The sequence below is a fragment of the Coffea arabica genome, chromosome 6e (assembly GCF_036785885.1).
Source record: "Coffea arabica cultivar ET-39 chromosome 6e, Coffea Arabica ET-39 HiFi, whole genome shotgun sequence".
In the NCBI taxonomy this organism is placed as follows: Eukaryota; Viridiplantae; Streptophyta; class Magnoliopsida; order Gentianales; family Rubiaceae; genus Coffea; species Coffea arabica.
Genome location: NC_092321.1, coordinates 21,886,040 through 21,958,128, shown reverse-complemented (window position 1 = coordinate 21,958,128; position 72,089 = coordinate 21,886,040). Strand labels below are relative to the sequence as shown.

The 72,089-nt window shown below is 36.8% G+C and overlaps 5 protein-coding genes and 1 pseudogene across 5 annotated transcripts; 5 read left to right on the top strand and 1 right to left on the bottom strand.

Annotated features, from left to right (window-relative positions):
• The first annotated feature begins 5,080 nt into the window (after positions 1–5,080).
• Positions 5,081–6,205, top strand: LOC113696580 (uncharacterized). The gene has a single exon (XM_027215975.2). The coding sequence runs from the start codon at positions 5,081–5,083 to the stop codon at positions 6,203–6,205; it is 1,125 nt and encodes a 374-aa protein (XP_027071776.2).
• A 40,975-nt stretch (positions 6,206–47,180) lies between these two features.
• On the top strand, positions 47,181–50,188 carry LOC113696584 (uncharacterized). The gene is made up of 4 exons (XM_027215980.2): positions 47,181–47,350; positions 47,882–48,962; positions 49,486–49,723; positions 49,813–50,188. The coding sequence occupies exons 2-3, from the start codon at positions 47,885–47,887 to the stop codon at positions 49,509–49,511; spliced, it is 1,104 nt and encodes a 367-aa protein (XP_027071781.2). The 5' UTR covers positions 47,181–47,350; positions 47,882–47,884; the 3' UTR covers positions 49,512–49,723; positions 49,813–50,188.
• LOC113697616 (uncharacterized) lies at positions 49,526–50,400 on the top strand. The gene is made up of 2 exons (XM_027217301.2): positions 49,526–49,723; positions 49,813–50,400. Exons 1-2 carry the CDS (start codon positions 49,526–49,528, stop codon positions 50,398–50,400), a joined length of 786 nt encoding a protein of 261 aa, XP_027073102.2.
• A 2,743-nt stretch (positions 50,401–53,143) lies between these two features.
• Positions 53,144–53,253, bottom strand: LOC113697669 (U6 spliceosomal RNA; annotated as a pseudogene).
• Positions 53,254–55,723: 2,470 nt separating this feature from the next.
• On the top strand, positions 55,724–58,153 carry LOC140009791 (uncharacterized). The gene is made up of 3 exons (XM_072056111.1): positions 55,724–56,655; positions 57,031–57,148; positions 57,566–58,153. The coding sequence occupies exons 1-3, from the start codon at positions 55,724–55,726 to the stop codon at positions 58,151–58,153; spliced, it is 1,638 nt and encodes a 545-aa protein (XP_071912212.1).
• Positions 58,154–59,592: 1,439 nt separating this feature from the next.
• Positions 59,593–62,615, top strand: LOC113696583 (receptor-like protein kinase FERONIA). The gene has a single exon (XM_027215978.2). The coding sequence runs from the start codon at positions 59,608–59,610 to the stop codon at positions 62,263–62,265; it is 2,658 nt and encodes an 885-aa protein (XP_027071779.1). The 5' UTR covers positions 59,593–59,607; the 3' UTR covers positions 62,266–62,615.
• Positions 62,616–72,089: the final 9,474 nt, after the last annotated feature.

The following is a 72,089-nucleotide window of genomic DNA, read 5'->3' as shown; positions in this document are numbered from 1 at the left end:
TATGTTTGTTGATATGTTGTAAATATTTTTCTACTCTCAAAACATTCATTTCATTACAAGTTAATTTTAGTTTCTATCCATTATAATCATATTATCATTTCTATAAAATATTTATTCATATTACAGCATGAATTCTTAAATGGAATTATTAATTATACTAATGAATTGGCTGGGAAAGAAGAGTTAAAAATCAAACGAAAACCTAGCTGAACACTATTCTTTATTGGTATAGTATCATATCATTATGTTGTTCTTTTGAAAAGGGAAAAGAACCTAAATGCAGAGAATCCTATATTGGAATATAAAAAGTGATAAAAGGGAGAAGAACCTAAATGCAGAGAATCCTATATTGGAATATAAACCAAGCTCTAGAATCAAAAACCTTATTCATGGTACAGAATTAGAACCGTTGGTACACACAAGCACCCTAATCAAGCCTAGAGTGACTCAAATCCCTGCTTTAAATATTGTTGGCCTCAGTTGGATCAAAAATCTGGAACAATTCAATACATACATAGGCAATTCTGCTGCTAGGACTGAAGTGGCAGCACCAATTACAATAGCATCCTCATCATCATCACTACCGGGATCCATCTATGAAAATTTAATATAACTATTAATTGATTGCATGCATATAATCGTTAATTAAGTGAACTATGGCAACTAAAGGTAGCAAATTAAAGGTACATGATACCAGAAGTCGTTGGCACTATGTAGTTAGTACCTCATGACAAAGGTACAAAACTAATCAAAGTTGACCGAACTGATAAAACTACAATACAAAAGCAAACTGTTTCTGCCCAATCTGCTTGTGTCCCTTTTCTGCTAAAATATTTGATGCAAAGCCACTGAATATACATGATAGAGAGAAAATGGGAGGGAGGGAGAGAGCGCACAGAGGGCATGTAGCAATCAAAAAGGTTTTGCCTATTCCAACGTACAAGGGATTAGAATACCATGCCAACAACCATCTTCAATCTGCAAATCATGATAAGATATTTCCAAAGTCTTACCATAAAGTCTATAATACATATGGTAGTAGATGATTTTCCACTATATTGAAATGGCACTTAAGAGGGGTGTTAAGCATGATTCCTAAACTACTAAAAGCTGAATACTGAAGAGTTGACTGACAATCATGACCCAAGAAAGAATGTCCACAAATCCAAAGCTTAGACCTCTCAGTCAGTCAAATGTTAAATGATGCACACATCTATAACCAACTTGTACAAGTCAAAAGCATAAGAAGGACTCTATATTACTTAATTGCAAGTAGCATATCAAACAAAAAGGTCAATGCCCAAATGCAAAATAACATAACAAGCAATTTAGCCTGTCAAGCTTTTGCTTTTGCCAGTTGCTATATCTCGGAAAGTAATTTTGTTAACTAGACACCAAAAAGATGCAACTGTAAAAAGCTTTATTTCTGGATATGTAAAGACTAATCCAAGAAATTTAGAAGGCAACTTTCATGGTCCAAGTATACAAAACTTAAGTTCTTCAAGTGCTGCACCGTCTTCTCCAAAACCCGAAACTTAGAAAGCTGTGCAATTTTCTCTCAAAATCAACCTTTATTTATGCTGTATAAACTAGAATCCATAAATAATTTTTGCCACAAAATGTGCAGCCAGGTCATCAACCAACTTGATATTTGGTATCTGGTAACGAAAACTAATTATCATCTTCTTTAAGGACCAACTTAAGCAACAAGCCAAGCAGAATACCACAAAACATGCAGTCATTTAAGACACAAAATTGAAGAAAGAATAATTCGACTTTGACGTAAGCAGATGATCAACTTAAGTAACAAGCCAAGGAGAATACCTCAGTATAACCATTACCAATACCCATACCTTTTGAATCAGAAAATAATCATAACTGAAACCTTTATCCTAGGAATTTACATCAATACACAACTTGCAGCAACACCAACACCGCTATTGTCAACATTATGCAGTTAGGTCTGCAACATTGATTCTAACAACTATGTCTTCTTTTGACAACTATGGTTCCAGACAGAAAAAAACAGAGCACTCTCCAAGGGTCAGTTTCCACCAAGAGAAAATTGCTTAGTGTCTTTAAATAGACCCAATCAACATCTTGTTCATCTGATCATACTACAAGCAATAACCACTGATTACAACAAAAACAAGAATGTAAGCTTAATGAAACAGTCCAAGCTCCCATGTCCATTGTGCAGCTTCATAAAAATCATTAAAGGACATTGCTCTAAACAAACTAGTATACAACACTAGAACACCAGCAAATGCCAACAATTGAAATCCACAAGAAGCTTAGGAGGACAAAATGATAATCCATCAACAACAGTAACAAACATATTGATAGGGTGCATTTTAGTGGGATATTTTGGGCATTATTGCACAATTGTTTGACTAAATATCTCATTAATTGGGTGGATTCTACTGATATGTTGTTTTGGTGCCAATTGCAGGAGTTGATGCTGAAAAGTGCTTAAAATCGAAATTTGGAGGATTCGTCGTACGTGGGCCACTTCAAGCAGTGGGGTCCACTTAAGAAACTGAAGAAACTAATTGTAATAGACTTTATTTTATTTTATTTTTAGGGAGTTTTGTTTTAATTTTTGGAAGACCAATTTCTGATAAGGGAAAATCTCCTCCTTGAATTTCGGTGGGACCAAATACTAGTGAGAGGAGTATTAGACTCCGGGAGGTCAGCTTTTGATGGGAGAGTTGATTTTCCGCTTGGCTTAGGTTTTCTTTGGGTTGTTGCTTTTGGAATTGGGGGTGGGGGTGGCCTGGAGCTTTGTAGAGAGGCAGGAGACAAAAGCCTCCGTTATTGACTTTGTGTTGTTTTTTATTTCCATCTTTGGTTGACTTTGGCAATCCCAATTCTATTGTGGGTTGATTGAAATTGAAAGAACAAAAGAAGCAAAGCCTTTCTCGTACGTTTGTGAGCAATTAGGAGAAGAAAACAATTGAGCCGCCATTATTGACCCTTGGGGCTTTGCTTTTCAATTGGCTTTGACCGAAAGTGAAAGAGGGCATCAGACTCTCTTTTACGTTGGATTTTTGGAGATAATTGGACGTAATAAAATCCTTTGTCTTTTTTCCTCCTGTTGTTGACCGAAGTTGGAGGAGACAGTGCGCGAATCTTTCCCAAATCAACACACGCGATTTGTCCTCCATTGATGGAGGACTAATTCCATAATTCTAGTCAAGGGGGCAACTGACGAATTGGTTCAACGATTACTGTGAGATCTAAACCATTTTTAATTATTTTCTTCATTTATTGATATTTATATGTTCCTTGATTTTAATTGTTATAGCCTTGTGTATGATTGGTTAGTGCGCAATAATTAATTATTCATATAGGCTATTCCGTTAAATAGGGGTAATTGAATCCGTAATTATTCGTTATCTCTATCTTAGTAGCAACTGGCGTAATCGGGTTTATGTCAGGGGAACATATGATCTAATTTAAACAAACTCTCGTAGCGTGTTTGTTAGTTAGGATTGGGCCTTTCTAAGTGTTAATGCAAGCTAGAAATTAAATCCTACGGTCGTACCTAGGGTTGTTTTTTGGTTAGAAAAATAGTTAACGGTCGTACCTTAGCAATCGATAAATTAAGGAAGGGTTGGTTGTTTATCGCGTGCATGACAGTTATAACTAATCTATTAATAAATGTCAGAATTATCTGTGAATCGATGATCAGTGCATGAACCATTTCTGAAGTGTACCCTTGGCTAGAACTCTCCTAATTATTTCCTTTAATCAATTATTTTTTAGCAGTTAAATTATTTAGTTAGCATTTTATTCTAAAACCCCCTATTTGTTTTGACTTGAAGAGAAATAAATTTCTCGCTAGTCCCTAAGGAGACGACCCTACCTGCCACTGTCTACTAGTTAGTGAAATCAGTTAAATAATTAATTCAGGTATATCGGATTAAGCAAACTTTTTGGGAACAGTGTGAATCAAGTAATCTATTGCACACCTAGAGTCCCTACTCCAGTACTAGAATTGATTATTGACTGTTTCAGGTGGTAGTTAGGTTTTATTTATTATTATTGCACAGATTCGGCACCTGTCAATTTTTGGTGCCGTTGTCGGGGACTGGCATTTGAAATATTTATTTCTTTTTTGGTTCAATTTTTTTTTCTTGGTATTTTTGCTAGTTTATGCCCCGTTCTTCTCGCACAGGTGAATTGATATACGACCCTGAGGTTGAGAAGGCAGCGCGTAGGCGAAGGCAAGAGATCAAGAGACAGAAAGAAGGGCACTTATCTACTACAAACGAGTCAGTAGAAGATGAATTTAGGATGACCAACACCTAAACATTAAGGGAGCTGGCTGCTCCGGAGTTGACTCACAAGCCCTTGTGCATCACATTCCCCACTTTGGCAGAGAATACCACCTTCGAGCTGAAGTCGGGGTTGATTCACCTCTTACCCTCTTTCTATGGTCTCTCTGGTGAAAAATCCCACAAACACGTCAAGGAATTCGAGATGATTTGCTCTAGCATGAAACCTCCTAGGGTCACTGAAGAGCAAATTAGACTGAGAGCTTTCCCTTTCTCTCTCAATGATGCAGCTAAAGATTGGCTATACTACCTACCAGCAGGTAGTATTACCACATGAAGTACAGTTGAAAAAGAAATTTTTGAAAAAATTGTTCCCTGCATCCCGGGCTGCGAGTTTGAAGAAGGAGATATGCAGCATTAAACAGTATCCCGGGGAGTCCTTGTATGAATACTGAGAGAGGTTTAACATGTTGTGCACTAGATGCCCGCAGCATCAAATTATTGAATAACTGTTGATCCAGTACTTCTATAAAGGGCTCCAATCAACTGATAGGAGTATCATTGACGCTGCGAGTGGAGGAGCACTGGCAAACAAGACACCGAAGGAAGCGTGGGAGCTTATCGAAGCCATGGCAGAGAACTCCCAGCAATTTGGCTTCCGCGAGAACAACCCCACCCGTAGGGTCAACGAGGTAGAGACGTCATCTCTTCAGCAGCAGCTGTCAGAGTTGACGTCGCTTGTTAGGCAATTAGCCATGGGGAACGTGTAGCGAGCGAAGGTCTGTGGAATCTGTACAAGTATGGACCACTATACGGACACATGTCCCCTTTTGCAAGAGGATGGGGCGGAACAAGTGAACATGACCGGAGGCGTGCCCGCGTCCCGTAGGCAGTATGACCCGTACTCTAACACGTACAACCCCAGTTGGAGAGACCATTCCAATTTCAGTTATGGGAACAGGCCGCAGAATTCACTCCCAAATCGTTCACCAGGGTTCCAGCAACCATGGCAACCTAAGCCTCAACCTTCATCTTCCAACTCAGGAAGTTCTTTGGAGAATTTTGTCAAGAGTCTGGCCACGACTACTACTCAGATCCAGCAAGAGACTAAACAACTCCAGCAGGAGACCAGATCATTGACCACAAATATGGCTCAACTCCAGCAAGAAACTAGAGCCTTAACCATGAGCACTACTCAGTTCCCGCAGGACACCAGAGCAGGCATGAAAGATATGAAGGCTCAAATGAGCCAAATGGCAACTGCCATCAATCGCCTGGAGTCCCACGTTTATGGGAAATTACCATTGCAACCCGAGGTAAATCCCAAGAATGTAAGTGCCATGACACTGAGGAGTGGCAAGGAACTGGAAGGGCCTAAAGTGAAAAATTCAAAAAGAAAAAGTGAGGAGGAGATAGAAAAGGAGATCGAAGAGGAAGGGCGCATCTGCGAAGACCCTAAGGTAACATTCAATCCTTCACCTCCCATCAAATCTAACTTATCTCATTTTCCTTGCAGGTTACAGAAGACAAAGAAGGTAAAGAAGGAAAAAGAGCTTTTGGATGTGTTCCGGAAAGTGGATATCAACATCCCCTTGTTGGATGCAATCAAGCAGATACCAAAGTATGCCAAATTTTTGAAAGACTTGTGCACTCACAAGAGGAAGCTAAGAGGAGATGAACGAGTGGCGGTGGGAGAAAATGTGTCGGCAATACTCCAAAGAAAACTCTCTCCCAAGTGTAGAGATCCAGGTATGTTCACAATTCCATGTAAAATAGGAGATACCCCAATTAGGAAAGCGATGTTGGATTTGGGGGCGTCAATTAATGTAATGCCTAAGACTATCTATGCGTCCCTTAATCTTGGCCCATTAAAAGGCACAGGCATTATAATCCAACTTGCAGACCTTACCAATGCTTATCCCTAAGGGTTAGTTGAAGATGTTTTGGTACAGGTCAATGAGTTAGTCTTTCCTGCAGATTTCAATGTCCTACACATAGGGGATGAAAGGGCACTAAATCCGTCACCTATTTTGTTAGGTAGGTCATTTTTAAGCACTATTAGGACAAAAATAGATGTAAATGAGGGTACCCTTGTCGATGGAGTTTGATGGTAAAATTGTAAATTTTAATATCTTTGATGCGATGAAATACCCGGATGAGGCTAACTCTGTTTTTGCTTTAAGTGTTATTGAGCCTCTTGTGCAGGAAACTTTTGAATTGGATGGGGACGATGCACTGGCAGTGGCATTAGCCAAACATCTTGAGTTGGGAGCAACTCCAGATGTAGAATTAAGTGATGACTTATACCGTGCAGTTGAAGCACTGCATTCGCTCCCACCAATTTCTCCAAGGTATGAGCTTACTTCTCTCTTTGTACCAGAAACTCAGGTGAAATTGTTGCCTTCTGTTGTGCAGGCACCTGAGTCGGAGCTCAAGCCTCTCCCAAAGCATATGAAGTATGCTTTTCTCTGGGACAAAGAGACACTGCCGGTCACCATATCTGCACACTTGTCACCAAGGCAAGAAGACAACCTGATTCGTCTTCTTCGAGATCATAAGGAGGCGATTGGGTGGAGCATCGCAGACATTAAGGGAATTAGCCCGTCCTTATGCATGCACCGGATACGGCTTGAGGATGATGCAAAGCCGGTAAGACAGGCGCAGCGAAAATTGAACCCACTAATGATGGAGGTAGTAAAAAAGGAGATACTAAAACTCCTGGAAGTGAGAATCATCTTCGCCATCTCAGACAGTCCATGGGTGAGTCCGGTCCAAGTAGTCCCGAAAAAGACGGGAGTAACGGTAGAAGAGAACCAGGAAGGCGAGATGGTCCTGGTAAGGAAACCCACAGGATGGCGCCAGTGTATCGACTACCGGCGACTAAACGCAGTGACGAAAAAGGACCACTTCCCTCTCCCTTTCATTGATCAGATGATAGAGAGGTTAGCTGGTCATGTCTATTACTATTTTCTTGATGATTTTTCAGGTTATTTCCAGATTGCGATAGCACCGGAGGATCAGGAGAAAACTACATTCACCTGTCTCTTTGGTACGTTTGCCTACCGGAGGATGTCTTTTGGCCTCTGCAATGCTCCAGCGACTTTTCAAAGGTGCATGGTGAGTATCTTTTTCGAATATGTAGAAAAGATTATTGAGGTGTTCATGGATGATTTTAGTGTGTATAGGATAGTTTTGATGAATGTCTTGATAATTTAGTTTTAATTTTGAAAAGATCTATAGAAGCGAATTTGGTCATTAATTGGGAGAAATGCCATTTTATGGTGGAACATGGTATTGTTTTAGGACATGTAGTGTCGGCTAGGGGCATAGAAATAGATAAAGCAAAGGTCGATATTATTTCTGCTTTATCTTACCCCGTAAGTGTACGGGAAGTGCGTTCCTTTTTGGGTCATGCAGGGTTCTACAGGAGATTTATCAAAGATTTTTTTAAAATTGGAGCGCCCCTGTTCAAGCTGTTGCAAAAGGATGTAGCATTTGACTTTACCGAGGAGTGCAGGATGGCATTTGACAAATTGAAGGGATCGTTAATCTCACCGCCAGTCATCTAACCGCCGGACTGGAGCCTCCCATTTGAAATAATGTGTGACGCAAGTGCGGTGTTGGGGCAAAGAATTGACAGGGCGGCACATGCAATCTACTATGCATCGAAGGCGTTGAATGTAGCTCAGCTCAATTATTCTACAATGGAGAAAGAATTACTAGCTGTGTTTTTTGCATTAGAAAAATTTAGACCTTATTTGTTAGGTGCAAAAATAACAGTTTTCGCTGATCATGCCGCCTTAAAGTATTTGATGACAAAGAAGGACGCGAAACCAAGGCTCATTAGATGGATCCTGCTCTTTCAAGAGTTCAACTTGGAGATCAAAGATAAAAGTGGGGCGGAGAACTTGGTGGTTGATCACTTGATCCGCTTGCTTGCACACAAGGAAGAGCAACCATTGAGAGAGACATTTCCAGAAGAGCAACTATTTGCCGTTGATTCGTCCGTACCCTGGTATGCTGATATAGTAAATTTCTTAGTGACTAATCAATTGCCTGCAAGTTGACCCAAGACTAGGAGAGACAAGATGAAAAGTGATGCCAAATACTACATTTGGGACGACCCCTACCTATGGAGGCAATGTTCGGACCAGGTACTAAGAAAGTGTGTGAGTGCAGGTGAATTCCACTCCATTTTAAATTTTTGTCATTCGTTTACATGTGGAGGGCATTTTAGGCCCAAGCGAACAGCTCGCAAAGTGTTGGAGAGTAGCTTTTACTAGCCCACCCTTTTTAAAGATGCTTACTAGTTTTGCAAATCTTGTGATAAGTGTCAAAGGGTGGGAAATATTTTTCGGAGGGGCAAAATGCTTCAAACCCCCATGTTATTTGTTGAAATTTTTTATGTTTGGGGGATAAATTTTATGGGTCCCTTTCCCTTGTCTTTTGGGTTCGTATACAGCTTACTTGCTGTAGATTATGTCTCTAAGTGGGTGGAAGCAAAAACCACCCGTACTAATGATTCTAGAGTGGTTGTAGAGTTTCTCAAATCTAACATATTTGTCCGCTTTGGGATGCCGAGAGCTGTGGTAAGTGATAGGGGCACGTATTTCTGTAATAAGACTATTGCTGCCCTGTTCCGAAAATATGGCGTGCTCCACAAATTATCCGCAACGTATCACCCGCAAACGAATGGTCAAATCGAAGTGTCAAACAGGAAGATTAAATTGATTTTGGAGAAGATGTACGCCCGGACAGGAAGGATTGGAGTTTGAAGTTAGAAGATGCACTGTGGGCGTACCGCACCGCGTATAAGACGGCAATTGGGATGTCCCCGTTAAAACTTGTTTTCGGTAAGGCTTGTCATCTTCCCGTGGAGTTCGAACACAAGGCGTTTTGGGCAGTGAAACAGTGCAACATGAATCTTGAAGAAACGAGGCTCCAAAGGAAATTGCAACTACAAGAGTTGGAAGAGATTAGGAATGAAGCATACGAGAATGCCACGATCTACAAAGAAAAGAGTAAAATCTTTCATGATCAGCAGGTTTCAAGGAAATCTTTTGTAGTGGGGCAAAAAGTCCTCTTGTATCATTCGAGTCTTAAACTTTTTTCCGGTAAGTTACGTTCTCGTTGGATTGGCCCCTTTGTCGTTTCTAATGTGTTTTATTATGGTGCAGTGGAGATCCAAAATTTAAAGACGGAGAAGAAATTCGTGGTAAATGGCCATCGTCTCAAACCTTATTTTGAAGGATTCTCAGTTGAAGAAGTGGAAATTGTATACCTCAAGGATCCAATTTATCTCGTTTGAGGGTTCCGGCTGTGTCTAGCCAAAGACATTAAAGAAAGGCGCTACATGGGAGGCAACCCAAGACTATTTGTTTGAGTTTGCGTACATTTTTTAAGTTTTAGTTAAGTGTTAGTGTCATTTAGTAGTTTGTTATTTGGTGGCAAAAAGTTGGCAGTTAGACGTACCCACGCTAAATGGTCACGTCTAAGGAAAAGAGTTGGAAGGCGACGGTCAGAAGACTCTGTAGCAGTTAAGCGTGCCCACGCCAGGTGGTCACACTTAAGGGAAGAAAATTCTTGTCCGCGATCAGAAGACTCTGTAACAGTTAGGCGTGCTCACGCCAGGTGGTCACGCCTAAGGAACACAATTTCCGAAGATGGTCAGAGACTAGAGGGTAGTTAGGCGTGCCCACGCCTAAGACAAGGGTTCCTTTAAAAAAAAAGGGTGAAAAGACGAAATTGCCCTTACTCAAAAAAAAAATTTTCAAAGACCCGAACCCCAACTCTTTCTCTTCTCTTTCTTTCTTTCTTTCCTTTTTCTTCTTCTTCTTCCTTCTTTTCTTTCTTTCTCTTCTTCCTTTTCTTTTTCCTTGTCCGTCGCCCACACGACCGCCGCAACACGCCCGCCGTCGCACCCCACCGCACACCACCATTGCTTGCACTCCGGAGCCACCCATCGCGCCTGTGCGTCCACAGCAGCACCAGAGCGTGCGAGCTTCAGTCCAAGTGAGCTCGCAGCAACCTCGCGCGGCCTCCTCTGCGCGCATCACTTCCTGCCCGCCCAGCAGCCCAGGTGCTCCAGTCCACCAGCAGCTTCCTTCGTGCGCATCCCCAGCGCCAACTCCAGCCCAGGCGCGCACGAAGCAGCAGGCCCCAGACGCGCAACCTCCCTGCTCGCCAGCCTCCGCCCGCGACCAGAACAGCGACCCAGCAGCACAGCGCGCAAGCTCCAGCCCCTGCTCAGCCGCGCGCGCGGTCACTAACAGCAACGCACTCATAGGCGCACAGGCCCAGCACGCGTCACCCACAGAGCAACAACGCGTGCACAGGCGAGCCCAGGCGCTACCTCGCAGTCGCGTTTCCTCCGCGCGCGCCGTCTCTGCTCTCTGTCACCGCCTCTGCCCCTTCACCACCACACCCACTGCTTGCTTTCAAAACTCCGGTGAATTCTTTTTAATTTTCTGTCCCTAAATAGCTGAGGCCAGATTACTAGTCTTTAATTAGCTTAGGACAGATTTTAATTTCGTAATTGAGGCCAAATTTTTGATTTGCTAGCTGAGAACAGAAATTTTGTACTTGTTTGGATGCGGTGATATATCTGTGGTTGATTGACGACTATTTGTTAAATTTTGTGCTCAACCAGTGATATTTGGGAAAAGTTTTTACTCTAGTTGCCTGTTTAATTAGTTTTTGGGGAAGTTTTACTGTGTTTATCTAATTAATTAGTTTTTGGGTAAAATCTGTAGTATTTGGGGATCATTTTGTTGTTTACATGTTTAATTAGTTTTTGGGGTGAGTTTATAGTCCATTTTTGCAATTGTCTATGGTTGGGAGCTGTAATTGGGACCCTTTACTGAGTCAGCTGCCTGTTGACCTCTTTTGTACACCTTTGCCTTGCCTCTGCCCTATCCAACAGACCAAATGACCAAACCAGAGAATAAAGGTAAGAGCAAACCCTCTACCTCCACCCCACAGCCTACGGTTCCCTTGGGTGGACCTGCCCCATCAACTGGTTCGGGAGGGCCCCGGACCCGCCTTGGACAGAATAGGGAGGTTCATATCTTCTCTCCGCCCCACTTTGGTGGTCACTTGACCTTTACCCGGGCTGCCGACAAGGAACGGTACGCCTCGACTTGCACAAGGAAGATAATTCCTCGTAAATATATCCACGGCCCTACACTTGATCAACTGAATCTTAGGGATGAGGTCACAAAGTATCTAACCGACATAGGTTGGACCCGTTATGCTGCTATCATTTTACCTGCTTTTACTGAATTAACTTGGGAATTTTATGCCACTTTTGAATTTAATATCCCTGACGAATTCTCTGTTACCACTCCTGGGGTAGTGCAGTTTAGGTTAATGGGTAGAGAGTTCACCCAATCTGTCACTGAATTCAATTTGGCCTTTGGGTTCATTGACATTCTCTACTCCCAGAGTGAGGAATATATGCACAGTCCGTGCGAATACTCGGAGCCATTTTACTCTCATAACATTGGTTATTAGAGAGAGTTGTCGGTTGACCGACACAACTATGACCCCAGCCAGTCTAAAGCATCTTATCTTAAGAGCCCCGCCTACCGTTATTTACATAGATTTATGGCTTACAATTTCTCTGGTAGAAAGGACAGTTTGGGTACTTTGACCAAACCCAAATTCTTTTTCATTTGGTGCATGGTTGTTCGGAGAAAGGTCAATTTGGGTTGCTGGTTTGCCCTCCACCTCTGAACTGTCTTAAGTAAAAAAAATAATCCATTAATCTTGGGCTCATTTATCACTCAATTGGCTGCAAATCTTGGGATTTTGGACTTGAATAATCATAATTTGCATCAGGCATGTACTATGGAGCCCCTAGATTTAGTTTGTTTGGAAAAAATGGGTCTTGTGCAACAGGTGAATGGTGTTTTTCAGTTTGCCCCCCGGGACCAATTTATGTTACTCCGAAGCGCAAAGCTTCCAAATCCACCACCTCGGAGGCAGGTGGTCCTTCCACAGATGCCCTCAGACCGTCCTCTTCGGCCCCTCCACCGTCATCCTCCGCCGATAGCCAGTTTGCAGCCCTTCGGTTCCAGATACAGCACATGGACACTCGTATGGAGCCGATGGAGCTTCAAATGGCTGGAATGGCCCAGAATTTGGCGCAGTACCTCCACCACGTGGGTTTCCGCCCGCCATTCCCTCCACGGCCTTAGTTCACTACCGCCCTCCTCCATTTTAAGGGAAGTACCGTTGCCCCTTTACCTCGATTTTGCTCTTTATTTACTTATATTGGGGGCAATGTAAGGTTTAGATGTGGGAGAGGATTAACTATGCAATTAGTGGAGTTTTTAGTTGTTTGGTGTGCATTTTTCTTGCCTTAGTAGTTAAACGGTGATGAATGCGATTGAGATATGAGTATAAGTAGTAAGTTCAGGCCCTGGGGTGTTCTACTATTTCTCAATAATGAATTGATTGATGAATATGCTGAACTTGACATTAATTTGATCACTTGTGCAATTTTTGAGCTTAATTTTTCGTTTGTTGAGTGATTAGTGCACATGGTTTGTCACTTTAGAACTTGCTCGGTTATGCGTGTCAAGACCACGTTTAAATGAGTTGAATGCATTAAAGTGATAGGGCACCTAGGATTGGACCATTTTTGGACTCTTTTAAAAACCAACCCTTAATTTATTTATCATTAGGAAGCCAAGTTGAGCGTTAGACCTTATTCTTCGCTTGATGCCCTGGTTTTTAGCAGTAAAACCTCTTTTTAGACTCTCTCTTTGAACCTCATGTAAAGAAGTGCTTTGATTTCACTACCTGAAAATTTGGAGTATTATTTGAGAGGTATTGCATGTATATATGTGAAAGAGAGGAAGAGAAGGGGAAGCAAATGAAAAAAAAAAAGCAGAAAACGGAAAAAGAAGAAAATGCAGGCAATCAACTAGTGAAGTTGATTCTTATTAAAAAAAAAGAGGAAAAAAAAGAAAAAGGGAGAAATAGATTAAGGTCCCACCGAGAGAAGAGAAGGAAAAGAAGCCGAAAGTGTGACTAGGGCCAACTTTGACTTCACTGGTTGGACTGTTGAGATGCCTTGAAATTCCAAATGTGCAAGAATCTGTGTAATGAATTTCTGAGCATTTTCTTTATATTTTTACACCTTTTGAATCCTTTTTATCCTATCTTCTCACCCCAGCCCCATTACAACCTTGCAAAGTCCCTTGATTGCTGCATTTAAATTCATAAGGAAGTGGTAGCGATATGATATATGAGTAAGTTTATGGTAGTGTCATTCTATTGTGTTAATTTGAGAGCTATCTTATATACATATCCTATACACTTCGGAGTGAAGGAGTGCACTTTAAATTGCGAGAATTGTTGATTTGGTATACTCTGATTTCAATGAGGTTATTGGGGAATTTGGAATGCCGTTTTGGTATGAACTGCTATAAATCGCTTGGTATCTTGATTGCACTTCTGAGTTAATTATGCTTGAGGACAAGCATAGTTTAGGTGTGGGGAAAATTGATAGGGTGCATTTTAGTGGGATATTTTGGGCATTATTGCACAATTGTTTGACTAAATATCTCATTAATTGGGTGGATTCTATTGATATGTTATTTTGGTGCCAATTACAGGAGTTAATGCTGAAAAGTGCTTAAAATCGAAATTTGGAAGATTCGTCGTTCGTGGGCCATTTCAAGCAGTGGGGTCCGCTTGAGAAGCTGAAGAAACTAATTGTAATAGACTTTATTTTATTTTATTTTTAGGGAGTTTTGTTTTAATTTTTGGAAGACCAATTTCTGATAAGGGGAAATCTCCTCCTTGAATTTCGGTGGGACCAAATACTAGGCCTGTCAATCGGGCCTAATGAGCTGGGTTTTGATGAGTTCAAGCTCAGCTCATTTAATTTGAATCATTTTCGGGCTTCAAACTATGAGTTTCGGGTTCGTAAATGTGAAACTCATACTCAACTCACATAATATTCGGGTTGTGAGTCTTAATCGGGTTTAGCCCAAACTCACTTATTACTCCTTAATTTTCTTAATATAATTACTATAACTATTAAGTTGTAAAACTAATTTAACATTTACAAGATTATAATATTAAAACTAAACATGAACAAATAATAGTTCTTAAAACGTATATAAACCAAAAATTTTTCAACAATATTTATATTTAATCCATTCAAAATGCATGAAAAATAGTAATAAAACATGCGATCATAAGCCAATATATCTTTAAAAGTTAAAACTCTTTTTATAATTTTGTGATTTAAATCCAAATATGCTTGATGATTTTTGTGTTTGTAGACAAAAAAAAAATCAACCAATATTATGCCAATACAAAAATTTACTCAACCAATAAGAAAAATTAGAGATTTAGTTATGCATTACCAATATTGGCTCTCAAGAAAGCTCATGAAAGAGTTTTTAGATGTATTTTTGTGTTTTGTAATTTATGTATATATTTAGTATTTAGTAATAATATATTTGGATATATAATTATACATAATATCAAAATATAAATATTATATATATAGGTAATTAAAGGGCCGGGCCTATATCGGGTTGAAGCCTAATAAGGTCCAAATTCAGCTCACATTTAATTCGGGCCTATTTTTAGGCTCAGACTCAGACCGGCTCACTAAATGATCGGGCTCAACGGGCTTTCTGTCGGGCCGAGCGAGCGGTGCTCGGGCTGGCCCAACCCTATTGACAGTCCTACCAAATACTAGTGAGAGGAGTATTAGACTCCGGGAGGTCAGCTTTTGATGGGAGAGTTGATTTTCTGCTTGGCTTAGGTTTTCTTTGGGTTGTTGCTTTTGGAATTGGGGGGGTGGCCCGGAGCTTTGTAGAGAGGCAGCAGACAAAAGCCTCAGTTATTGACTTTGTGTTGTTTCTTTTTCCATCTTTGGTTGACTTTGGCAATCCCAATTCTATTGTGGGTTGATCGAAATTGAAAGAACAAAAGAAGCAAAGCCTTTCTCGTACGTTTGTGAGCAATTAGGAGAAGAAAACAATTGAGCCGCCATTATTGACCCTTGGGGCTTTGCTTTTCAATTGGCTTTGACCGAAAGTGGAAGAGGGCATTAGACTCTCTTTTACGTTGGATTTTTGGAGTTAATTGGACGCAATAAAACCCTTTGTTTTTTTCCTCCTGTTGTTGACCGAAGTTGGAGGAGACAGTGCGCGAATCTTTCCCAAATTAACACACGCGATTTGTCCTCCATTGATGGAGGGCTAATTCTCTAATTCTAGTCAAGGGGGCAACTGACGAATTGGTTCAACGATTACTGTGAGATCTAAACCATTTTTAATTATTTTCTTCATTTATTGATATTTATATGTTCCTTGATTTTAATTGTTATAGCCTTGTGTATGATTGGTTAGTGCGCAATAATTAATTATTCATATAGGCTATTCTGCTAAATAGGGTAATTGAATCCGTAATTGTTCGTTATCTCTATCTTAATAGCAACTGGCGTAATCGGCTTTATGTCAGGGGAACATATGATCTAATTTAAACAAACCCTCGTAGCGTGTTTGTTAGTTAGGATTGGGCCTTTCTAAGTATTAATGCAAGCTAGAAATTAAATCCTACGGTCGTACTTAGGGTTGTTTTTAGGTTAGGAAAATAGTTAACGGTCGTGCCTTAGCTATCAATAAATTAAAGAAGGGTTGGTTGTTTATCGCGTGCATGACAACTATAACTAATCTATTAATAAATGTCAGAATTATCTGTGAATCGATGATCAGTGCATGAACCATTTCTGAAGTGCACCCTTGGCTAGAACTCTCCTAATTATTTCCTTTAATCAATTACTTTTCTGCAGTTAAATTATTTAGTTAGCATTTTATTCTAAAATCCCCTATTTGTTTTGACTTGAAGAGAAATAAATTTTTCGCTTGTCCCTGAGGAGACGACCCTACTTGCCACTATCTACTAGTTAGTGAAATCAGTTAAATAATTAATTCAGGTATATCGGATTAAGCAAACTCTTCGGGAACATGGTGAATCAAGTAACCCATTGCACACCTAGAATCCCTACTCCAGTACTAGAATTGATTATTGACTGTTTCAGGTGGTAGTTAGGTTTTATTTATTATTGTTGCACAGGCTCGGCACCTGTCACATATTCAATTACAACTTCCTTGATAGTCCATATCCTAAAGAACAAACTTTGCTCCAAATGAACAAATTGAATGCCTAAGTCAAGCAACTCTCCACCCCAAATCTTTAAAGATAGTCAGAATTGCAAGTTCAAGTTCCCAATAGATAAAAGCTAGTGAAATTAATAATCAGATTCCTAGAATCATAAAACCCCCAAAATTCACTTCTTCAAATGTCTGCTAAAGAGTATCCTGGTTGTTTGGTCTTTGATTAGGATCTTTCTTCACCTTGGAAACGTCATTTTTATTGTACTTTGAGTTCATAAAATTGATTTTATCAGCCATGAACATGTTGAGGTGGAAAAATCCATGCTACCTAATAAGTACATCATTCATTTTATTTCATTACATGCTCTTAGAAATCAAGTTCTTTGCGATACGCATCTTACTCCTCGCAACTTAATATTTCCCAGGACACCCAATTGCTCTTATGGGATCTGGAGATGGATGAAATTGTAGTGCCAGTCCGCCGTCCTTCTGGTGGTTCCCCTACTTTTAGTACTGGAAGTCATGTTGGATTTTTAATCCAACATTGGACTTATATGTGAATAATTATGGGTTGCAAACTGTCAAATAAGGTTAAGTCCAATTAAAGTGATTAAATATGGTTTGGACTTAATGTATCTAATAGGATGTGAGCTTTTAATGTGTAGAAACTTAAGGGATTCTATTTCTATGATGGGCTGAAATAGGGCTCCAAAAGATAATAAGAATATTACCTATAAATAGGGTTATGGTCCCCAGGTCACACGTATCTTTTATCATATTTTCTAGTACCACAATATACTACCCTTTCCTGATATTCCATCATCAGGAAAGATACCAGAGAGATACTAAAGGGCTCTCTCAAGGATCGGTAAATACGTGTTGATCTGGAAGGTCACCCCAAAATCTCTAGGGATTCAAGCACCAATTTGTCAACATGAATCAAGGTACGCTTCCGCAATTTTGTGTTAATTTATTTCTTAATAATCGCCATATTGATCTCGGGTTTAATAGGTGATGGCTTTCACTAAAAGTTAATATAAATTGCCACCCTAACAAGTGGTATCAGAGTTAGATATGGTTGATTATTAGGAAATAATTTGGATTTAGTAATTCATAGTTTTAATTATATTATGTTTTCTGTTCAATTGCGAATGATCTTACAAATATCACTTCCAACATCAATAATATTCCTATGTTGAATGACATAAATTTCAAGTCCTAGAAAGAAAATCTCTTGATAGTATTTGGAGTAATGGATCTTGACCTTGCGTTAAGGGATGATTCTCCCCTACCTCTTACAGATCAGAGCACCTTCGATGAAAAAAGAAATAATGAGAGGTGGGAGAGATCAAATCGCTTGTGTCTGATGATCATTAAAAATGCCGTTCCAGAAGCATTCAGGGGAACAATGTCAGAAACGACTGTAACCGCTAAAGAGTTTCTTCAGCACATTGAAAAAAAGTTTGTCAAAAATGAAAAGGTTGAAGTTAGTACGCTTTTGACATGCCTAGTCTCAATGAAATATAGTGGTAAAAGCAATATCAGAGAGTACATCATGGAGATGTCTCATCTTGTTTCGAAATTAAATGCACTTAAGTTGAAACTCTCTGAAGAGTTACTAGTGCATTTGATTTTAATATCTCTTTCTACACAGTTTAGCCAGTTTAAGGTGAGATACAACTGTCAAAAGGAGATTTGGTCTCTAAATGAACTCATCTCACACTGTGTAGAGGAAGAGAAAAGGTTGAAGTAAGAGCAGACAGAAAGTGCCCAACTGGTGTCAACCACTAATAATAAAAGTAAGGGATTTAAGAGAAAGAAAGAAAAAGGAGCTGCAAGTACAGCGCCACAAAAGAAACAACAAAAGAAATCAAATGATCAGGGAAAAAATAGTTGTTTCTTCTGTGGAGCTGAACGACATCAAAAGAAGCATTGCACCAACTATCACGCTTGGCGTGCTAAGAAAGGTATGCTTCTTAATTTGGTTTGTTCTGAAATTAATTTAACTTCGGTACCTATACACAAATAGTGGTTAGATTCTGGTGCAATAACTCACATAAGTGTGTCTATGCAGGATTGCCTGAATTGTCGAAAGTCTAATGATAATGAAAGATATATCTACGTGGGCGATGGCAAAACAGTTCAAATTGAGGCAATTGGAGTTTTTAGATTATTGTTAAAAACTGGATTTTATTTGGATCTCTATGAGACATTTGTTGTACCGTTTTTTAGACGGAATTTAATTTCTATTTCTGCTTGGAACAAACTTGTTATTTTTGTTCATTTGGAAATTGAAAATTTGAATTGTTTCATGATTCAAAATTGGTTTGTTCTGGTTCTTTAATGCATTACGATAATCTATATTTAATTGATACGATTGTCTCATTTAATGAATCTCTGCATTTGAGTACTAGAGGAGTAAAAAGAAAATTAACCAATGAGAATTCAGCTGCATTATGGTACAAGAGATTGGAACATATCTCCAAACGGAGAATGGAAAGACTTGTGTCAAATGAAATTCTCGACCCCTTGAATTTTACAGATTTTAATGATTGTATTAACTGTATAAAGGGGAAACAAACTAATAAAAGGAGATTTGAAACCAATAGGTCCTCAGATGTCTTAAAACTTATACATACAGATATTTGTGGACCATTTCCTACATCTGTTTGGAATGGTTAATAATATTTTATAACTGTCATAGACTATTTTTCAAGATATGGTTACATATATTTCATTTCAGAAAAGTCACAGTCACTGGACGTGTTCAAAAATTTTAAAACTGAAGTTGAGAATCAATTCAATAAAAGAATTAAAAGCATCAGATTTAATCGTGGTGGTGAGTACTATGGTAGATATGACGGTTCAGGTGAACAATGTTCAGAACCATTTGCTAAATATTTAGAGGAATGCGGTATCGTCCCACAGTATACTATGCCGGGTTCACCCACTATGAATGGTGTAGTTGAAAGACGAATAAAACACTTAAAGATATGATAAGAGTATGATATGTCATTCTACCTTACCAGAGTCATTTTGGGGTGAAACACTTAAAACTGCAGCATATATTCTTAATAGAGTTCCAACTAAAGCAACTATCAAAACCCCTTATGAGATTTGGACAGGAAAAAAAGTTCAGTTTAAAGCATATGCATGTTTGGGGGTGTCTAGTTGAGGCAAGACCTTACAGGTCAAATGAAAAGAAACTGGACTCAAAAACAGTTAGTTGTTATTTTATTGGATACTCTGAAAGAACCAGAGGTTACAAGTTTTATGATCTAATAACTAAATCAATTTTTGAGACAGGAAATACCCGATTCTTTGAGGATGTCGAGTTTGGGGGAGAAAATACAGTAAGGGACATTGTCTTTAAAGAGGAATATATTAATATTCCCACAGGTGTCATTGATCTTGTTCAGGATTCTATTTCTGAACAAGATCATGACATGACAAATCAAGACAATGTCGAAGAACAAACTGTTATAGAAATTCAAACTCTCCCTCTCCAAGAACCAGTGCCATTAAGAAGATCCACTAGAGAAAGGAGAAGTGCAGTGCCAGATGATTACATTATTTTTCTCCAAGAATATGAGGATGACTCTGGATTGATAGAAGATGATCCAATCAACTTCCATCAAGCCATGAAAAGTTCAAATTCTCAAAAGTGGATCGATGCCATGAATGAGGAGATTAAATCCATGAAGGACAATGACGTTTGGGATCTTGTCCCATTGTCAGGAGGAGCGAAACCCATTAGTTGTAAATGGATATTTAAAATCAAGAGGGATTCGAAAGTGGAAAGATACAAAGTTCGTTTTGTCGCTAAGGGATTTACACAAAAAGAAGGTATCGACTATAAAGAAACCTACTCTCCAGTCTCTTCAAAGGACTCTTTTAGAATTATCGTGGCACTAGTGGTGCATTTCGATCTTGAGTTATATCATATGGATGTAAAGACAGCGTTTCTCAATGGTAACATTGATGAGACGATTTATATGGTGCAACCAGAAAACTTTGTATCAGGAGATCCAAAGAATATGATTTGCAAACTTAAAAAATCTATCTATGGGTTCAAACAAGCGTCTCGACAATGGTATTTCAAATTTCATCAAATGATCATCTCATTTGATTTTAAGATAAATTTAGTAGATGATTGCATATACCATAAGTTCTGTGGGAGCAAGTATATTTTTCTGGTATTGTATGTTGATGACATTTTTCTTGCCAACAACGATATTGGTCTATTGCATGAAATCAAGAAATTTCTGACTAAGAATTTTGAGATGAAAGATCTTGGTGATGCATCTTTTGTGCTAGGCATACAAATACACCGAGATCGATTTCAAGGTATTTTAGAACTATCACAAAAGGGTTATATCGAAAAGGTTCTCAAAAGGTATGGCATGCAAAATTGTAAATCAGGTAACACTCCCGTGACTAAAGGAGACAAATTTAGTCTTGAGCAGTGTCCTAAGAATACTTTTGAGGAAAAAGAGATGCAAAAGATTTCTTATGCGTCAGCAGTAGGGAGTCTAATGTATGTTCAAGTATGTACGTGTCCGGATATTGCGTACATTACTGGAATGTTTGGTAGATATTTGAGTAATCCTAAATTAGATCATTGGAAAGCAACCAAACGGGTCTTACGGTATTTAAAGAAAACAAAAGATTACATGCTCACGTATCGGAAGTCAGATGAGTTAGAGATCGTTGGGTATACTAATTCCGATTATGTTGGATGCCAAGATACTATGAAGTCAACGTCAGACTATGTGTACTTGTTGGCTGGAGGTGCTATATCCTGGAAAAGTGCTAAACAATCCCTCATAGCATTTTCCACTATGGCTGTAGAGTTTATAACTTGTTATGAGGCATCCAATCAAGAAATTTGACTACGAAATTTTGTCACAAGATTACGTGTAGTGGATAGCATTGAAATATCACTCAAATTATTTTGTGACAACAAGTCAGCAGTTCTATATTCCAATAATAACAGGAGATCGACGAAATCTAAACATATAGATATCAAGTTCTTGTCTGTTAAAGAAAGAGTACAGAGTGGACAGTTATTGATAGAGTATATCGGGACAAACTCTATGGTTGCGGATCCGCTTACTAAGGGATTGCCACCCAAAATGTTTCATGAGCATACTGCTCGTATGGGTGTCATATTGATAAATGATGTACAGTTTTAGTGGGAGTTTGATATTTTAAATGTTCTTATGATACGTTTCGGTTATTAATGATTTAAGGATATTTTATGCATAAATAAAGTTTGAATTTATTTACACTCTGATTTTGGTATGGTTTGATCTCATAAAATTTTAAGGTGGACCAGTTGAAAATAGGCATATTTTGATCACATTACATGAAATTTTCATGCTACACATCCACATCATGATTCATGTCATTCAATAGCATCGATATATGTGACCATTGATGGGTCGAGTTACGAAATTGTAACAAAGACCGCTTTGATCCTATATTGGTGTAATTGATAGACCGAATTGGTTACAGATACATTGTGATAATGACAGTAAAATTGAGTTCATACGATTAATTGCAAAACATAATTATAAGGTTACACATATAGTCCAAGTGGGAGATTTTTGGATCCTTAATCCAACATTGGACTTATATGTGAATAATTATGGGTTGCAAACTGTCAAATAAGGTTAAATCCAATTAAAGTGATCAAATATAGTTTGGACTTAATGTATCTAATAGGATGTGAGCCTTTAATGTGTAGAAATTTAAGATCTCCTATTTCTATGATGGGTTGAAATAGGGTTCCAAAAGGTAACAAGATTGTTACCTATAAATAGGGTTATGGTCCCCAGGTCACACGTATCTTATATCGTATTTTCTAGTACCACAATATACAGCCCTTTCCTGATATCTCATCGTCAGGAAAGATACCAGAGAGATACTAAAGGGCTCTCTCAAAGATCGGTAAATACGTGTTGACTTGAAAAGCCACCCCAAAATCTCTAAGGATTCAAGTACCAATTTGTCAACATGAATCAAGGTACGCTTCCGCAATTTTGTGTTAATTTATTTCTTAATAATCGCCATATTAATCTCGGGTTTAATAGGTGATAGCTTTCACCAAAAATTAATATAAATTGCCACCAAAGATCGAAGGCCACCCCAAAATCTCTAGGGATTCAAGCACTAGTTTGTCAACATGAATCAAGGTACGCTTCTGCAATTTTGTGTTAATTTATTTCTTAATCATCGCCATATTGATCTCGGGTTTAATAGGTGATGGTTTTCACCAAAAGTTAATATAAATTTCCACCCTAACAAGTCAGTCTTCTCACTGGGACAGCGCTTACCCTGTTGGTATTTCACAACCTACTCTATGCATGAGAGATGTTCCAAAGATATCTCCACTAGTTGCTCATAGTGTCCATACCGAACCCCTTTCTGGTTTGATATTCACACAAGAATTTGTCCTCACCGTCAGCAGAGAGGGGCACATAAAGATCTGGATGCCGGAGTTGGAGATGCCACCGGCGAAGAAGAGATTTGTTTGCTGATGAGATGCTGCTAGAGATGGTCTGTTATCACTGCCGAAGAAGAGATGGTCTATTATCGATGGTTCCTTGCTGGAGGCTGTGAAAAGAAGACTGCTTTTACGAAAGGAAAATAGCTTCATAATGATGGTTTGGACAGTAGATTATTTGGCCAAATATATTTGCTGACATCACCATTACAATTTTCAATACAGATTTTTATCTTTCCAATTACTTTTTTATCTCATATACATCACATCACAAAAAGTGCTATACTAAAAATATCTCAAATTATTTACAATCCAAACAAACCCGAAGTTATTTTGTGAAGTTATTTTCCTCCCGTTGGTGTAACTTATTTTCTGTCAGAAATTATTTTTTCAAATTAATTGTCAGAAAACCTTTTCCACCCAAACAAACAGACCCTAAATGAGATTGGAATTTCTTTTATAGTTTTGTTGTTGCCTTTGATCTTCAAACTTAACAACTACTTGATCATCATGGTGATAGCATTCACCCGAATTAAGAGAGAGGCTGATGCTATAACAACATATACACAACATACCAAACAACAAGGACTTGTGATAAACGTTTAATCCTAATATGCAGAAGTAATTATCATCTTTCTCGCAAAACAACAACGAGACGAGGAATGAAAACTTAGAAAAGTTATTAAAATAGTAGGATGGCTGAACCCCCACCATACTATGTGGTTTTCTTCGAAGGGAAAAAAGATAAAACTAAGAACATATTACATTAAGCACAAGATTTTCATCTACGCAATTTTATTTACTTAAAAGTAATGCATAAAGGATTTTGCTTACTTCATGACCATACACTCTTTCTCTTTTTTTAGGTGCATGCCAAATTGTACAAGTAAAGAAAATTTTCTTTCCTTTGCCTTTAAGAGATGCAATGTAGCATTTCCAAGTATCAACTTGAACCTCTTTCACTTCTTCCATGCAAGCTTTAGTAGTTAGGAAACTTTATTATTTGATGGACAAAAGATAGAATAGCCTCGAGTAAATGATAGTAAGACTACCGATAATGCATTGCACGGAGAAGAAACTTTTATCACTTCAAAGTGCACCCTCATGTTTACTACTTTTGGTGGTGGTCTAAGAAAACAAGAAGAGTGACAATTCCTACAAGAGCACTAGTTTCCCCATAGAAGTTCACTAGTGGAGTAGAGCTTGTCTAGTCTTTTAATCAGCTTTTGCTGGAATTGTTGCCTACTAGTTTCACATTAAGATTAGTGAAGCCGAGGCATTCAAGGTGGCTTCCAATCTCTTGGAGCTTGAAACAAACAATATACTAAAGAATCTGCCTTTTTCTTGTTCCCCGTCGTTTTTTTTGGTAAGCCAATTAGGAGAGAACGCACCATGCCTGGAAAGTTAAAAAACGTGCACAAACAGTGGAGATTGTAAAAAAAATGCTAATGTGCTTCAAGTTTCCAATATATGTAGTTGTTACAATTATGGTAATTTTTAATTCACTTTAGATAAAACCCAATACAGCCAATAGGTGCTTGAATCGATGTTTCCCTAATATATGGCCATGATCTGAATATTATTATTTTGACCCTAAAAAACAACTTAAGAGAGGTATGAACTAGATTGACTAAAATATTTTACTATCAATGTCTACCTTGAATCAAGTCAAATTCTATCCTAAATCTAAGATCAAATAATCAACCACTAAGATGAATATACAACAGTTAAATTAGTATTAATGTACCATGGCTTACAAGAACATATTTTATTAGACATAACTTAAATGCTATAATAGAGCATATTTGAATTTGACTCCAAAATATGAATTCACAATCTTGAGCATCTACAGAAAAAACCTACAAAAGACAGTTTTTAGCATTAATGCTCTCTGAAAGCCTTAAATATAAGCATCAATTCAAAAAAAAATCTATTAATAATGAGATGAAAATGGTTACAAAGCTACGATGAATTAACTACTCTGTTTTCCTCATATAGTATCAAATGGCACATAAATGAATTAAAAGAGCAACACAAGCAACATACCAAACTATATAGATTTATGACACAAGTTTGATAGTAGTAATAAGTGGACATAATAGTGAAAACGAAACGATCAAATTGGTTTGCAGGATTCTTTGATGCTGATGGTACTCTTAGTATAGCTATGAAGCATGGACTACCTCAACTAAGTATTCGAGTAACTAATAAACTTCTACAAGATGTAGAGTCTTATAAGGTAATATTTGGAGGAAGTCTCTACTTTGATAGTAGTCAAAATGGTTACTATCAATGGTCTGTACAAAGTCGAAAAGATGTTATCATGATGCTAGATTACTTTAAATCAAATACTTTCCGAAGTCATAAATCACGACGATTCTTCCTTATTGAGGAATATTATAAGTTTTAAAATTTATTAGATTGGAAGGAGCCTTGTTGAACTGCCACTTTTTCATGTTATTTTATTGAAAGGAAAAGAAAAACTAATAACGTACTGTACTAAGCACGAAATTGGCAGGACGTGAAGTCAAAGAAGTGAAAAGTTTTATTTTATTTACTCTTCTTATTTATCAAAGCTTATACATAAGAAACTATTTTTAATTTATTATGAATCTAACTGCCTGCTTGTTTAATTGTATAACTGAAATCTACAACCATGTCTACACATATTTTTGAAATTCTACTCTTGATCAAGTTGGCTGATATGGTTATTTCTGAAATTCCTTCACGATTTTGGAGTAAATCTAAGTCATGATAAATTGAAATAGGCAACCCGTGCTACATCATGAACATAAAGGATCCGGACATGGCTAAAGTCTCCATGGATGTTTATGATTCTCTTAGTTTTGATCTTGATGAAGTTTTCTGTTGCGCTAATAAATCAACCTCTTTCATAAACTAGACTATGATATTTATGAACTCATGATATTATGGACGTACAATTCATGGGTCACGTTATGGCCTAATATGTCTAGGTTGGCTTTCTAAAAATTGAATCTTTTTACTTCTTCCTCTATGAATCGTTTGTTTCCGAAGAAGTACGATTTTACAGCAGTCCCTTAAAAGTTGTCCTAAAAGAACTTGTCATGAATATGGTTTTGGGTGCAATGAAATTACTGATGATTACATCTTAGCTGTTTTAAGTGAAATTCTTCTGTAAGGATCATTTTGTAGTGGCCTTAAATCAAATTCTTCGAGGAAAGTTTTACATTCACCATTTGAGACTGTGTCAGTTCTGATGATCAGTTTAGTGACTTTTTTTATGGCAAAGATCTGCATTAGGTTACGAGAGATTGGGATTGCATTATATTTTTTTATTCCAAGCTGGGCATTAGATATTTTTGCATTAGATTATGGGTTGCAGCCTTTGATTTCGAAACTAAGCAATTTTATTCGATGCAATTACATTTTTTTCTCTTTTCTTAGAGAGGATGAATAGTGATTCCTCACTTACTTTCTTGATGATTCAAATCCATGATATACTAGTTACAAGACAAACATTTTGATAACTCTCTTGAAGTAATAATGAAATGAGGAATGACGACTCTTAAAAGTTACCAAACTGGCAAGGGTCTAGCTAAATTCTAACCTTATTAGATGGTTTTTTTTAAAGGGGACAAAAAAGGAACTAATGGCATACTACATTAAGCATGAAATTTGCACATATGTAATTTTATTTACACAAACATAATGCATAAAGAATGTTGCTTACTTGAAAGAAGAAACACAAAATAAGGTAACCTAGCTAGAATACTGAATACTTTATGGCTTCTCATAAAAATCAAAAGTTCCATCTCTTACACTCATGAATTTTTGGTCTACTGCATCAGACACAAAACCAAAATAGAAGTTGTATCCTACTATAACATACTGGAGAATTTGGAGCAAACTTCTATCCCATTTGCCTTCTAAATTTAGACTTAGGGAAGTCTTTTTCCAAATGAATTTTTAGGTAGCTATTGACAAAAGGAATAGTTATTTATTTATTTAAGCGATGTGCACCTTTTGGGAGGACTAACTACTTGCCTTGCACAATTACGGGGCTAGCCGTTTATTCTAAATAAATAATTTAAGCGTTTTATGTTTAGATAATCCAAGATAAACAAAGCTTTAAGAGTTTCTTAGTAAGATTATTAACAATAATAAATATTCATTAATTAATTAGAAACACATACAAGATGATGAAGTTTATCCTTCCCTGAGTGGATTATATAATGAACTTTTATTTTCGCATAAATGAAAAGAGCTAGAAGCTCTTAATGAAAATAAAACTGAAAATGGTTTGAGTAAGAAATCTAGGTTGTTCCATATAATCCTACTACTTCCATCCTTCTTCTTGAAAAGGTCTACTTTGGAAAAGTCTTTGGGGTACTTCGCTAGATGGATAAAGTGTTTCTTGATTGTTTGGAAAAGTTCATTCTCAATGCTTCCTTTCCTTTCTTTTCTAATTCGATAAAGTCATCATCACTCACTCCTGCTGCTTCCTTTGCTTTCTGCTTCGTTCTTCTAGGACATTCTCAATTCATTATCTTCATTGGAGTGCTCCTCTCTTTTTTCTGTCTGTTTCATGTCCACCATGTCTTTCTGCTTCTTTAGATGCGTGTAAGATTATACAAACAATAATAATTTTCTTGCCTTTCTCTTAATAGATGCAATATGGCGTTAAGCATTAGCTTTATCTTCTTTCACTTCTTTTATGCCAACTTTAGTAGAGTAACTTTTACTTTTGGACAAAAAAAGGTGACGGCCTCAAGTAAAGTGATAGTTGAATTTGGTATGTGTGGCTTTGTTCCACAATGGTTTTTATATAGGAGTCTTTTTTTTTTTAGTTGGCTACGGCCTTTTGGTGAGATTTAGTGCATCACACGAAGAGAGCTTTAGGCGAGCAATTTAGACTTTTGGGTCATTAAACCCTTTATTGTAATAAATTTTTTTTTATTCTGTGTTTTAGTATTGGGTGTTTTTGAGTCTAGTAACACTTTCCTAAGGTTTTTGTACTCTCTTTTATATAGTGAAATTTTGCTCCTCCTCCGTCCATGAACATAGGTCAATTTGACCAAATTACGTAAGTTTTGTTCCTCTATCTTCTTTTATTTCTTTGTTATTTGTCTCCCGGGGTTTGCCAAGAATCCTTTAGTTAATTTTTTGAGATCAGACCTAACAAACTGATACCAAAGCTTCTTCAGAGAGTTTGTGTGACGACCTCACCTTCTTCTAGGGCGTACTCTAGAAGTTAGTAGATCGCCTGTCTGACTCTCGGTAAGACTCACTTACTCACATTAACTTCAGAGATAACATTTCCATTAAACAACTGAACGTTCACTCCTAAGTACAACTCTCCAATCAGCTTGAAACATAAATTTGTCCAATAAAAGAAACAAAATACATGTTCTAAACATCCATTCTTAATGCCACACCAAACTCATGATAAAAGGTTCGACCATTTCAAGGTACAAAGGAAACCATGACTACAATAAATACACACTAACGGATCTTCCAAAACAACTTCCTAATTCAACTCGATCATTCTTCAAACTTCAATTCCTGAAAGGAAAACAAACTAAAAGGTTGAGCGAAACCCAGTGAGGTTCCATACAAGCAACAATCAATTAAACACTTAAACAAGTAGCAAAATTAAACAAATAAGGAAAACTTCACTGAGTAATCACTGTTAAAAGGATACAATGCTCATATTAGAGCCATTTCAATGCACTACACACTCCGCCGAACTCCTCCTTATAACCTCCAAAACAGTAAACACTTCCCTCACTTAGATGGTCATATCAGTAATCTGCTAATCCGTGGTAATACTCGAGCATATCAATACACTTACCCAAAGCTACCGTCCTATCTGACCAAACCCTTTTGCTGGCTCGAATAGTCCGTTGAGCAAAGGGTTTTGGGGCCTAGTTTAGCTGGTGTGGTAAAGTACACACCGGCTTACAGTCATGCGCACATACAATAACACTTGGTCAATTATCAATCTTCAACCTCAAACTAAGTCGAGTGCGATAAAGTACACTCCTGATTTAGAAGGCGAGGGACAATTGAAAACACTTCATAATAAAGCACTGGCATAATCATATAAACATCATTTAAGTAACACATAGGTAATTTTAACACACAAATGTGGAAACACTCACCCTAATCAAAAGTTACACTTCGATCTAGGAATTGCTTTCTTGCACGCTGCTATCTCCTGAGATAAGTTATAATTGCCATAATTATTTAACTACTCTTTTAGTGAAATTTTAAAAGAAAGCAGCATTGTCCTTTTACTACTTCTGTACCTTTAGGTTTATTGTATTAAAATTCAACATTAGCTCTTAATCAAGAAAGTTTTAGAAATAACTACTTTAGGATACTTTATTATCTCATATATCTCTTTTATGGGTTAAAGTCATGCGCGAAACCGGTTTACTATCCTAAGGTAAATATACAATTCATATAAGGCCAATAATCACCCACCAAATTTGGAGTTTAGATCACTAGAAACCAGGTTTCTTGACTTATTAAACAAGATACAAAATTCCAGCAATGTCTCTCTCATTTCTCTTCAAAAATTTATCAAGTTTATTGGCTCAAAATGATGAAGATATACATCTACACCAAATTTAAAGTCTTGTGAGATATTTAAACTAAGATTAAATCATTTTCAATCCAACTTAAAGAGTAAACCTGGTTAAACTTTTCATTTCTTCTCTCTCGGCCAAATCAACTTCCATTCAACTTTGTTGTTTAACCTCTCTCAAAATTCATCAGCTTTTCAGGTCTCAAGTTCACTAAAATGAACGTGAAAGATAGGGTCAAGATGTTATAAAATGCTCCATATGGATTCACAACCAATTAACCTGAATTTTTCGAAAATCTCATGAGAGTTTCATTTCCTCACACACTCGGTTAGCAAGGCAAGAATTCCAGCACAAACATTTCAAAATGTTCAACAAAACTCTAGCCTTTTCTTGTTTAAAACACTAATTACTTAGTATACATTCAGTCCAGCATAAACCAAGGCAGATAACACCTAGTTCCAGCAAATTGTCCAGCCAAGAAACCATATATACTAAACTGTCATCAGCTAATTGCATCAGTCATTAAAATGGCAACTTAACATACAACCACTTCCTTAATTTCTTCTGTGTTAACTCCAACTCAACATGCAAAACAGGATTATCAAGCTACAAAGTAGCCTTAAACAGAACATATAAAAGTTCACAACTAAAATTCAATGGAAAGAGTGATCAAAAGTTCACCTCTCTTTCTCTCGGCCATTCTAGCGGGTTCTATCAACTTTCTTCAACAATTTCAGCTAGGATTTCCAAGGTTTTTATTAGTTTCAAAGGCAAATATCTTTTAGGTCAATAGATGAGACATATCTCATGCATTTACTGTAAGTGACTCCAAAATTTCAAACAACAAGTTGCATAATCAACTCTCATTTCCTCGGCTCTAACAAAATTTTCCAGCGATGTAGCAGTTTAACATTTGATGTTTTCTCATAGTTTTCTCTTCAGTTTCATGCTCCAACTAAACATGCAGGGGATGATTATTCAACTACAGATTAACCTTAACAAAACATGGAAATTTATAGCAAAATTCAAGAGAAAAGCTGAAGTACTAAGATTTATATCTTCTCTCGGCAGTAAATCTGATGCATAGCAGCATGCAATGCATGAAGACGAATTTCTTCTACTAAATCCCTCCATCTTATGCTCAAATTTCTCATGCAAGAAGAAATCAAGATGTTATCCAAAATTTTACAGATTAACATAGAATTTTAGAGTCATGAAAGTGTTAGGGTATCAGACCAATTATTTGAAAAAGGAAAAGACCAACAATTTAATAGAAAACTATATCTAGCACGAATGATGAGCAACGCACAAGAATTAACGTGGTTCGGCTTAATCACTAAGCCTACGTCCACGGAGAGAAATACTTGTTCTTACTATGAGAGAAAAAACACCACAAGATTACAACTTGATTTCCAAGCCTCAACTCTTGTATAACTCTCTCACCCACTAAGAACTCTCTCACTCTTTTCTTGTGTGTCTTTGTAGTATGCCAACCTACCTATTTATAGAGAACATTACTGCCAAAAAACCAAATAACAATTGGAAACCACTACTATTTCCTAAACTCATATAGAGTAGGAAATAGTATCTAGCTAAATAGGGTTTTACTTGACTACTACTTTAAGTAACTAAAACCAAATTAGGAAACTAGTTACTTCCACACAAAACAAGAATTCTACCTAAAAAGAACTTAAGCCAATTTCCTAACAAAAAGTCAGCTGAAACTTTTCCATTTCCCCACTCGGATGAGCTAAAAGAATTCCACCAGGTTATCTTTCTTTATTTTCAACTCAAGGTTCCAACTTTCACAAGTTTCTATGGCTAAACTTTACATAATATCAGAAATAAACATTTCCATGCATTTCCTATAATATTCTTCCATTTTTCCATTGATAACAGCCTGCAATTTCAGTCGATCATCACTCAGTTCTCACAGGTTCAGTCAATGATCATTTGAGTTTCAAACCAGAATTTTCCCTCAGTTGAAGCTCACTTTTCTCTGCTAAAACTCAACTTACAATTTAAATATACACTTATTTATACTCGGTAAGTAGATATTAGTCACAGAAATTTACCTCTTGCCTTTAAGAGTTAGGAATTACAGACGGTTCAGATTTTCTTTCCAGCTTTATTCCCGCAGGTCTGTGACGTGCGCGGGGTATACTTATACAATAAGTTCATTCACAATCAAATTTTACATTTATAAATTCCTAAATACCCCACACGCGATTTATCGCAAGTATACGAATCGTGAGCGAGTATAGGGTATTAATGATCGATTCCACAGGAAAGAGTGCAATTACCGGTGTTTTTCCAACTCCTTTATTTTTTAGACTACCACAAATATAAAATTTATGAAAATAACACTAGAAAGCTTCTAGAGATATGGAATTCCTTACTACTCTTGCAAATGAAGTTACCGGTTAAGTGAATGCTATTATCTTGGCTAGTTATGGCGTAATTTCCTTATATATGTGAAACCTACTCTCGTAGTGAATCATCTATACTTGTAAATAAGTCATTCCTACTCTCGTGGTTATGAATTAAATACAAGTTCATTTCTTTTATGAAATTACATGAACAAGTCACTTAAGCCACATAGGTGCACCTCTACTCTCGTGAGTATACTCCCTAGGTTTATCACTTCTTTGAACTAGTGTTAAATTCCAATTCTCATTGCAAATTTAATACCTTTAGATAATCACAATTAATGGCCAGTTAATTATGATTAGAAAATCGAAAGTGATAAATAACTTTCTCAAAATAATATCACCAAGTAGCCAAGTAAACATCATAAACAAACTATAGCAAGTTCAACCACAACTCTAGGCATAAACTTTAACTAAACATGGTAAAAACAAACACCAAACTTGTATTATAGTTAAACATGAATTCAAATACAAAAGAGAAAGTGATAGGAGATAAGTCACCCTTGTCACATGAGCTTCAAACTCTCCATTTTTGCTCCTCCAATCTTCCTCCAAATATAACTACAAATACAAGAAGGATAAACTACTCTACCTATACTATACTAATGAACTAAGAAAAACTAGTGAACACTACATTTTTGGTGAGTTTTTCTAGCCTTGCAAAGTTATTTTGAATCTTGCAAGTCCATGCCTATATATAGGTGAATGCAATCAAGAAATGAGACTTGAAACATCCCTTTTACAGCTGCTAATTAGTTATCATACGTTCATCCGTAGCTGTAAATTATTGAAGGAGAAAACAAGTTGTACCAGTGGAGAGCAGCTATTTCTGACCAGAATCTAGCTACTTCAACTGCTATTTTCTCTATGATGGTGGATGAATTGGCTCTTGTTCAAAACATAGAAGTTGTAGTCCATTGAAATAGCTGTTCAATGCTTCAAGAATCATCCAATTTGGAGTTCTGAAAACCAAGATATGATAAAAATACCACTGACTGGTCAATTCCGCGTTTTCAGCTCTCAATAGCAGACTTTTACTTTTGTATTTCGACATTTTGACCAGGAAAATAGCCGAATTGGACTTTGATGTCTTCATACCAAATGTAGATCTGTCTCTTAGCTTCAAAAATGGTTCAAGAATCATTTCAATCCAATGTATGTAGCTCAAGATATAGACAAAATACAAAACGTGTCAAAGCTGAACATCTTGCTTCCTTTTGACTTTAATTGCATTTCTTCTTTCACACTTCATATTCTATTTTTATCACTTTAATCCATCATCAATCATCAAATTATATTCTCAGTGCACTCCATTTGATGATTGAATCAATAAACCTATAAAATATGAAATTTTTATCATAAAAATCCATAGAAATGCAATTTTCACACTTTAAACCACAAAATGCATATTTTCACTAGAATCTTAGTTAATTATTTATAAAATTAAATAAAACACACCAAAACTAACCAATAAAACACACTAAAAATACATAAAATATACTCTTATCAGTCTGCTCCCACTATCTCTCCCGTTTCCTTACTTTCGTTTGTTTGATTATGCTTAGCAGCTGATGGAGTTAATCCACGTCCTCTCCTCAGGCCTAGTTCCACTTCCTTAGTTTGTTTCAGAAAGAAAGGAAGGAACGGCCTGGTTCTTTTCTCTCAACTGCAGTCAGTCAATTGAAGTAGCCAACAAATTTTCTCCTTTTATTACTCACTTATCTCTCTGTTTAGAAGGCTCAAGAATTAGAAGAAGGAAATGCTACTCGGTGGTCAATTTTCCATTCGGTGCTACACACTTCAAAGCTGCTCCACTCCGTGACCAAACTCTCCAAATATTTCCTTCTCTCGGTTCCTATTTTAGAATTCTGATGGCTTGCTTGCTGGCTGCATGGTAGTTTAACTGAAATTCAAGGTTGGTTTGGTCTTTTAGTTTTAGCTTATTTGCTTACTAAGAGCTATAGTTTTATTATTTCATGCATTGGCCCCTAACTTTATTTGTTCTAATTTGTATATCCCTATAAGAAAATTTTCCACCATTCTAGGATATTTCTAAATTCTCAATTTAATAGAAATTCAATTAGACATTTAATTTAACCAATTATTTGTTATATGTAATATTTCTAATAACCAAGTAAATAAAATAAAATAAATTCAAGGCATACCCATAATTTTCGCGAGTTCTCATAGTTTGGGTTCGAAAAAATACACTGCAAGATTTGTTAAATAAATTTCTTAAAAAAGAACGAAGCCTGCCGAAATGAAAGGGAGGAAAGCTCATAACTAGGGCTTAACTTGTTTATTAACACAAGCCATCCAATCTAGGTAGTGGACACCCCTTATAGGGTGCCTAGATAGTGAAAGGCTATCCCTTTGCAAGGCTGGAAGCCAAGCAAAGTCACAAAGTTGGCTAACTACTCTTGAGCAGAGCCCAGGCTTGTAGATAGTGACTGAACTCCCCATAAAGACTGTCAACTTCAGGATGTGGCGGTTTAAGATGGAGGCCATTCTAATTCAAGACAAAGTTGATTTAGTGATACAAGGAATTAGAAAAAGCCAGAGGATGTGGCAAATATGGATTTTGCTGGAATGAATAAGAAGATTAGGTCTAGTATTATCTTAAATCTCTTTGACAAGATTTTACCAGAGGTAGCCATTAAGATTTCAGATAAGGCCATGTAGGACAAGTTTAAAACTTTGTATATAAAAAAAAACAATTAAGAATCATCTTTATTGGAAGCAAAATCTGTATCTATTTCTGATGACTAAAGGTACAAATATACTCTCATATCTTGATAAATTTGATTTCATTGTTATGGATTTGGAGAATATAGATTCAAAAATTAATAATGAGATTCAGGACCTATTACTTTTATGTTCTCTTCCTTATCTTTTAAGTATTTTCGTGATACTACAATTTATGAAAAAAAATAATTTCGTATTAAAAAATTAAATCTACATTAAAATCTAAGAGGCTGGTAGATAGGGATATCACTAGAGAAATTAATGTGGGTCAAGTGGAAGGCCTAATTGCTAAAGGCATAATTGATGAAACAGGATCTCACAGTAGTATGCCTAAATCTAGATCAAAATCCAAACAGAAATTTGGAGTCAATATTTTCACAAAATGGGTCACATTAAGACAAATTACTTTAAATTGAAAAATAAATTAAAGCAAAAGGAGAAACTTGGTGAGAAAAATACTGAGACCACTGAAACTCATGTTGTAGCTGATAAGAGTGATGGAAATATTTTCTTTGTGACTGATGATAGAACAAGGTCTAAAAATAAATAAATTTTAGATTTAGGGTACTCTTATCACGTGTCGCAATAGGAATTTGTTTTCTACTTATGAATCTAGTAATGGTGGAATTGTTTTCATGGGTAATAATGTCATTTGTGATATTGTTGGTAAGGATATAATCCGAATTAAAATTCATGATAGTATTATGAGGACACTCAATAATGTTAGACATATTCCTAATTTGAAAAAGGATCTCATCTTTGTGTGTGCCCTAGAGGCTTTTTGTGCAAATACACGTTGAAAATGGCATTATGGAGATTTCTAAAGGTGATCTTGTTGTTATGAAAACTTGCAGGTGTAGTAGTTTGTATATTTTGCAAGGATCTTGATAGGTTGCATTTTTGTCATTAATTTTATGATTATTTCCTTTCTTTATTTTACCAAATATTGCGTTAATTGGTGTATTCTACTTATTTTTGGTAATTATTGCTAGTTGTAGGGAATTGGATAAAAAAGTATTAAAAGATGTGATTTCTTCACTAAACTTGCTATTCGGCGTGGTTGCGTCAAAGTTAGAACTCTTCACGTTTTGGGAAGTTCGGGAGTTGGCTCGTGAGTTCCAGTCGAGAGTTGAAATCACAAGAGTTGGATTTCGCACCAAATGGACAATATTTCATTTCTACTGGGATGCTATTTTATTTTACAAAGATTTTCCTTTTCTTGTTCAGATAGGATTTGGTCTGTTGGGATAATTTGAATTTACTTAGTAGTAGTAGTTTTAGTAGGAATTGGAAACAAAACACAGGAAAAGAGTACGGACTTTGACTCTTTCTTTTCAGCCTCAAGAGACGTGACTAGTTAGAAGTCAATTAGGTTTTTTTTTTTTTATCTTTTCTTGGTCAGCCGTAGGAGACAAGAAGACATATTTTCTTTTTTCCTTTTCCTTGGATTTTTAATCTCGATTTTAAAAGAATTTTTTCGGCAATTGATTCTACTATTTTGCGTGGGATTTCTTCAATGAAGATGAACTAAATTTCTATTTCTAGTCAAGAAATAACTGAGGGCATGATTCATTTAAAATTGTAAGATCGAATTAGTTTTATTTATTCTTTTAATTTTTTTGGTATTCATATATTCACTGCTTTACTTTTTTATGGTTGTTGAGTTATTCGAATATCCAGAGCTCGGAATTTAGATTAATACAATAACCTAAAATCAATTAGGGCACTTGAATCCGTAATTGTTTAATTGTTCAAAATTAATGGTAACTGGCATGATTGGATTTATATCAGAGAAATATATGGACTAATATAAAATAACTCTTTGCAAACTTTGCAAGCTTTCCACCTAAGAATATTTAGCCTAGGGATGGCAATTGGCACCCGCCACACAAGGGGCTAATAGGGGAGGCGGGGGTGGAAAATTTTCCACTATATTAAGAAATAGGGCGAGGATGGGGAGTATACCCCCACCCCGCCACCGGTTAAATATATATATAATATTTAATTGGGTTAAAAACAAAAGCCCCTGTGGTATAGCCATCATACAGAAAAGCCCCCTGTGATTTCATATCATACGCGTCGATACTCCATGGTTTGAATTATTCTAAAAAGTCGACGGAAATCGTCGAATGTACCGTGTTTGTCTTAAACGCATTGGAAAGGTGCGTGTTTCTTGCGGAAAATAGATTTCTACCACAAACTTTCACCTGATATGCCTACTTTACCCTTCAGTGACTTTAATAAAAAGAGAACTTTCACCCGAACAAGTTCATGGCGCTCAGCTTCGGCCAAAATTGAAGGTTGTGCATACATCGAGAGTAATCAATCAAGCAGAGGTTGCAAGCCAGCAAAGGAATTGCAGGAAACAAAGCCTTAAGGTAAAAATATGAACTCTATCTGTATATATTTTGTCTGTAAATATTGAAGGGAAAGTGCAGAAAGTGGTCCACGATATCTTCCTCAAGCTCTCGACCAACCAGTGGCGGAAACGGAGCTAGAGGTCTTCGATACCAGTACAAGATATGTAATTGTCGAAGAAAGACGAAACTAAAGATTGTTGAGTCGGAAAAGCCATCGAAAGGAATGTTGTATTTTGTGTGTGAAAAAGATGAATGTGGGTTCTTTTCATGGTGTAGTCCAATTTACAGAGACGAGCCAGATCGAGATGCACCTGTCCCCGTAGTGAGCCAACCTGTTCAAGAAAATTAGTATTTGGGTGGCGTGCTCTCAAAACTGGAAAATTTGGAAAATGAAATGAAGAACTTGAAATTGCTAGTTGGAGATTGTGTTATGGTATCTATTTTTTCTATTTTATTGTTGTTGATGTCTACTGGATAAGATAATGGTAGGCTGTTGTTGATGATGTAGTTCTTCATCTGCCAAATTGCTAGTTGGTGGGCTGTTGTTGATGTATGGAGTTTTGTCGCAGTGAAAATGAACGGAATTGGTAATCTGCATTTTGGAGTTTTGTTCTGGTAATCTGTATTTTAGCAGGTAGTCTTAGCTCAACTAGTTGTGGTGTTTTGTTTGATGTCTACCAACCGAATAATGGTCAGTGTTGGACAGCAAGTGATATAGAAGACAAAAAAAGAAGACAAAAATGAATCTAGTTGCCATTCCACATAACAGACCTTTGGTGGTTAGCAACTTCATTCAGTAACTACAAAATCTGTAACCCAAAATCTGTTCCCAAAACATAGATTCAGAACTGTTTCCAGATTCGTTCAGCAACTACAAAATCAACCTTTCCATATCACATAACATTAATCTGGTTGCCAAGAACTTCATTCAGTAACTACAAAGATAGTAATACATAAGCCAAGTGTATGAAAAAGTAGACAAACATTTCCATGGACAACCAATCATTGTACAGGAAAGATAGTTGCAAGTAGGCATCATTACAACTACATGTAATATTCCAAAATGATGTTCTAACTATGGCTAGGCAACTATTCTGGCAGGTAATTAAGCCTGGATAGCTTTTGATCTCTTTGGCCTTAACTTCCGCAGGATATTAGTAACAGTTGGAGCTTTGGCTCTTTATGCTATTGCAGTGGTGCCATCAACCCTATTACTCCCATTCATATTTGTACCATCCATAGGCTGCAATTAAAATAAAAAGAGAACTTAGATGTATACCAGTACAATTATATTTTTATGTAACTCATAAAATCCAATGTAAAACCTTGGTTGAGTGTACACCTTTGTAGCCTTTTTGCTGGTCTTTGTAGTACTTCGAGTAGCAGGAGCTCCTTCACTAGTTGGCTGTGGTTGAGTGGACGACTCAGTAATTGGTTGTGATTGAATGGATTCAGCTGCGCTTGCTTCAGGTGCCTATAAATGCCATTTAACATTATTAATACATACAGATGCTATAACAATGACATTTAAGCGTACAAGGAAAATTACCTTATAAAATTTGGAGTTAGGGTGAATGGGATTCTTGCACGTCCGTGAGTTATGCCGTGGCTGAAAACATCTCTTGCAATGTACCACAAGACCCTTTCTAGTTGATACTTGACCTTCTTAGGCTTATCTTGCGCTCTTCGGCGCAGTTTCTTTGGTCTACCAGGCATTCTCCTAACCACATGGGGGGTTTATGGCCTCTTCTTCGCAAGTTATCCAGTAAATATCACTTGGAACAGGTGTGATAGTATATGCATATGTTTTTAGATATTCTGCTTTAGTGTAGCAAGTATGCACATAATTTTTTATAGGTAATCTACACACTTCTATCGCAGCACATGCATGGGCACAAGGATAACCTGTTAATTGAAAATAACCACAGGTACATGTCCAGTTTTTCAAGTCTACTACTACACATTTTCTCACACCACAGTCAACCTCATACTTGTGACCACCGTCCCAGGTTGCAACAAATGTCCTACTCAACCTCTAGTTCTTGTCAATCTTTTCTGTTATATTAGGACAGATTTCTCCTTGAAACTTTTGTATTCCAGATCTCTTTGTTTGAATTCTCTGCATCAATCTCCTCCTTATCCATTCAAGCATCACAATGATAGGTAACTCTCTTGCTTCAATATGTAGTTGTTGAATGACTCATTTAGGTTGTTTACCAGAATGCCACATTTACTATTTCCTGTAAAATGTGATCTACTCCAATGAGTTGGTGGAATTCTGCTCAACCATTCAGCAGCTTCTTTGTTTGCCTTTTCTAGTTCAATCATTGCCACTTTCCATTCCCTTTCATTACCAGCACTTGCAGCAGCCCAAAACATGTCTTTCATTTCCTTTCTTTTGAACCTTTGGTTAAAATTCTGGTACATATGCCTCAAGCAAAATCTATGTTCTGAATCTGGAAACAATTCATTCACAGCATGCACAAGCTCTTTCTGTCTATCTGAGATAAAGGTCCAAGGAATGTTATCTCTTCCCATGCCCAAATCAGCCATTAGCAACTCCAAAAACCATTTCCAGGAATCATACCGCTTTACCTCTACCATTGCAATTGCTATTGGCACCATGTTGTCGTTGCCATCTCTGCCAAGTGCTGACAATAATTGTCCACCAAATGCTGTCTTAAGAAAATAGCCATCTAGACCAATTATTGGTCTACAACCATCAAGGAAACCCTGCTTATAGGCATGCAAGCAATAATATAACCTTTGAAATATACATCTTGAACCATCAGGTGGTTTGTCAATCTGAATTTTTACAGTACTTCCAGCATTTGTGTCTCAGACGGTGGCTGTATAACTCCAGAGTTTTTGATACTGCTCCATGTCCGTGCCAAGCATCATATCCTTTGCCTTACGCTTAGCTCTACCAACCTTAGCAATTGACACATTGATCATTACATCTCTTTTGATGTCATTCTTCAACCCCATCAAATCACTTTTGGATTATCCCTGATCTTATCTTGATATTTGTTGCTCAGATATGTGGCTGTTGCATGCTTATTTTGATATTCTCGAGCACACACATGCTTACCCTTCAGTGACTTTATTTGGAAGGTTGATTCATCTTGAATTGGCGTTGCCCGAATCCTCCAACTACAACCTTTGGCACAGTTGGCAATAATTTTTTTGGAGTAGTTTATCACCCAAGTAACTTCATAACCCTCTCTTACTAGCCATTCACACAACACAGATCTAAACACTCTAAAATTAGTAAACTTCTGCCCCACTTCAGCTCAAATTGTGGCTTCCTAAACTCAACTTCAGGATTAAAGTCAAGGAAGTCATCATCTTCTCCACTACCAAATCTAAATTTGTCCAGCAACTCTTCATTCGAAACCACAGGTTCTTGCCAATCCTCTTCAGTCACCTCAGCATTTCCTACCTTTTCGTCTTCTTCTCTCAAATCTGATTCTCTAAATTTTGCTGGTGATTTTTCAATGTTTATAGCTTCATCTTCTGATGGCCCTTGAGATGAAACAGGTCCTTTTTCAATGCTACATCTTCAACTTCTGATGGCCTTTGAGATGAAACAGGTGGTGTAATTTGCTGAATCACATCAGGCCCTCTATATTGTGAAGTTTTACTTGCCCTTTTCTTTCTTACAAAACCCTTTTTTGGAGAACTTTTTTCATCTGTCTTTCCAGCAAATGAGAATGCATGCACTGGCAATTTTGAGGAAGCAGTGGTGCCATCACCTTTTTTTATGTCTCCATCTGCCCCTGCCCCATTTTTATTGTTATAGTTGCTGTCTCCAACAGCATCTTTCTTCGGGCTAAAGATGTCTTCATCTTCTATTGTCTCCAACCTATCTTTTAACCATTCTGGCTCTTCATCATCTTCATATGCACCTGTCCCTGTAGTGTTAGTGACCCCACCATCTTCATATGCACCTGTATCAGGGCCTTTATTTTTTATTCCATCACTAACCCCACCATCATTGATCCCACCATCTTCTGGCTCCTTTTCAAATGGCTCATCCCCACTACAAGCATAAATTAGCCTTTCCTTAGGCAAGTTCCAGTAGCACTGGTTCATTAATTCAATATCATTATTGTCTCTAATTGGGTGTAGACCACCTTCTAAATCAACATCTGGGACACAAAACCAAAACGTTACTCTAGTTGCTCCTTCATCTACTTTTTTAAACATTCTGCATAGGCTCACTATCGATAACTGATCTTCAATTCTGTCTTTGAAAATAGCCATGTGGGTTCCTGTGTAGTGGAGCCTTGGTTTTTCTCTAAATCTCCCACCAAAATACATGTGTATGTCAACTTTGTCCTCAGATTTCTCCTCTGCTGCAGCATGATAAGCAATAAAGTTCTCAGATATTAGTAATTTGTCTTTCACAAGTACACAAAAAACTAACATAACACAATCAGAACAAACAATTCATTGTAGGTGGGATTGGGGACCACATTGGACCACAACATGTCTCCATATAAGCCATATTAAGATAATGAGAGATTACAGAAGCTGGCGTGCTTGACTAGTCATGGCATTTAACAGTAGTAATTGATCAATAGAAGTAATACTGCACTTTGATAGTATAACTTCAAGCCAAAAAGACGGACTGTCAGACTCAACAATTGAGTCTGACCAAAAAGAAGGGGTGACCAGATTAGGACTTGAAACGCGTAGCCTTATCATCCCAAACAATTGAGGCATTGGAACCAAAGCTGGTAAACGTGTTTTTGGAGGGACTTCTTCTATAAAGCTATCTCTTTTTAAGTTTTCAATAATTATCAAAACTTTAGCAATTTGAAAGGGACGCTTAAGCTGTCTATCTATGCAGCTAGGTTTGCTGGGCATACATCAAAAACCTTCATCTTCATTAACAACATATGTAAATACATCAAAAAACTTATCTTTGTTAAATAATGGCCTCCCAATTTAATCTGAAATCAGTAAATAACAAATTTCCTTCCACAACATACCCCAAAACCCGAATCGAAATAGATGAGAGACGATATACTAACCCATTTTTCTTCAATTTTTCACTGCAAATCTTCACTTCCTCGTATTTTCCGTCGATCTTGATATTTGATTAAAATAAGAATAAAAAATTTTGCTGAATATTGGCTAGAAAAGGGGTTGCTCCATCTTCTCTCTAGGGTTTTTTATTTCTTTCTCTCTCTCTTCGTTGGTTTTGACAAAATGAAAGTGCAAAATTACTTCTGCAATTGTCGCTTATATCAAAAGGGTATTTTCATCTTTTCACTCAGCTCCGTCTGTTTTAATGATTCCGTCGACTTTTCAGAATAATTCAAACTAGGGGTACCGACGCGCATGATATGAAACCACAGGGGACTTTTATGTTGTTAACCCTATTTAATTTAATTAATTACAAACTTATAATAATGATATTATTAGATATAAGTATTATATAATGTATATTAGTATATGTAATATAATTGATATTATCAAGTATATTTATAATTATAATTATACATGTCTACTGACAGAAACTATTAATTAGTTATACTAAATTTACTAATACATTTATGTTAATTTCCTAATTACACTTAACATAATAACACTTTTTTTCTCCAAAAAAAAAACACAATAATGACTTAGTGATTGTATTTATTTCAAAAGTGAAAACTTGGCTACTTTAGTTGTATTTATTTTATCATGTTGTGTTATATTTAATTAGTTTTTTGTCTGATTATTTTTATGGGTTTCAATTGTGAAATTACAATGGATAATGACTTGGTGATGTATTGATATTTTAGTACTTAATTATTTGCTAAATTTTGACTACAATGAAATTATATGACAAATTTTTATTAACTCTATGGATGCCTCCGCGGAGAAAGCGGGGTGGGGTGGGCCTGCGGGGCGGGGGGGGGGAAGTGAAGTAATGAGCAACCTCCAACCCCAAACCCGCCCCATTGCCATTCCTAATTCTGCTTGACCATGTCTCTATACACTTTCATACCCCAACCAAGTGTAAATCATCTCAAGGGCTATTAGTCAACCAAATGACAAAGACAAAAGTAGATGTCGCACTAGAATCTCGTTGCTTCACTAGTTAATACACGCTGATTATTTGAAGAAAATATTATCATGCCCATGGAACAGGAAAACTTTGCCTATGAATCTGTTGATAAAACAATAAATAAGAGCTGTATAAAAGTAGAGCAAGCAAAAAAGAAAAAAAAAGTAAACATCATTGAAACATAGAAGAATTTAATCTAGCTTTTATAAATTACTACATCAACAATTTGCAATCAAATTTTTCTGGCTTGGTGGCATATAATGAAACATGTATTAGTCATTGAAGCAACGAGGTTTAATTCACCAATTCCTTTTGTTTTGGTCATTTATTTGATTAATAGCCTTGAAATATTGTAATGTAGCTAGGGTAGAGCGGCAAACAAGTCGGGTTGATTCGAGTTTTGATCTAATCAAATCGAATTTCAACTTAGTTTTATCAAGCTCGAACTCGAGTTCGAGCTTGATGAACTCTCAATGTAATAGCTCGATCTCGAGCTCGAACCTAAAAAATAAAAAAAATAATTATTTGATTTTTTTAAAAATATAAAATAATAAGTTTTCTTAAAAATAATAAAATATTATGTAATTTTACTATTAAAATAAAAATAATATATATATATATATATAATCAAGTCGACTCCAAACTAAGTACCTTTGAACTTGAGTTCTACTTGATCAACTCGAGTCAAACTTTGACTCGAGCAACTCGTGAGCGGTTCTATTCGTTTTTACGACCCTAAACTAGGGTGTGCAACCCTTTGCCTAAAAGTTGATAAAAATTAGATTTTTGGATGAAACTAGTAGTACATTTTTAACTTGTAAGGGTGTAGATTTTACTAGCTTTAAATATGTATGATGAAAAAAACTATTTTGCAAAAATATAAGGGGATGAAATTTATCATTTTCTCTTTTAGTTTTGATTGGGAAGAATTTTGTTTTTCCATTTGGCCCCTGATATAATATGCATGTGGTTGGGGCATATGACTCTAAGTCAGAAATTTGGTCGGAATTGGGTTATGGAGCGATATTGTTATGTTTTCAAAATTTAGAGCAAGTTTTGCATGGTTTGAAAGTGACAATTTGGATCATTTTCTCAAAAATAAAATTAAATTACCAAGAGAATGCATCATACTTCTAAGCCAATTTTGCTCCATAATTGTAGGTTACATAAACATCGATTAATCATGTAAGCTTAGATCAAGAAAACCCCGATTAAATGCAAATCTTGATGACTTCTGCTTGAAATTAAAAAGGGAGAACCGTAAGCTTTATTTGGGAGAATAAATCTATACGCGTGCATTTTATTGGCCTAATTTTTTTTTTCCTGCAACGAAGGATGTCCTATAACCTAATCTAGCCTAATCTAGGGGAAAGGATAAAGGGAGATGGTCAACTAAGACCAGCCACATAGGGATGGCAATGGGGGCGGGTGCCCGCGGGGGGCTCACGGGGCGGGGGTTGGGGCGGGGGGTGGGGCGGGGGCGGGGGGGAATTTTTTCCCCCCGCTTAGAAACGGGGCGGGGGGCGGGGGTATACTCCCCCGCCCCATCCCCCGCCCCGCCACCCGCAAAAAAAAAATATATATATATATAAATGACTATATATTATATGTAAGTTAATTAGTTGTAAACTTATGATAATGATATTATTAGTTAGATGTATTATATAATGTATATTAGTTTATGTAATATAATTGATATTATCAATTATATTAATAATTATACATGTCTACTAATAGAATTTATTAATTAGTTATACTAAATTTACTAATACATTTATACTAAATTTCTAATTACACTTAATAGAATAACATTTTTTTCTCAAAAAAAAGCACAAACACAATGATGAATTAGTGATTGCATTTGTACTAAAAGTGAAAATTTGACTATTTTAGTTATATTTATTTCATCATATTGGATTGTATTCAAATAACTTCTGTTTGATTGTTTTTATGAGTTTCAATTGTAAAATTACAATGAATAATAATTTTGTGATGTGTTAATATTTTAGTACTTGATTATTTATTAAAATTTAATTATAATAAAATTATATAATAAAATTTTATTAACCCCGCGGGTGCCCCCGCGGGGGAAGCGGGGCAAGGCGGGGCGGGGGGAGCGGGAGGCGGGGGACGGGGCGGGGGATGGGGGGAACTAATAGGCAACGGGGCGGGGGACGGGGGAGGGGTCCCCCGCCCCAACCCTGCCCCGTTGCCATCCCTACAGCCACATATTGTGGCAAATTTGTGGGAGGCAGGGGTTGAACCCCTGACCTCCAGCATCACCAAATATGGTGATGACCACTGGACCAAATGGCAAGTGGCCATTGGCCTAATGACTTGATGCATTAAATCTGCCCAATGACTTGACTTTTCCAACTTAACAAGTCCACGCTTAGAGAGTTAATGATTTTCCAACACCTGAAAATGATGAAAGGGAAATGATTTTCATGGAAAATTACTTCCACGGAAAATATTTTCCCAAGGAAAACATTTTACTTCCAACCAAACAGACCCTTCATCTGAATTGGGGACTTTAAATTCCACAACATTTCTTAAAGACAAATGGCGAAATCCCAATCCTACGCTTCAATGCAATAACGACCAATTTTTCCATCAGAACATTTGAGCCGAAAAAAACCATCCTGTCATTTTGAACTGGTTTTGCATTTTTCATGTGTTTGGTTTTTAAATTCTTTATCGCTATTTGTCCATACAATACAACAATATATCTCTACTACATTACAATAAGCAAGTTGGAGCAAACTTTTGGAACATTCTACTAAAAATAAACCTTATTTTTTAGCAATTGTAATTGCTCTTTATTTGAAAGCAATTATAATGTGATGCATTTAACCAGAATTTTATAGGTAGGGCTAAGCTGTGCTTGCACAGCCTAATTCCTTCTAGTTTTCTCTCTCTCTCTCTCTCTCTATATATATATATATAAACATACATAGATGTTATACTACGTCAAAATTTAGGCGGGGGATGGAGCGTGATATGTTCCCCCATCCCTTGCCCCACTTGAGGTGGGGTTAAAAAATCCCCCACTCCCACCCCTGCCTTATTTCTCCATCCTCAGGCGTGTTGGTTGCCATATCCAACCACCCGTTTGGCATACCCTACGGAATAGCAGTAGCAATGGCTATAAAAATTCTTCGATGGCAATGAGTATTGCCAAAAACTTATTGATTGTTTGGTATTGTAATCAAAAGGAATGGGTTTTCAATTTTTTTTTTATTTTCCCTTCTTCTTCCTAAGTTCCAATACTAAACCTTAACCACTTTCAACCACCATCACCACTAAAGTGGCAAGCCACTTCAACTAGTTCAAAAAATTTATATACCAAATGACTATCAAAAAAATCATCTCACTTTGGAGAAGTTAAATTTTAAATTAATTTGACATCGAATTGTCCAATAACACATGGAGTCAAACTTAAAATCTTGAAGACCAAAAAAAAAAAAAAAACACACAGACAGACACAAGGTGATGCTATGTTTTGCCTGCAAATCACAAAATTACGGGTGTTAAGGTTTCATAAAGAAAAATTTGTCAAAGTCACAATAATTGCCAAAAAACCAAAAGCTTCACCCAAGCAATTCACAATGGCCACCAACACCACCGCCAGGCACGGATTTAAGGGGGGGCTGGTGGGGGCTTAAGCCCCCCCAAGCCGCCGGAAAATCCCCTATATATAGCCATATAGGGGATTCCGGCGGCCAGCCCAGCCCAGCCCAGTCCCCCCACGGTGATCCAGATCTACCATCCTCCATGGCTCCATGCCTCCATGAATGCTGCAGAGGAAGTGAAGAAGAGCTGGGCCTGGAAAGCCGCTGCCAGCCTGCCGTGCTGACTGCTGAGTCTGCTGACTGCTGAGGTCCGAGGAAGAAGATGACCCAATTTATGTTGAATTTTTTTTTTGCCCTCTAAATACAAAACGACGTCGTTTCACTTTTAGTGGAACGACGTCGTTTTGTATAATGAGGGAAAAAAAAAATACATCAGATGAAGCCCTAAGGCTTCATCTGATGCAAAAGCACGCCGCCAATGCCAAAGGCCAAAGGCCAAACACCGAAGCCACTCACGAAGACTCCAAGTCTCCAACTCCAAGAAGAAGACGCCACTCACGCCAGGCTCCAAGAACTCCAAGAAGCTTCAGTTGAGATTCTACCATCCTGCTTCAAGCCTTCAATTCAAGGCTCCAAGACTCCAACTCTCCACCATTCCATTCACATAAATCTTTTAGGTTAGTTTTTTGGTTTAAATTACAATATTCATCTTTATATTTTTGTTAATTATATGTTTAAATTATTTTTGAATTTTGAGTATCTTGATATTAATTTGATTAAGATTAATTTTTATTTAGTTTATGTTAATGTAATTTAAGAATTTGAAAGATTACATTAAAAAATTTAATGATATTAAATTTAAATTAGAAATTAGTTTAGAAATTGTATAGATTTTAGGTTGTATTTAGTTTTTAAAATTTTGTTAGTTTTATATTTGAAATTTTAAGAATTAATTATGTGAATTAGAAATTTTGAATGTAAATATAAATTCAAAATTTTATGAGATTGAATTAGAAATTATATGGGTATTTAGTTGTACCTTATTTTAACTTTTTGATAATTTTATATAATGAATTTTATAAATTGAGAAATATAAGTAATATGAATTTATTATTAAATTAAAGAATTATTTATATGAATTTTAAATTAATTGATTATTGAATTGCATAATTTTATTGAATTTAACCACAATTATTTAATTGTGACAGAAAATGGAGAGATTCTTTAAACCTAAACGAGTCCGTAGTGGTGAATCTTCAAATGAGCCTAATATTAGTGAACCAGTTCAAAATCAATCTTGTGTGGAATTGAATTTAAATGATATTGTTAGTGATCCGGGATTACGAAAATCAGTTGAGAAATTTGATATTTCTCTTCGAGACCATGTCCGAAGAGAGTATTTGACTAGGGGACCTTGCCAACCGATTGGCCATATGTATCCAAAAACATCATTTGGTAAACAACATAGAAGTTTCCAAGATAGTTGGTATCAAAAGTTTGTATGGTTAGAGTATAGCATATCGAAAGATGCGGCGTTTTGCTTTTGGTGCTTTCTTTTCAAAACACAAAATAAGGGAGGTCGATATGCAGAGGATGCCTTTACAAAAACGGGATTCAATAATTGGAAAAAGGCAATGGAAAGATTTAATGAACATATTGGAGCTGTGAATAGTTGCCATAATGATGCTAGAATACAGTTTGAAAGTTTTCAAGATCAAAGGCATAGTGTGTCAAATGTGCTACGATCTTGTGGGCGCGAAATAGATATTGCATATCGCACCCGTTTAACTGCTGCTCTGGATGTGACCCGCTTTCTTTTGAAGCAAGGATTGGCTTTTCGTGGAAATGATGAGTCAACTAGTTCTTCAAATAGAGGCAATTTTCTTGAATTGTTTGAGTGGTATAGCCAGCGAAATACTGAGATTTTTGAGGTTGTAAATCAAAATGCTCCTGCAAATAATCAACTAACTTCTCCAATGATTCAAAAAGAGCTGGCACATGCTTGTGCCTCAGAGATCACAAGTGTTATAATCAATGATATTGGAGACAATTATTTTTCCCTAATAGTTGATGAGTCTCGAGACAGTTCAGTGAAAGAGCAAATGGGAGTTATTTTGAGATATGTGAACAAAGAAGGGCGTGTGATTGAACGTTTCCTTGCAATTGTACATGTGTCTGACACCACATCTCTTTGTTTGAAAGATGCAATTGATTCTTTATTCGCGCAACACGGATTATCATTATCCAAATTGAGAGGTCAAGGATATGATGGAGCTTCAAATATGCGAGGTGAGTTCAATGGTTTGAAGGCCCTTATATTACAAGAAAATCCCTATGCGATGTATATTCACTGTTTTGCTCACCAACTCCAGTTAGTTATTGTTGCTGTTGCTAAGGGAAATATCATTGTCAGTGAATTCTTTGTCTATGTCTCTATGATTGTCAATTTAACTGGAGTATCATGTAAAAGGAGAGATCAATTAAGACAAATATAACATGATAAGATTGTTACACTTTTAGACAGTGGAGATATTATTAGTGGAAAAGGCAAAAATCAAGAAACTAGTTTAGCAAGACCAGGGGATACTCGTTGGGGATCACACTATCTAACATTACTTCGTCTATCCTCTATGTGGGCTTCGGTGATTGGAATATTGGGAAATATACAAGATGATGCCTCCACTTCTGACAATAGAGGTATGGCCAGGGGTTTGATTGATAGAATGAATGATTATGAGTTTGTTTTTGCATTGCACCTGATGAAGTATTTATTGGGAATCACAAATGACTTGTCACTTGTTTTGCAACAAAGGGATCAAAATATTGTCCAAGCCATGAGTTTGATTGATACTATGAAATCTCAATTGCAAGACTTTAGGGAAGAGGGATGGCAAATAATTTTAGATGAAGTCAACAATTTTTGTGAGTTGAATATGATTCCTGTGATTGATATGGAAGACAGTATAGCAATCCGTGGCAATGCCAGGCGCAGTCGCAGAGGTCAAACCATCACTAATTTTCATCATTATCGCGTGGAAATTTTTTGTGAGGTATTATTTTTGAAATTATTATTTCATTACATTTGTTACTTGTTAACAGATTTTCTTAGTTATTAATTTTATTATTGTTGTGATGTCAGGTTGTTGATTTAATTATACAAGAGATGAATAATCGTTTCTCGGAAGTTAGCACGGAATTGCTTAGTTGCATAGCATGTCTTGATCCAAAAAGTTCTTTCTCTCAATTCAATGTGCAGAAACTACTCCGTCTTGCTGATTTATATCCTGAAGACTTCTCAAGTAACGATTATTTATATCTTGAGTCTCAACTTCGAAATTATATTTATAATGTGCAACGCGATCCTCAATTTTCAGAAGTTGGAGATTTGGGAAGTCTTGCTCAACAAATGGTTAAAACTGGTAAAAATACAGTTTTTCCATTGGTTTATCGTCTGATCCAGTTGGCATTAGTTCTACCAGTTGCGACTGCTTCTGTTGAAAGAGTATTTTCTGCAATGAATATTGTCAAGACTGATTTGCGCAACAAAATGGGAGACGAGTGGATGAATGACTGTCTGGTTGTATACATCGAGAAGGATATTTTTGCAACAATTGAAAATGAGCAAATATTGCAACGTTTTCAACGGATGAAGACTCGCAGAATGCAATTGCCTCCTCTTCGTTATTCGAGTGCAACAACTACCAATACTTCAAGTGTTAATCAATAACAAATTTTTGGGTATGTATAATTATATGTTTTTATTATTTTTATAATTATTGATTCTAAATTTTACTTATTAAATATATTTATTTCGTCACAAAAAAAAATTTTTAATACACTTCAGCCCCCCCAAAAATAAATTTCTGGCTCCGTCCCTGACCACCGCCACCTACTGGCCATCAAGAGAAAAGAAGAAGAAAAAGATTGGAGGAGAGAATAAAGGAAAGGAAGGAACATCAGTATGCTTACAAAAACACAAAAAGAAAAGGAAAAAGGAGAAAAAAAAAGAGTACAAGAAGAAAGAAAGACTGGTGTCGCTATGGACAGATAGCCGTATCTTCATTCTTTTTGTATTTTTCTTATGTCATTTAGTATTAAATTCGTCAATGGGGTTCATTTCCCCCCACAAATTGGTCAGTAATGACCATTACCTACTTTTGGGTTTTTGATTGTGATTGAACAATACCCATAGAAGTATATCAAACATCATCTATATATGGGTATAAAGCACTTTCTCTACCCATTGAAGAGTAGAAAACCCACCAACCAAACGGTTGGTAAATCTTTTTTGAAAGTTGGTCTTCTATCAGTTTCATTTAGAAACGGTTCCACATAAAAAACCACTCAAGAGAAAAAAAAAAAAGCAAAAAACGACAATAGCCAATTAATCTGTCAATTGTCTCACTCGAAGATGATGAATCGGATTTTCAAAAGCTTTAATATACGGATAAGCCATTTGTCAAAGTGTGTATACAGGTCAACCTGAACCTAAATCTGAACCACATAAGTGATGACACGTTTCTAATTATCAATATCATTTCGTTATAAATAGGCAAGGCTAGTTCTGTTGTATGTGCTGTTCATATTGGTTTGGCATCAACAAACAGCACAATGGCATCAAGGAGCGTTCAATTGGTTTCACTCATCCTCGTGACTCTTGTTCTTTCTGGATATTCTAATGGTAATGCTTCTACCTAAGCTGTATCATACATTGATAGAAACTCGAAAGTGGAGTTCACAAATCAATCGAGCCTTTGATCAAAGATTTTGGCAAATGAAATTGGGTGTTTGATTTAAGTCTCAAGTTTATCAAGTTGGAATTTCAAATGGAGTTCAATTTATTTGTTTATTCTACAGATTCTAAGCCCTTGGCATGTTGATGTCTTGGCTTCCAAACATTTTTTTTAAAAGCAAACCCCGTTCACGGGGAGGGGAAGCTAATCCTAAAATTTTCAAACTAATTGGTTGCTTTGTTGTCTCCTGTCATATACGAATAATTCTTCTCATGTGAATGATTTTTATGCGTTCCTGGATTTAGTGGTCTTCAATGCTGCTGCATTGTGCATGATCCAAGATAAAAGAAGCTGTAGATCCCAGAAAGGTCTGCCTATTGCGATGCTTGAATTTGCAATCAATTTGACTAGCATTTAATCAATAAAAATATTTTATTTAATTTGAATTTCGGTTCAATTTTTAATGATCACAGGTTAGTTATTCAGAGTAGAATGGTTATATATGAAAGAGTCTGTCAAAGGAATGTCCAATAATGGATTTCAAGTGTTCATATTTTGAAAAAAGTAATATTAATTAGAAAAAATATATTGTGAATTTATGTAGCTAATAAGGTATGATTTAGGTGTATAGGCACTCGTTAGAAATCTCCTATATGAAAATCTAAGGTATGAACCTAAGTATGGATTCATCACTTGGACCCATCAAGAGAGGTCTCATCCGCAAGCTATTTAGTAAATTAAAATTAAATAAGGAAAGTGTGTTTGAATTCAAGAAGGACAAGGAGCGTAAGTACGTGCTTTCACAGTGTAATCTTTGGTATAAATCAAGTGCATTAGCTAATACCCATTCTCATTAAAAAAAATTATAATTATTAAAAGATTTTTTTAATGTAGAACTTGTTAGTACAACTAAATTACACTTAAATTACCCTATGAATAAATTCAATCATAATTATTGAGCCCCATTTATTTAAACACTTCCTAAATTCACTGTATTTTTTCAAAAAAAAAAAAAAAAACTAACATTTGAATGTTTGTGACGAGTGCTCATTGACCAACCGTTAGCTAAGTTGATTATTAAATATAGAAAATAAATTGAATAATCCATTTTTTAATATTTTTTCTTACGATTTATCATTTTACTACAGACACTCATGTCTATTGCTTTCTTATGTTGAGACACTTTCCCTTTTCAAAACACTAATAATAGAAGCCCACTTTATTCGTCCGCTTTTATCTCACTTCATAACTTTTTTTTTTTTTTGGCCCTTTTCCTAGCTCATTAACTTTCCTGCAAACACGTCGAAAAGAGAAAACAAAAGATGTTCTCCCCCCCCCCCCCCCCCCCCCCCCCCCCCGGCGCGGCAGCATCCACTACTTTATTTTGTGTAATATCAGTATATCACTGCTAGTACCCACAGGCCACCACTCTAGCTTGCCAAGTTTTTTTTTTCCTAGCAAATGAGTCTTTTGTGAAGTAGTCATGTAATTAAGATTGAAGTTTTAAAATCAAAAGTACATAATTCCATGAGTTGTAACTTGTAGATCCGATGAGTTGTAACTTGTAAATCAACTCGTGTTGGTATTTCTTCTGCCATTAAAGGATTCTTTTGGAGACCAATGCCCAGGACAAAGGAAATTGCTAAGTGTGCTATACTATTCACGCATCTTTTGATTTTATCCATCAATCTTTTTTTGAGTTGTATTTTAATACCTAACCCTACAACGAACACCAATAAAAAATTAGACCATCCTTTTTTTCTCATTTTTGTGTGTCACACTTGCATAGTCTTTGCAAATCTTCTCTATATCGTTCCAATTTTATTGGATGTTCCAAAGGACAGACCATTCCTTTATATTGTATGATAAAGGGAAATGAGCACCTGAACCAAGATATACATAATAATTTAATGTTTACAGTATAATTTGATATTTTTTCAATTGAAAAAGATAATTTTATTCATTATAATTTCCAAGATAACTTACAATTGTCCTCTAAAAATGACGATCATTTGAATTTAAAAAAAAGTAACGTTGATCAAAAGACTTGCTCGAGGATGACAAGAAATGATAAGAATTTAACCCCACCACTAGAAAGGAGAAAACTTCTATGTCCTTATTCCTTCTTTCTTGCTAAATTATCATGGATGTTCTCAGCATCTCTGCACCCCAAAATCAAGTTCTGATCAATTAATGTAAATCCTCCTATTTCATTCTCACAGCTATGGTAAATAGATTTTTGTACCAAGCACCTTCGCCCAAAAATAAAAAAAAAAGACCCAATTAGTCCCTTATTTTTTAGAAAAGATTTTTTCGTGCCCCATACTTACAATGGTATAAAATAAGAGTAAATCTTTTATACACTGACGATGTATTCACTATCACGATCGGATATACGACACATATGCAAAATTTGAGTTTCAAATTTAAATTCGGATTACATGTCATGCATCTAATGGTGAAAGTGTATATGTTGTTGGTGTATAGAAAATTAATTCATAAAATAATGCCTTATATTTTGGAAATATACCACTTTAATCCCATAAATCAAATTCGATCAACTCTCCAGCTAAGAATTACATACCCCAATCACGCGCTTAATATATTAGGGGCAAAATCGAAAGGTAAAACTCTTCCCCTTTAAAATTAAATGAGGAAATGACCAACTTTGTCCCTCACATATTTGAAAATATTTTCTTTCATGCATCACATTCAAAGGAAAGCAAAACCATCCCTGTCATGTGGTTTGGCTGGAGGTACAAGGTGCGGATTGGTACATCGCTGCGAAGGTAGTAGATAAGCAAACAAATGATGACTGGTGGCTGATAGGCGTGTATGCTAGTATGGAGGATAGAGTTAGGAAACACCAATGGAAAACAATAGAGGAAAAAAAAGAGGGATTGGGGTGATAAATGGGCTGTAATGGGAGATTTTAATGATATTTGCTCTAATGGAGAGAAATGGGGAGGGAGAGAAAGATCAGAGGGTAGCTTTAGGGACTTCAATAACTTCATTTCTGGGAATGAGCTGGTGGATATAGGATTTGTAGGGGTTCCTTGGACCTGGAGTAATACATGGGACGGGAAGGGTGAGGTAAAGGAGAGGTTGGATAGATGTTTAGGGAGTGTTGGATGGATGCAGCTATATGAAAATGTAACTTGTGAGCATATTGAAAAAGAGGCATCCGATCACTGCCTTCTTCTGGTGGATACGAACCCATAACAAAGGAGAGGAAAAAGAAGGTTTTTCTTTGATCAAAGATGGGCAAAAGACAAAGCATCTGAAGTGGTAATTAAAACGGCTTGGGGGAGAGAACAACAAGGGTCCAGAATGTTTAAAGTAGTGAGGAAAATTAAGGAGTGCAGACTTGCATTGATTGATTGGAACGGGACAGCAAAAGTAATGCAAAGGCAAAAATTCAGGAGACAAAGGAGCAATTGAAGGCAGCTAGAGAGGCGGATGAGATGTGCAATAAGGGAGTCATTACAGCTTTGAAGCTTCAGTTAAGCAAAGCCTATAAGGAGGAGGAGCTATACTGGAGCCAGAAATCAAGAAGTAGATGGCTCAAGGAGGGGGACAAAAATACTGCGTATTTTCACCAAAGTGTCATGGCCAAAAGGAAACGAAACAGGATCAGCATCCTCCAAAAGAATGATGGGGAGTGGTGTAGGAGCGATCAGGAAATTGAGGAAGAATTGTGTAAGCACTACAAGAAGCTCTTCACATCCAATAATCCAACAGAATTTGATGAAGTGCTACAAGGCATACCGCGCACTATTTCCAATCTCATGAACGCTCAGTTGATTAAACCTGTGGACGAGTTGGAAATCAAACAAGCCAATTTTTCTATGTTTCCTAACAAAGCTCCTGGAGTTGACGGTATGTCCCCGTGCTTTTTTCAAACATACTGGAGTATTATAAAAGGTGACATGGTCAATGCCATTACTAGTTTTTTTCATACGGGTAATCTCCTTAAGTCTATAAATGAGACCATCATTTCCCTAATTCCCAAGGTTGATAACCCCGTGATGTTAACTAATTTCAGACCTATTAGTCTATGCAATGTTTTGTACAAAACCATTTCAAAGCTTTTGGCTAATAGACTGAAAAAAGTTCTTAAGCACAGCATTAGCCCATCCCAATCTGCTTTTGTTCCAGGTAGACAAATTCTAGACAATGTTATCATCGCTCATGAACTTCAACATTTCCTGAAAAGCAAGAGATCTGGCAAAGTAGGCTTCATGACCATTAAGCTTGATATGTCTAAAACCTATGATAGGGTGGAGTGGAAATTTTGTTGGTAGAATTATGATACACATGGGTTTTTGTCCTACTTTTGTTCACTGGATCATGACTTGTATTTCCACTGTTTCTTACTCCTTTAATTTAAATGGACAAAAGGTAGGATGTGTCAAACCTTCCAGAGGTATTAGACAAGGAGATCCTCTATCTCCTTATTTGTTTATCATATGCACGGAAGGGCTCTCAAATCTAATCAAGAAAGCTGTGGATAATAAAGACATAACTGGTATAAAAATCTGCAAAGACAGACCCATGGTTTCACATTTATTTTTTGCAGATGACTCCCTTTTGTGTTGTAAAGCTAGCAAACAAGAAGCTCAGAAGGTCAAGGAGATAATCCAGCTGTATGGCAAAGCCACGGGACAGGTAGTAAATTTTGACAAATCTGCCATGTTCTTTTCTAGAAATACTCCCATGATGCTTAGAGGGGAAATTAGTGAAGTGTTGGATAACATGAGGGAGGCTCATAGTGGTAAATACCTAGGCCTTCCGATGACCATTGGGAGAGCTAAAAACCAGGTCTTTGGGTATTTGATAAGTAACATTTGTAGTAAGCTTCAAGGCTGGAAACAAAAGTTGCTTAGCCAAGGGGGTAAAGAGGTGTTGATCAAATCAGTCATCATGGCCATGCCTTCTTACATTATGTCCTACTTTAAATTACCCAAAGGATTGTGTAAGGCCATAAGTGCTAGAATTGCAAGGTACTGGTGGGGTGGGGGGGAATCTGAAAAGAAGATACATTGGGTGAGATGGAGCAAACTTTCTGGGGTCAAAGGGAAAGGGGGGATGGGTTTTAGAGACCTGGAAGCCTCCAATATGGCTCTGCTTGCAAAACAAATTTGGAGAATTGTTACCAATCCAAATTTGTTAGTAAGCAAAGTCCTGAAGGCTAAGTACATGAAAGAGGAGGGCTGGTTAGGACAACAGCCACCTAATAATGCTTCTTGGTGCTGGAAAAGTATGCATAAGGGGGGAGAACTACTTCAACAGGGGCTATAGAAGAGAGTGGGAGATGGAAGGTCAGTGAAGATTTGGCATGACAGATGGATACCTGGATTGGCTGATGGAAGAGTAACTACGGTTAAGCCAATAGGATGTCAGCTCGAGTTTGTTCATGAGCTAATAGAGGGGGGAAAGTGGAAGAATGATCTCTTGCAATACTGGTTTAATGTAACTGATGTAAATCTCATTACTATTTTTTTTTTTTTTAAACAAGATAATTCAAAATTAGGACTTCATAATAGAATATGTGATGTAAATCTCATTACTAATATCCCCCTTAGCTTATATGATAGAAAAGACTGGTTGTTTTGGAATTATAGCAAGTCTGGGATTTACACTGTGAAATCTGGTTATGCTGTGGCGAAGGAGCAAAGTGAAAAAGGGAATCGAAGACTTGCACATGATCCGGAAACCAGCTGGGAAGTTAGAAAGCATACAGTATGGAAAAGATTGTGGAGCTTAAATGTGAAGATGAAACTGAAACATTTCTTATGGAGATGTTTGCAAAATGGAATGGCCACAAATGAAGCTCTATACAAGAGATTTGGAACCAACAACAAGATATGATACTACTGTGGAGAGGAAACGGAAACAATCGAGCACATTTTCTTCTTCTGCCCAAAAGCTAAAGTGGTATGGAAGTTAGCTCCAGTAAGGTGGGAAGTCTTAGTTGCACTACAAGGTAACTTGTGGAGATGGTGGGAAGCCGTGATGCAAGTAGCAAAGGAGACACAAGGAGCAGATAGGATCAGGCTTACGGTGAACCTTTTATGGCAGATCTGGAAAGCGAGAAACAAGTTAACATTCTAGTGTGAGGTAGTGGATGCAAAAGAAATAATTGACAAGGCATAGCAGGAATGGATAGAGTACGATGCAGCAAATGAATCAGACACGAGAACAACTTCAGCTCTTGAAATGGAACGACAGGTCCAGCAGTGGTGGGAGCCTCCCAAGGAAGGAACAATGATGATCAACACAGACGCAGCAATTTCAGCTAAAATGGTCAGATCAGGTTTGGGGATCATTGCAAGGAACTGGCAAGGGGTGATAGTGAAAGCGAAGGGAATTACTGACAGGAGGAAAGGGGATGCAGCCAGAGAGGAAACTCTAGCAATCAGAAATGCGCTGGAAATGGCTCAAGGTGCAGGATGGACAAATATAGAAGTCCAATCTGACTGCAAGTACATTGTGAGCCTCATCAATACGGACAATGTCCAGGAAGGTAGACTCCAAACTCTCCTGGAAGACATTGATGTCCTGAAGAAAAGATTTGAAAGTTGCAATTTCTCTTTTGTCCCCAGAACTGCTAATAGTTGTAGCCATGAATTGGCGCAATTTGCAGTCAAGGCAACTAGAAATTTTGAATGGGAAGATTCATTCCCAGTTTGGTTTTCAATATTAGCTAGGAAAGATATGGGGGTAGTTACCCCTTTTTGTAATTAGCCCTTGGACTATCAAGTGTTAATATCTATAAAAATGTTATCGTTTGTCAAAAAAAAAAAAAACCATCCTGTCATTTTGAACATGTACCAATTTCATCCCACAACGAAATCTAAATCAACTTTCCACCCGAGAACATTCAGCCTGAGCATGTCTCTATATATTTTCATATCCAACTAAATGTAAATCATCTCAAGGCCTATTAGTCAACCAAATGACGAAGACAAAAGTAGATGTCGCACTAGAATCTCGTTGCTTCACTAGTTAATGCATGTTGATTATTTGAAGAAAATATGAACAGGAAAAATTCGTCTATGAATCTGTTGATAAAACAACAGATGAGAGCAGTGTAAAAGTAGAGCAAGCGAAAAAAAAAAGTAAACATCATTGAAACATAGAAGAATTTTATCTTGCTTTTACAAATTACTACATCAACAATTTGCAGTCGAATTTTTCTGGCTTGGTGGCTATGCATTACTATTTCCTTCAAATAATGAAACATGTATCAGTCAGCGAAGTAACGAGGTTTAATTCGCCGTTTGCTTTTGTTTTGGTCATTTAGTTGATTAATAGCCTTGAAATATTGTAATGTAGCTAGGGTGTGCAACCCTTTGCCTAGAAGTTGATAAAAACTCGATTTTTGGATGAAATTAGTAGTACATCTCTAACTTGTAAGGGTATAGATTTTACAAGCTTTAAATATGTGAGACATAAAAAATATTTTGCAAAAATATAAGGGATGAAATTCATCATTTTCTCTTTTAGTTTTGATTGGGAAGAATTTGTTTTTCCATTTTGCCCCTGCTATAATTGCATGTGGTGGGGTATATGACTCTAAGCCAGAAACTTGGTCGGAGTTGGGTTATGGAACCAATGAATTGACTTTTCCAACTTAACAAGTCCACACTAAAACTGCCATCCTCACTTCATGATGTTAATTCTACTACCGTTTCCTTATTCATCTGAATTGGGGACTTTAAATTCCACGACATTTCTTAAAGGCAAATGGCGAAATCCCAATCCTACGCTTCAATGGAATAACGACCAATTTTTCCATCAGAAAAGTGAGTTACCATTTGAGCCGAAAAAATATACTCCCTCCGTCCCACTTTGATAGTCCTATTTTCCTTTTTCGTCTGTCCCAAATTGTAGTCCACTTTCCAATTGAAGAATGTAGTTGTATTTTAATTTTCCTAAAATACCCTTATTCAATGTAAGTTGTTGTTACTATAAACCTACCCCATTTAATGAGAGTTGATTCTTTTTTTACCATCAATTCAAGTTCCCATAAAGTTGTACTCTAATTAATGTGAGGGTATTTTAGGAAAATAGCTACCTAAATTGATTGTTCCAACAAAGTTAACTATTTTTTATTAAACTGTGTGAAAAAAGAACCAGAACTATCAAAGTGGGACGGAGGGAATATTGTTTATTTTTCCCTGCAAGTCTTTGCTCCAATGTTCCTTTTTCTTGTATACCTCTGCTTTCTCTTCAATTTGTTGTTTGTCATCGCTTCCACTGGCAGTGCTCAACCTTACACCCCCACAGATTATATCCTGATCAACTGCGGCTCATCCTCGAATTCAACCTCAGTTGATGGCCGGAAATGGGACGGCGACGTGGGCTCAAAATTCTCACCGAACGACATGGCAAATATTTCATCAGCAGTCACAGCCACTGATGAGCTAGACTCCTCAGTCAGCGGAGTCCCTTTTTCAAGTGCCCGAATCATCCGTTCTCAATTCTCTTATACCTTCCCTGTCAGCCTAGGCAAAAAGTTCCTCCGCCTTTACTTCTACCCTACCTCGTACTCCGGCGGTCTCAACACAACGGAGTCTTTCTTCAATGTCAAGGCTAATAACTTCACTCTTCTCAGTAACTTTAGCGCATATCTCACAGTTTCTAGCAAGGGATTCTCGCCACCCTTTGTTTTTGAAGAACATATAATCAATTCGGTTGTTAAAGAATATATCATCAATATTCAGGATATGAATCAGTTCCTCAACGTTACCTTTTTGCCCTCTTCGAATTCCTACGCTTTCGTTAATGGAATTGAAGTTGTTTCAACCCCGGAAGATCTCTACATGGGTAAACATGTTATGCTCAGCAATCCCCTTAAATTCGTGGATTATCCAAATGTTCAGTTTGAGTTTGATCAGAACAAGACTGCCTTTGAAGCTCTTTACAGGCTCAACGTAGGAGGTAATGCTGTTTCTGAGGTGGACGATAGTGGGATGTTCCGCAGATGGACTTCCGATTTCAAATTCCTCTGGGGCGCAGATGAAGGAAATCAGTTGAGTGATTATGATCGGGCCATCAAGTACACTAAAGAAACCCCAAATTTCACCGCACCCCCGATAGTTTATAGTACCGCAAGGGTGATGGGACAGTTTAGCACCTCGTTCAACTTGAGCTGGATGTTTCCTGTTGATTCTGGGTTTTATTATCTCCTGAGGTTGCATTTTTGTGAGATTAATCCCGATTTGATAACAGCGGAGAACGAACGGGTGTTCATAATATTTATCGGTGATAGATTAGCTGAGCCAGAAGCTGATGTTATACATTGGGCAGGCGGCCCAGAAGTCCCGGTATTCAGAGACTACCTCGTGTTCGTTCCAAACCCACCAGACGATCGCCAGACCAAGCAAGACTTGTTTCTTGCTCTGCACCCGAATCTTGATGTCAAACCAAAGTATGCTGATGCAATCTTGAATGGCTTAGAATTGTTCAAATTGAATAACACCGACGGCAGTCTTGACGGGACCAATCATGATCCCAAGGGGAATCGTGGAAAATCTCGAGTACGTTTTGCTGCCGTCGGAGGAGGGGCAGCAGGAGGGGCTGCTATGGTTTTAATCATTGGTTTCTTGTTTTTCCGGTGGCGATGGAAGAGAGGGGTAAAAGACGTGGACAAGAAAAGTGCTCCAAAGCCATCTTGGACCCCACTTTCAACCCCGGCAAGTTCAACAAAGACTGGAGCATCAGGTTCATCGTCGCTTAGAAGATTTTTGTTGGAGGAGATTGGATCCGTTACGGCCAACTTTGATTCCAAGTTATTGATTGGGACGGGAGGATTTGGAAACGTGTACAAAGGGTACATAGACAACAATCTAACCACGGTTGCGATAAAGCGATTAAATCCTTCATCAAGACAGGGTGCCCGTGAATTCCAAACCGAGATCGAGATGCTATCAAATTTAAGACATCTTCATTTGGTTTCCTTGATAGGCTACTGTGATGAAAAGGGTGAGATGATCTTGGTTTACGATTATATGGCTAATGGCACCCTCCGCGATCATCTCTACAGAACAGACAATCGACCGCTCCCATGGAAAAAACGCCTTCAAATCTGCATTGGCGCCGCCAAAGGGTTGGATTATCTCCACACGGGCACCAAGCACACTATCATTCACCGCGATGTCAAGTCAACCAACATATTATTGGACGAGGCATGGGTGGCCAAAGTTTCAGATTTCGGATTATCCAAACTCGGTCCGAGTGGGATTTACAGCCATATCAGCACGCAGGTCAAGGGGAGTTTTGGCTACATAGATCCGGAGTACTACACGAGACAGCAATTGACGGACAAGTCTGATGTGTACTCATTCGGGGTGGTTTTGTTTGAAGTTTTGTGTGGTCGGGCACCTATTATTCTAGACTTACCCCAGGAGCAGGTGAACTTGGCTGAATGGGCCAAGAAGTGTTACAAAAAAGGGATTATCCATCGACTTGTGGACCCAGATGTAAAGGGCGAGATTGCACCCCAATGTTTGAGGATTTTTGCTGAAACGGCCATTAATTGTTTGAAAGATCAAGGGATTCAACGACCGGGAATGGATGATGTAGTTGGTGGCCTTGAATTTGCATTGCAAGTCCAGGAGGCAGCTGAAAATGAGGGTGGTCGTCCTGATCCATTTCCCTTGCATATGCATGGAGGAGATGTGCAAAATATGACCGATGATGATACAGATGTGATGTCTGAATCAGAAGGCGATCAAGATTCTGCTGGCAAGATTGAGATGGTGGCATTACAACTTGGACATCCACGGCAAGCAGTGACAACTTCAAGGTGTGACAGTGTTTTCTCTGAGATTCTGAATCCCACTGGACGGTAAGGTTTTTTAATCAACAAACCAACCTTGAGGCTTGAACCTAAAATATTCATTTCAGAGGACACAAGAGTCTGGCATGCTGTGTCGTTCTTCTTTCTCTCTCTGTCCTTTTTTTTTTCTTGTAGCAAATGTATAGTATAGTGTGGTTTTGATTGATGCAAGCGCTACTATAACTCATAGTCAAAGTTTAGTTTTGGAAACAGCCGGTTCAGTATCAAATAAATCCTTGATGGTTGAAAATGTGCCCGTAGAATATGTAAAATTGTGTTGCTGTGCCGTATTATTAAGGAAACATTTAAACTAAATAACAGTCGAGGGTCTTATATCCAGTGCAATGTTGGTAGCATTCATTATATCCAGTGCAATGTTCCTTTTCTTTTTCTTTTCAGTTGATTTTAATATTTTCTTTTGTTATTGGATTTTTTTTAGTGTTCATAAAGAAGGGGGCTTCTTGACCTATTTTAATGCTATTGAAATGTTAGTGTTACAAATCAGGGATGCAATTCCCCAAATGCTTGGAAATTGATTGAATGTAGCTTGAAGTAAATGTTGGGATCCTTATCACAAAGGTGCAGAAGAAAGTGCCCCACGTAACATGCATGGCTGATCCATCACTTTTTTTTTTCCAATTTGGTCATGCATGCCATTGTTTCTTCAAAATTATTGCTCTACATTAATTTTTTTTCCCTTAGAAATGAAAAACTTTTGGAACTGCTTTTCGTAACACCTTTGAAAATTTGGGAATGTAACACCTTTGAAAATTTCGTAACACTTTTTTAAAAAAGTTTAATTACTTCATGAAACAACACTTTTTTAAATTTTTTTTTTTAAAAAAGTGTTGTTTACAATAGAAAGGAAGGCTCAATCCAAACATTCCCAACCATACACTCATTATCTAAAGGATGGACCGATAGTGGTTTCAGAAAAAGTAATTTAAGTCCAAGGAGGCAAGGGACATCAAAGATGGAGAAATCATCCAATAAGAGCAAGAGCCTGTTTAAGTTTAACTACCCAATGGCATGGCTGCTACTTACTACGACAATTCTCCTCCAGTGTGAGCCAATTCCTCTGATTATTGTAAAAAAAAAATCACAAAAATAATACTCTGATATGATGATAGTGCAGGCAAAATTTTTTTTAAAAAAAAATATTGGGCTGCTGGACTTACAAAGCCCGGCAGCTAATGTGGTTTTTTTAAAAAAAAATAAGAATGAAAAGGCCAAAAAAAAAAGACTGGCTCTCAAAGCTAGATATGTCAAAGATACAAACACTTTAAGCTGTTCTCCCTTTTTATTTACACAATTTCAGATAATTTGAGACCTAAGCAAATTTAATTTTAAAACTGAAAATTGTTCAAAATGTCTCTCAAATTTCATTAAATGAAATTCTTTTGTTCTTCATTTTTTAAATTGTAACTTTACATTCTATACAAAATTAAGTCGATAAAATTTGCTCTCTTCCTAGATTTTCGATGACTTTTTATCTTGAATCTATCATGTGACCTATGTGTGGTCATTTCTTTTAAGGACAAAATGGTTAGATCTCAATTATATTTAGACAAATGACCAGATCTATATTCATTTTTGCTTTCAAAAAAGTAGGATCTTATTTTAACCATATTTATATTTTCACTAAAAAAGTAGGATCTGACCTAACTTGTATTTATTTTTGCCTCTGAAAAAGTGGAATATGACATTTTTGTACATGAAGAATGATTGCATGTGGTCAAATACTGATTCAAGCTGAAACGTGACCAGAAATTTAGGTTGGGACCAATATTTACTAACTTGAATTTATAAGGAACGTAAAATTAACATTTTGAAAGTGAAAAACTTATTTGACAAAATGTGAGGTACGTTTTAAACGATTTTTTCATTTTGAAAAGCCCATTTGCATATATTTTTCTTTTATTTTCATGGAAAACTTTTAGCATAAAATCCTTTTAAAAAGTTAGGTTTTGCTAAAGAACATTTAAAGAACGGAGAGTACACACTTATCCCGAGCGCTTTACATATCTTAGCTAGGGTTCTATCCAGTGTATCATGGCATTCTTGTGATATTGGCTTTTAATTGATTTTAACAGAACATAAGCCACGGAATGGACCAAACATTAGAAGGCACATTGGAAAGTTGATAGAAATTTGTACCAAAAGAAGGGAAAGTTGATAAAAACCCACTTGGGTGCACATAAAAACTTTATCCATTCTGGGAGAGAACATGATTGCATACTAAAGCATTTTGTACTTATCCGTCACAAAATGTTCTTTGCCGGCCTCACACGGCCAGTCTTTTTCACTTTTTTTTTGCTTTTTCTTGATGGCTGCCAGGATCATCTTTTTTTTTAAAAAAAAGATCCCATTCACTACTGGGCTTTGTCAGCTCGATAGCCCGGTATTTAAAGTGTTTAGTCAGCCCAGCAGGCATAGTATTATTTTTGTAATTTTTTCTTTTTATTTTTGGACAATAATAAGAGGAATTGGCCTCTAGTGTGAATGGTAGTTTAGCAGGAATATTAACGATCGCTACCAAGTTTCCATCAATACAAACTCTCTCACTGTCCCAGCGCTAGAATTTTGTCATCCTTTGAATTTATTCCCTGCTGTATTTGTGCAAGTTCTCCTATGTTGTAACTTTTCATCAGTGGTTTTTAACCGTTTCTTCAAACTAGGAGGCATAAGCCGAGAATGCGCGGTAACAAAAGCTCACTAGGCCTGTCAACGGGTCGGGTCCGGGTCAGAATTAATAAATCCGGACCCGGACCCGTAGCACTGTATTAATTCCGGACCCGGACTGAATACCCGACGGGTCTCTTATTCTTTATCCCGGAACCGCATTCGACTAGTCCCGGGTCCGGGTCGGGCCTACTTGGATAAGACCAGTCAAAGAATCCTGATTTTGCTACATCATCAGAATGGAACTTTGACAGATAAATGCATCCTAATCCATATGGGAAAACCGTATATCACACAAGCAAACAACACAATTGATCTGTATCTATGAGTCAAGTGATTGAATTCTGATCAAATTCCCTTCATAAATAGCCACAAATTTAGACCTTTCATCAGAGAGAGGAGAGCAAAATCCATGTGCTTCAATTTCTCTTTTCTCAATTCAACTAAAAGAAAAACACCAACCATATAAAACCATCAAATGGCCCATGTAAAACCTTATCCTACCACACTTAGCAGTTGAAAAAGGAATTCTTTCAACAGGAAAACTTGGTCGTGTTCACAGATCTTCAACCTGGTAAGCATAGTATTGCACAATCCAACTAAAAGAAAAACACCTAACCAATAAAACCACGTAGCAAAGTTACTCTGCTACACGAAAATTACAAATGTTTCACATGTTTTAAACCTGATTACAAAGTTATTCAAAGTCAGAGATGGAGAGAGCTCGCCGGCGTCAGAGATGGAGAGTGCAAGACAGCAAGAGAGAAGAGACTGAGACTGGACCGGGATTGGCTTCTTTGGAGCTGGAGAATGGAGATGGAGAGAGCATCGCCGGAGATGGACTTTTTGGACGTCTGATATCCAGACCCGGACCGTTGACACCCCTTGTGAGGACTCATGTTTTTATTCTTAAAATAGTCATTTTTATAATTATTTACCCTAGAGTTAGTTAATTATATCGTCGTTGCATGAATTTCTTTTAAATTTCGCTTTGTCGCGTGCGAGTTGAAAGTTCGCGCATTCCACGTCGAAACGACTAAGTGGAGATTTGAGAAATTTATATTAGACTAGTAAGAGTGAGTAATTAGAGTGTTAAAGGAATTTCATTGGAGGATTAGTGCACTAGTGCAACAAACAAGAGAAAAAAGTGGTAGTGCATCTCACTATTTGAACACTATTCAAGGTTGACTTTTGTAAAGTTTCTTGGTCACATTTTCTTCAAGCTTCCAAACCAAGATTGATCACTCAAAACACTCTCTCTCTCACTCCTTGTTCGGCACCCAAAGAAAGAAAAGAAGGGAAGAAAGCTCTTTTCATCTTGCTCCAATTTTGCTTCCATTTCACTTGAAAATCTTCACCCAACTCACAAAATATTTGGAGATTAGTTCTAGCTTGGAGAAAGACAACATCTTGTGGAGATTCTTGGAGGATTGTGGTGGAAAAATCTGATTTTTCATCTAGGATTAGAGGTAACCCCTTTAACTCTTTTAGTCTTTCCATTTTCTTCAAGAATCATGGTTAGTTTTGCATGGGTTTGAAACCCTAAGCAAAAAATAGATTAGTGGACTTGAGGAGTTTCATTTCTTGCTTTAATCTCTAGGCTAGCGGTCTTGAGGAGGCTTGTAGGTAGCTGCCTTGAGGATTTGTTGCTTGGTTATTGTTGTTTATGTGTTATATGAGAGGATTACGGTTAGAAAGTGGAGAGAAAGTTGAGAAATGTGTGAGATTAGAGCTGGCCGAAAATTCTGTCCATGTTGCTCTATTTTAATTCGAAATTTTGATGCTTGTTTGGCTGTGAAATTGATGTTAATATGTTGTATATTGTGTGTAGAATGTACCTTGCAAAAATCGTTTCATTTGGTTGCTCAAAACTAGGGTTTTCGAAAAAAGAAAGAAATCTGGAATAGGTGATCAGTGTAGCCGAATAGTAGTTATTTGTCTGAACATATCTCTTTGTACAAAATTCGAAATCGAGTGTCGTTTGCGGAATTTGCGTTTGCGGAATTTGAAACTAGACATTCATAGCTTTTTAACGGTGTAAAAATCACCTACTAGTTCGAACTGAGTGAACCGTAGTGATTCAGCAAAGTCGTCTGTCCTGTTGTGACTGTTTGTCCAAGAGGAATGGAGAAGCTGCATCTTGTGGCTCGATTTTCTCTCACTTGTGAACTGATTTTGGAAATTAATCTTTCTTATGAAATGTATCATTTTGAACCTAGTTTACAACGCCATAAACCATTCTTAAATTGAACTTGTATTGAGTGAGATGTGGTCTGATTTCGAAAGTGCAACAAAGCTGGAAACTGGAAAGTTTTTCCCTTCTTGCTGGCCGAATGGTCAAGTTTGTTTTGGGATGTTTTGTTTCAAAAATTTTGATGTCAATTACCCATCAATTGCTTATTAAATGTTTCTAGAACCTTGGTTTAAAAAATGGATTGATTTGGGGCTGATTTCATTGTACCAAACTTTTGAAAGGAAAGAAAGGGGCGAGTTGGCAGATTAGCCTTGAGAATTCCCCAAACTTTGATAGTTTGTTAACTGCCTCCCCGTGTGAGTTTTTGCCTAAAATTTGATAGAGAAGTAGTCCACATATGGAAGTTTAAGTGTACCAAATTTGGTGTAATTTCAATGCCAATTCAATACCCAAATAATGCTCCAAAGATTGCTCTTCAAATCTGGAAATCCACTGAACAGTTTGCAAAAATCCAGCCGACTTTCCACTGTTATATCTTGATGCTCGAAACTCCGAATTTAGCTCCACTTGTCGTGTTTGAAACTTTGTATGGGACTCTTTTTGTGTTACAAATTTCAGAGGCCGATTCACTTCCTGTGAATTTTGTCGAATTTCCAAACATTGCTAACAACCAAGGTTGGTTCTGTCTTGTCATAATGAGTCAGCGACTTTGAGCTGAATTGTGAATGCTTTCTAGTTGGAATCTTGGAAAGGTGTCTTCTGAGAACTTTTAGTACTCGAACCTAGATTCCAACGGTATAAATTTTTCCATTTTTGGATGTGCTAAACTCAAGATCTGATTTTTTCAACTTTGTCGCGTAAAGCTGAAATTTTTCGATTTCTTAGGGAATGAGTTTTGAGAACTTTTCACTCTCTCTTGATATTGATAAACTGTTTTAAACTCGATTTCATGTAAGAGGCAAGTCTCTCTTGAGACTTTAAATCCTCACTTTTGAATTCCAATTTTCGAGAGATTAAGTTCTCTTTTAAGACATTGTTTTGGTTCTAAACAAGTATACTCTCCTTGGTTGATGCATGGTTGTGAGTGATAATTACTCGTTATTTCTTCAGGCGCTCAAGAGGATCTTCAAGAGAATCTCGGAGCGGACGCTTAAAAGGTTATTTGCTTACTTACTCACTTTTTGACTTGGTGAGTCCAAGTGCATGAATTTGTTGCTAAGTACTCGAATTGTTTCTCATCCGCTATGTGAGATTGGAATTGTCGAGACGAGTGTGTACTTTATCACACTCATTCTCTTTCACATGAAATTATATTCGAATTTGGCTATGTGAATCGATATTCCACTAATGTGAAGTGTTGCTATTGTGATTTGTATTTGAAATCGTCGATTGGAGCGTTGTCTCATCGACTTATATTTATATTCGGTGGACGCCCAAACTCATAGGCTAACCTTGCGACTCGAGCCGGCATGGATTTGGTCGAGAAGCTTGGTGAGCCATGAGAAAATTCGTAAAGCTTGATCTATTTGAGAGATTTCGCTTGGCATACTCGAGTAGTATCGCCTTTCTAAATGATGAGCGGGCCCAGAACAGGGAGTTGTAACGGTGAACAGGATTCGTGAAGTAAGTGGAGTTCTACGGACTAAATATACCTACCCGGTTGACGGAATGTCACAGGCGGAGGTATATGATCGAGGTTCGGCAAAGCAAGTGGAATCTAACTTCTGAGAGCTCCTGTATCCTTATTGAGTGTGTTTTACTTTAATTGTGAATTACTTGAACGTTATAACTTTATTTCTCGTATAAGTACTATTGTTACTTGAACTATGTGTTTGCATGCTTTTCTTAGCCTCACTGAGAGTTAGCTCATCCCATTAGTTTTGTTTTCCTTAACAAGAGCCGAAATGGAAAGAATTATGGAGAAGCCGACCTGTTGACCTTTTGATTAGAATTTTGCATGTAATTCATTAGATGACTTTTGGAGGTTGCACATTTTGGAGAAGTTGATGTACTTTTGGTAACTTGTAATGTAAGATTTGAATAATTATTAAGGAAGCGACCCTTTTCTTTGTACATTCGACTTTCATTATTGATTGTTTATCCATAAGTTGAATTCGTCTTGTAGTGAGTTCTGACGAGAGTTAGGCAGGCATCCCGCCGATACCCTTGGATTCGCCCTAGGGAGAAGTGGGGGCGTCACAAGCTCTTTAACGATTATTATGGCAGCAAGTGGGACAGCTGAATTCAGTTTTGATTTCGACTCAATTTTATCAAATTTAAACTCGAGGGCGAACTTGATGAGCTCTCAATGTAAAACTCTGTAAAACTTGCGCTGAAATTCAACCTTAAGTTTGAGCCTAATTGAACTCAGATAAATAAAATCTAATTATTATATATTCTTAAAATAAATGATATAGACATTTCACTTAAATAAATAATCACAAAAATATGAGATGCATACATGTAATTTCACTGTTAAAGCTGCTGTATTAGCCTGCAAATCCAATGAAATATTGGCCACATGATTCTTTACGTCACTCTTTCAAGTAAAGTCGACTTCTCTCACTGATGAAAATCAATCATCTCATTCTGAAATGAGCTCTCTCCAACTTCTTTTTTTTTTTTTTTTGTCAAACTCTCTCCAACTTCATTTGGATCTTCAAATTGTCTCCCTGTCTTATTTTTTGTGGTTGCCGAAGTACAATTTTTGTTCACTGTTCATGTAAGAAAATAACAAGCTTTTAAGTAGAGAGACAAAATTTTCTTTGTTAATAATATAAACAAAATAAATTTGAAGATATGATCTACCGCTAATTCCTTAAAATGCTGGAAATACGGAATGGAAAAGGGTGAAATGAACAGTTTGAACGCATTTTTGTTATGCCTTTCTTTTTTTTGTAAAAAAAAATTATTTCGAACAGGGGAGGAATGGAATTTAAAAGATGCAGAGGCGGGGAGGATTAGATTCCCAAACCTTTAGGGCCCATTTGGTTCATGAGATGACACAGAATTGGATTAATTATCTTGTGTCATCCCATATTTGGTTGTATTTTATACATGAGATGATACATTCTACCTAACCGAATTAATCCTCTATTCATGGGATAAAATAATCCCATGGAGGAGATGGGATTAGTCATCTCTAGATGACTAACAGATAGGATGATAAAATTTTAGATTAATTTATCCTTACAAAAAATACAAATTTATGCTCTTATAATTATATAATCCTACTCTCACATGATAATATAATATGAATAGACTAATTTGCCCCTACTATTTAATTTTAAATTTTTTTTACTAATTTGCCCCTACTACCAATATAACAATATTTGGACTAATTTATCCTTATGAATGATTCAAATTCAAATTAGCTATTATATAACCATACTCTCATAATAATATCATAATAAACAGACCAATTAGCCCCCACTAATTTTATTAAATTTTTTGACTAATTTGCCCCTATTCATTATTTTAAAAATTTTGGCTTACCCTTATTAATTGATTTAAAATTTTTGACTAATTTGCCATACTAACATCATAATAGAAGGACTATATTGCCCTTGGACTAAGTTACCCTTACTAACCTTATTTTCTAAATGAAATTTATATAAATATATAATCTTATTAATTGGATTTGGTGAATGAGGACTTCAATAAACTCAAACTCGATCCAAAGAAAAATCTTCTATATTAGCCTGAGTTCGACTCATTGAAAGCTCTTAAATGAGTTAGGTTTTAATCGATTTAACCTTAATTTAGCCAAAACTTGGCCCATTATTTAATTGAATTTCAAATTTAGGTTCAAAAGCTTGGACAAAATCTATTTTTAAAGGCCCGAATGGGCTAAATTTGAATGAATGCAAATTTTTATATATCAAAACCCTTGATTTACTTTATAATTATAAAGTTTTAAACTACTCTATTTTAATAAAATTTATAAAAATTAAATTATTTTATTAAATAATATTAAATTATTTTATTAATATTTCATAAAATAGTAAATTATTTTATTAAAAAGAATCTATAAATTAAGGGATGCTTTGGTCATTAAAATAGTAATCCTTCCTCATCTAATCTCCAACCAAACACGTGATAGGATTATTTTCCAACATATCCTATCCAATTGAGAACCAACCAAACACTAGGTAACTTGGATTATTTGTCCGAGGATGACTCAACCCAAGATTAATAATCCGAGGATGAGTCATTCCATGTCATCTAGTCCGTGAACCAAACGGACTCTTAAATTATAAAATCTCAACTTTAACAACGATATTTCTCTTTAATCTAATACATCATATATACTAGTGTGCCTACGCAGACAAGAGAAATATGCACAGTAAAAAATACGTGTCCATATCCCTCTTAGTCTAAATTCATAAGTAGCTGATAAAGTTTACTCCTTAATTAAAGGATACAAAAAATTTCGGAAGAACTATTCAAAATCCCAATTTTCTTTGTTCCTTTTTTCTCTCTCCTTTTATTTTCTTGCCAATGCTCGTCCATTTATACAAAAAAAAATAAAAATCAAGCATGCCTTTTGAGGATAACAAGTGAAAGTGTTCGAGTGACAATAAATAATGAAAAAGCGAAAATATTCAAAATCCTAATGCAAAATTGCACACCCTTTGCACATGATAGGTGAAACTGTTCAAACTTTTATAGCAAAACTGCACTCCTTAGTATTAAGCATAAAATCTAGCTGTGCCACTGGACTTCCCTTCAAATAACTTTCCCTCCTTCAAATAGTTAAGCATGTATTACTTGATAATGGAAAGGCTCAGCTATCTGTTTTTTTGTAAAAAAAAAAAAGAAAAAAAAGAATGACAATATTGTGTTCATAATTCAAATCAATTTGACTTCTCACCTCTTGGGATGATTGATCCCAATGACGTCCCATGGGCAGTAGCCATTTACATATTACCTCTCCAAAGCTCAAATTCTTCTATCGTCCA

Coding starts and splice junctions, on each gene's coding strand:
- LOC113696584 (XM_027215980.2), top strand. CDS start 47,885: ATGGAGAGATTCTTTAAACCTAAACGAGTCCGTAGTGGTGAATCTTCA. Junction 48,963..49,485: donor TGGAGCTTCAAATATGCGAG/GTGAGTTCAATG, acceptor TTTGCAACAAAG/GGATCAAAATATTGTCCAAG.
- LOC140009791 (XM_072056111.1), top strand. CDS start 55,724: ATGGGTTTTTGTCCTACTTTTGTTCACTGGATCATGACTTGTATTTCC. Junction 56,656..57,030: donor CCACCTAATAATGCTTCTTG/GTGCTGGAAAAG, acceptor TTGGAATTATAG/CAAGTCTGGGATTTACACTG. Junction 57,149..57,565: donor GGGAAGTTAGAAAGCATACA/GTATGGAAAAGA, acceptor AAGGCATAGCAG/GAATGGATAGAGTACGATGC.
- LOC113696583 (XM_027215978.2), top strand. CDS start 59,608: ATGTTCCTTTTTCTTGTATACCTCTGCTTTCTCTTCAATTTGTTGTTT.
- LOC113697616 (XM_027217301.2), top strand. CDS start 49,526: ATGAAATCTCAATTGCAAGACTTTAGGGAAGAGGGATGGCAAATAATT. Junction 49,724..49,812: donor GCGTGGAAATTTTTTGTGAG/GTATTATTTTTG, acceptor TTGTGATGTCAG/GTTGTTGATTTAATTATACA.
- LOC113696580 (XM_027215975.2), top strand. CDS start 5,081: ATGGACCACTATACGGACACATGTCCCCTTTTGCAAGAGGATGGGGCG.